The sequence below is a fragment of the Dasypus novemcinctus genome (assembly GCF_030445035.2).
Source record: "Dasypus novemcinctus isolate mDasNov1 chromosome Y unlocalized genomic scaffold, mDasNov1.1.hap2 SUPER_Y_unloc_1, whole genome shotgun sequence".
NCBI classification, from domain to species: Eukaryota; Metazoa; Chordata; class Mammalia; order Cingulata; family Dasypodidae; genus Dasypus; species Dasypus novemcinctus.
In genome coordinates, this window is record NW_027261977.1 from 3073095 (window position 1) to 3145183 (window position 72089).

General features: G+C 37.3%; 1 pseudogene; it reads right to left on the reverse strand.

Annotated features, from left to right (window-relative positions):
• Positions 1-25652: 25652 nt before the first annotated feature.
• LOC139438576 (lysine-specific demethylase 6A-like) lies at positions 25653-58499 on the reverse strand (annotated as a pseudogene).
• Between the last annotated feature and the right edge of the window lie 13590 nt (positions 58500-72089).

The following is a 72089-nucleotide window of genomic DNA, read 5'->3' on the forward strand; positions in this document are numbered from 1 at the left end:
AAACTTTAGAGTCTGGGCAAAATTTTTTTCTTAGATGCTCCTTGTAAAAAAATAACACCTAGTACCAAAAGAAAGGTAATGTGGCATCAAACTTCAGTATTGATGATAATCCTAATTATATAAATATATATACACACACACACATAAAAGAACAGAAAAAGGCAAGTCACCAGATTATGGAAACATTACTCTTATTTTGTTTTTTTAATTAGGTACTTACACTTCACCCCCTGAGATGGCATCCTCATCTTTTTGCTTATTGTTTGCACTTGTTGTCTGCTGGTTTGCTTATGTCTCCTGGTTGCTTTTCCTTTAGAAGACACCAGGAACCAAACCCAGGACATCACATGTGGGAGGCAGGTGCTTCACTGCTTGAGCCATATCTGTTCCCTGCTCATTTGTTTTTGCTCATTTTCTGCTTGTTTTGCTCATCATATTTGCTCATTGTCTGCTTTTTCTTTGTCTGTTTAGGAGGCACCAAGAACCAAACCATGGACATCCCTTGTGAGAAGGGATGATCAACAGCTTCAGCCATATGCATTTCCCTTTAGGCAATTTTGTCTCATCTAATTACAACTTGCTAACTCAGTTGTTCCTCTAGTGTTAAATAACAAAGTCAAGGTCTCTATATTAAAGATAAAAAGGCTAATCTTATTCAAATCTCAGGAAGTCAAATCACATATTCATTTTTACCTTTAGAATTATACAGTACCAACTTTGCTTTTGCTACAAAAACATTGAAATGTTAACTATACTCCATAAATCAAATGTTCTAATTTCACATCCATCAACACATTCTTAACACACTGCAGAACATTCCTGTTATCTATAAAATTAACCACACCCTCATTTACTGCCAAAATCATTGTTATATATTTTCAATATTATCCTCCAGCTGTCCTCTAACTAACAATATTCCCAGTTTATGTTTCAGCTACAATCACATACATAAATCAATAGTTTGTTATATTCGTTTTAATGTGTTACCATCAAGTAGATTAACATAGATATTTATATTTGACCTTATTAAACATTTTAAATATACCCAACATCTTCTCCACTGTCTTATCCCATTCCATCCCATTTCATCTCCCACCAACCTATGTAGTGTGACTCAATAAGTCCACTCATTCCAGTACATATCATGAGACCATACAATATTCATCATTTTATGTCTGTCTTATTTCAGTTAAAATAATATCCTCACTGTTCCTCCATGTTGCCATGTGATTCCCCAATTGATTTCTTATAGCTGAGTAGTATTCCATCCTATAAATATACCACATCTTTTTTATCTATTCATCACTGATGCATACTTAGATTGTTTCCATCTTTTAGCAATTGAGAATAATGCTGTTATGAACATCAGTGTGCAAATGCCAATTAATGTCCTTTCTCTCTGTTCTTCTGAATATAATCCTAGTAATGGGATTGCTAGATCATATGGCAGTTCTATATTCATCTTCTTGAAGTAGTGTCAAACTGTCTTCAGAAAATTAAACAATGTTGATAAAATGGACAAATTTCTGGAAACCCATGAAATATATCACACTGACCCCTGAAAAACAGAAGACCTCAACAGACCAAGCACAAGTAATGAGAATGAAACGGTCATCAAAAACCTCCCCAAAATGAAAAGCCCAGGAGCGGATGGCTTTACAGATGAATTACACTAAACATTTAAACCTCTAAACCAATCTTGTTCAAACTCTTCCAAAAAAACAAACATGAAGGAATGCTACCAAATTAATTCTACGTAGCTAATGTCATGCTAATATCAAAGCTAAATAGAGTTATTACAAAAAAGAAAATTTGCTGATGATATGATCCTATATTTAGAAAATCCCCCCAAATCCATAAGAAAAGAAATAGGCAATTTCAGCAATGTGATGGGATACAAGATTAATATGCAAAAATCAATGGCATTTCTATACTGTCTAATAAGCAATCTGAAGATGAAGTCAGAAAAAATCCATTTACATAACAACCAGAAGAATAAAATATCTAGGAATAAATTTAACCAAGGTTATTAAAGACTATAGAAAACTACAAAACATTGCTAAAAGAAAGCAAAGGAAACCTGTGTTCATGGACTGGAACACCAAAGAGCAGTAAGATGTCAAATCTACTCTAATTTACAATTCAATGTAATACCAATAAAAAATCCAATAGCCTTCTTTGCAGAATTGGTAAAACCAACTATTAAATTCATTTGTAAGGGGCTCTTAATAGTCAAAAAACCTTAAAGGAGAAATATGAAGTTGAGGACTCTTATTCCCAGGCTTTAAATCATATTTTCTAGCTACAATGGTAAAAACAGCACGGAGGTGGCATAAACAAAGATCGTTTGGTCAATGCAATCTAATTGAGAGTTTGGAAACAGACCTTCATATCTATGGTCAAGTGATTTTTGACCCATTCAGCTGGGTCAGAATTGCCAATTCAACAAATGGTGCTGGGAAAACTGGATATCAATATCTAAAAGGAGGACCCTTATCCCACACCTTATGTAAAAATTAATTCAAAATAGACCAAGGACCTAAATCTAAATACTAGAACCATAAAACTCTTAGAAGAATATGTGGCAACACATCTTCAACATCTTATGCTTGATGATGGTTTCTTGGACCATACACCCAGGGCATGAGTTATAAAGAAATATTGACAAATGGACCTGTTTCAAAATTAAATTATTATGTTCTTCAAAAGACTATTAGAAAAGTAAAATGGTAGTATACTTAATGGGGGAAAATGTTCAGGAACCATTTATCTGATAAGGAATTGATTATTCTATTTTATAAAGTAATCATACAACAAATGTGACAAGCAACCCCATTAAAAGTAGGCATTAGAATTGAGCTGACATTTTTCTCAAGTGGAATTACAAATGGCCAAAAACACATGAAAAGAGGTTCAACCTCACTAGCTGTTAGGGAAATGCAGATCAAAACTTCAATGAGATATCTCATACAATACAGAAAACTGTTCTTTTAAGTGCAGGAGATGATGTGGACAAATTAGAACATTCCTTCACTGGTGGTGGGACTGGAAAATGGTGCAACCTCTGTGGAAGATGATCTGGCAATTCCTCAGGAAACTAAATACACAGAACTTCCACATGATCCAGCAATCCTACTCCTGGCACTCTATTCAGAAGAATTGGAAGCAAGGGCACAAATACATGTGCACATTTGTACACACTCCCATTATTTGTAATTCCTAAGAAATGGAAAAATGGCTTCCAGTTTTACATTTCTCAAACACAAGTGCCTCCCTTGATTCTTGAGAAGTTGTGATGGGCTTTCCAATGGTCCTGTGAAGCACACTTTCTCTAGTATTAAGGTGTGTGATAAACTTTCCCATCCTATACCATCAGTGGGACATAAATCAGAGCATGGCTGTACATAGCTCTCTACAAAGAATACTCAAAAAGTTATTCCTTTTTCTACCGTCTCAACTTTTTTCCCCCCCAAAGTTTATTTTATTTATTTCTTCCCCACCCTTGTTTGCACTTGCTCTCTGCTTTGTGTTCCTTCCTTGTGGCTTCCTTGTGCTTGCTCATCTTCTCTTTAGGAAACACCAGGAACCAAACCTGGGACCTCCCATGTAGGAGAGAGGTGCTCAATCACTTGAGCTACCTCTGTTCTCTGCTTCTTGTGTCTCTCATTTTGTTTGAAATTTGTGTCTCCTTATTCTATCATCTTGTGTCAACTTGCTCTCTCGTTCATCTTCTACAAAAGGCATAGGGAACCAAACTTGGGACCTCCCATGTAGTAGGCAGATGCCCAAGTGCTTCAGCCACATCTGCTTCCCTGTCTCAACTTTTTATATAAAGATCAGTAATTTAACCTATTCTCAGGTCTCTGTTTTGAATACTACATTATGATCTGACCCCCTTATGGACTAAACTGCAACTTCCAAGTTTACATGTCATATAGGTAAACTGAAACAGCTGAGAAGACAAAATTGAGACTGAAAGCTAAAAAACAAAACAAAACAAAAACCTAGAGCTTTATGGAAATATTGATTATAATATTATGAAAAAATAGTAATCTAAAAGTTGGGGCTGCACAGAAAAGTCTTTGAAAAAATATAAACTAGAGAAAAAGAAGTCCCTTCCAGGGACTTGGTACACTAAATGAAGTCTATCCAACATAGGATCAAGATACACTATTCCCCTACACATTGGGCACAGCTCTAATGACCCAAATTTGCTTTCTCAACCAGCATACACCTGTCTATGGATGTGTGTATGTCTATACGGTCTTCAGGGTCTTGCTGTTACACATTTCTCATCTGAGCTTTCAATGTTTTCATTTTTGAAAGGTTTCTGGGCTGGCTGTTATTAACCATCTCAGCTGGTCCCCATATCAAACCATACTTTTCTTGCCAGAGACTGTAAACTTACATCTTATTAGAGGCAGTTGCCCTTTCCCCACAACAATTAGCTATGTTAATTTTAGACAGAGAAGACATATTAATAGTTATTAAATAATATATATTATTATATTATATATTATATATAATTTAGAAGTTATAGTAATAGGTTGACAAAGACAAAGGACACAATAGCCTTACATTTGTATACACCTAAAAACACAGCAACAAACAATATACAAAGAAGGAGAAATAGATAAATCCATGATTGTAGGAGGAGATTTCAAAACCCCACTCCTAGGATATGGAAGTGATTCAAGTAATAAAGCCTCCATCTCCCATATGGGAGGGCCTGGGTTCAACCCCTGGGGTCTCCTGATGAAAAGGAAGAGGAAGTGTGCCTGCATGGCAAGTCAGTGCCTGGGTGGCAAGCTGAGTGCCATGCAGTGAGCCGAATATCCACATGGTGAGCCAGTGCCTGTGGAAGTGAATCATGCAGCTAGATGATACTGCAACAAAAGAGAGATGAAGGAGAGAGTCAAGGTGAAGTACAGCAGAGAGCAGGCACTGAGGTGGTGCAATTGACAGGGAACCTCTCCACATCAGGGATCCCCAGGATTGAATCCAGGTGAATCCTAGAGGAGAAAGATAAGAAGAGAAGGCAAAAAAAGAAACAGATACAGAAGATCACACAGCAAATGGACACAGACAGCAAAAACAGCAAGGTGGGAAAAGGGGTAAGGGGAGTGGGAGGGGGACGGTAAGGAAAAAAACAAATAAAAAACCTCACTCTCAATATTTCAGAGAAACAATAATAAACAAAAAAATAAAGTCAATTCTACTGCATTCTGAAATGGAAGACAAAATCCAAGCAGTTAATATTCTTTTGATTTACTACTTTTCCTGCTATTAAATTAATGGATGCTTGGAAAAATAGAGTATGAACAAAGATTTCTTATTTTAATACAACTGCTTATAAAATTTGAAAGGACTAAATAACTTATTCAGATAGAAGGATTTATTGAATTCTAAGGCACTGATATACCATTTATTTTGGTTCATAGTCAATTATTTACAGCTCCAAAAACTTTTCCTAAGTTTTGCAAAATTCATCTACTGCTGAACTGAAGTGTTTCACAGTTTTATTCAGTATATTCAGAGTGACTGTTCATGCTTCACTGCAGAAATAAAATATACATGATTTACCCTGCTAGTAGGGTAAATCCAAAGAAAATCTGCATTACAAAACATATCTGGGCCAAAGGGCTTATTTAAGTTAAAGGATTTTGACCTCTAGGATTTCTGTGAATTCTTTCCTGAATCATCTCTCAGAAGAGCCTTTTCCCTTTGTTCCTTATCAATATTTCCATTACAACAAAGGTCTCATGTTTTGTTTCCCATTACTTTCAGCTCTCAAGACAGATCAAAAATTTTCAGCATCTAGCAAAATGCTTATATAACATGTTGGTTCATGACAAAAACTTGCTTAATGAAAAAAATAGAAAAAGACCTAATTATAACTGAGTGGGTGAATATAGTGGGAAAAAAAAAAAAGTGAGGCAGCTGTGAGACAAATGGATGCCAATTGGGATTCTGAGGTAGTTCATATGATAGGTTTAAAAATGTCGATTTTTAAAGAAGGTTAATACCACTTCCTTTCTGATAAGAAATAAGGTGTGAGGAACAAAGCAATTAGGTAAATGTATAATTTTACAGCAAAATTTAAAAACAAATCAAAATACCTCTTTGCTATTTCCTCATTCTTCTTGTTTTTAAGTAGAAGTAATCTCCCAGTTTCTGTCCGTATTCCCCCTAATTTCTTCTTCTAAGTAATCACAAACTAATAAAGACTTCCACTTTGGTTGCTCTCTCTAGTCCTATTATTTCCAACAGTTTCTTCTAACATCTCTGTCCAGCTCCTCCAAATTGGTACTGGCCCCAAAGTAAAAACGTGTGGTGGTTATAAATAATACGTTTTCATGATGGACAGAGGTATTTTTAAATACTTATTCTGTATCTCAATAAGATTATGGATGACATTGTCTGTGAAGCAGATAGAACATATCTTACTTGGCTAATTACCATTCTCAATACAGGACATTTAGAACCTATCTTTGTGAAAACCCAAAGGAATAACTGATTCATACTTCTCTACTCTCTGATCTCTCTTTCTGTACATATTCACCCTTTATTGCCTTCTTTCCTAGAAAGCATGACAGAAAAAATTCCACCCTACTTTATAGACTCCAGGAAGTCTTTCATTATATTTTTTTTAAACTTCAAGTTTTCAATCCACTTATTTACATGCACTATCTTCTCCAACTTCCATTGTTCTTCTCATGTCACCCACTGGAAAAGTACAAGGACATAGGAATCTATACCAGATATTTATCATCTCCAGGGTCTAGCATAGTGTCTTGAATTCAGGCAGGATTCAAATATTCATTAAGGGAAGTAACAATGAAGCATTGTTGGCTAGTGAAAGTACTGAATTTTCAGTAGGATTGATGATAAAAAGGGGTACAAAGTACCATAAAATAATGTTGGAATTAGAATTCTTAAAATAATTATAACTACAACCCATTTTCAAAACACTTTCATATTTTATACGATAGTAAAAAAAATTCAAATGAAATGGAGCATTGATAAGTATATAATGCATTTAGGTTTAAAAAAATAAACTGTGAAGGAAGATATGTAGGAAAAGTTACATGAAAAGTAATACAGTAATTAAATGGTTAAAGAATCTAAATCTGTGTGTTCAAATTCAATAGATGTCACCACAGAATTTAACAATAGTCTTATCAGGGAAGGTGTGACAGTCTGAAGCTTTTTGTGGATCCCAGAAAAAAGCATGTTCTTAAAACTAATCCATGCCTTTGGGGTGGGATGCTTTGACAGTATTAGATTTAGTTGGGGGCCTCTGACTGGATCATTTCAAGGAGGCAGAGCCCAGGGTTGGCCTTGTTCCTCTTGCTGTAGTCCTTAATAAACATGCAAAACATGCACAGACACTCAAAGACAAAATAAAAACCCAGAAGCTCAGAGAGGAACCTGACAGGAGAGGGGAAGCCACAGACAGAAGAGCCAGAAGTTGAAGAAACAAAACCCAGACATAAGAGGATGTCTCCATGTGCCATGCCACATGGAAGGAGTCCAGGATCACCAGCAGCTGATTTTCACCGAGACAGCATCTCTGACAATGCCTGGACTTGGACACTTCCACAGGCTCTGACTCTAAGCTTTTAACCTAATAAATTTCCATTGCAAAAGCCAACACATTTCTGCTCAAAGCAGCTTTTAGTAAACTAAAGCAAAAGGCCAAGTATCAGCACCCAACATTTCAAATATTAATAGAGATACTGATAACCTGAAGGGATCCAGAAGCATGAAAATATGATAAGGGACAGGATATGAAAATGACAGAAGTGAGAGATGATTTAAATTAATAAATACCAGATAGAAATAAAGGTAGGTGATAACCATCTCTCCTTGATTCCTTTTTCCTTCCCAGACATTCACCCATTCTATGAGCAAATTCTCTGAGCTCTACCTCCATAATAGATCCTAAATTGATGCCCTTCTCCATTTTCATTGTACAACTGAAGTCTAGTTTAGCCTGTATCGTATTTATTTTCTAGCTGTTTTTACTGCAAAAAAAAGGAACGTATTCTAGTCCTTTGTAATATCCTCTTTTACCCTAAACATTCTGATTATTGTCTAAAGTTCTTACTATCACATACAAAGCATCTGTTTACATCCCTCTTAGGGACTGAATGGTGTCACCCACAAAAGTAATGTTCAAATTCCAACTCCTGGTCCTAAAATTATGAACCCATTTATACACTGGATCTTTGGAATATGTTATTAGTTAAGGTCTGACCTAACTAAATGAGAGTGGGGCTTAATACAATGTGCTTGAAGTCCTTGTAAGGAAAAGAAAGATGACACAGAGAGAAAACATGAGAAGCAAGAAGCTGGAAATCAACAGATACTGGAAGATAATAAAGATTTCATGATGGACATTGCAATGAGACAGAAAAGCCAGGAGATACAAAGGACTACTGGTAGTCCGCCCCAGAATATCACGGTGTTTAGGGAGAAAGCCTCACTTTACTCATAATGTTAGTTTGGGACATCCCCTAGCATCAAAACCATGAGCCAATCAATTCCCATCTTTTAAGACAATCCTTTGTATTTGTTTTAGAGCTGGGAAGCTAAAATTGTCCCTGATAACTTTTGTGAGCTTATCACTATGTCTATTTCCATGCTTTATTCTGCTATTGCCGCAAATGGCCTTTCTGTCCATGAACATCATGGAGTTTTTCTCATTTCAGCCTTTCACTTGTTGTGTGGGCCATTTTACCCTTAAACTTTTTAGGTTGCATATTTATCATTAGTCAGTTCTATGCACAGAAGTCATCAGTGCATTTTAGCTAAAGGATCAATCACATTCTATCTTCCAGGCCAACTATTGTTACCCTATTTTATTTTACTCATACTACTTAATAATAATTTGCTTATTTGTTTGGTTATTTTGTCTGATTCCATTAGAATTTGAACTTTATTAGTTCATTAGATAGAAATTTTATTTTGAACTTCATTAGTTCATTAGATAGAAATTTTATCATATAAAGTGCTGTATGTATCCTTTTAGTACAATGTCTAGCATAAAATTTTCTCATTTTCAAAACAGGGGATTTATTTTTTATAAATCCTAAATAAATTTAGTGTCCTAAGACAAGAAAAAAGAATTTTGAAACAATCTGGGAATAAGTTTCAACATTTATAACGTAATGACATTGATTGAAAGTTGTGGGGAAGTGGACTTGGCCCAGGGGATAGGGTATCCGTCTACCACATGGGAGGTCTGTGGTTCAAAGCCCGAACCTCCTTAACCTGTGTGAAGCTGGCCCATGCACAGTGCTGATGTGTACAAGGAGTGCCCTGCCATGCAGGGGTGTCCCCCATGTAGGGGAACCCCATGGGCAAGGAATGCACCCCGTAAGGAGAACCGCCCAGCATGAAAGAAAGTGCAGCCTGATAGGAATTGTGCAGCACACATGGAGAGGTGATACACAAGACGACTCAACAAAAAGAAACACAGATTCCCATGCCGCTGACAACAACAGAAGCAAAGAAGAACATGCAGCAAATGGACACAGAGAGCAGACAATGGGGGGTGGGGGGAATTGGGGAAAATTGGGGGGAATGGGAGAGAAATAAAAATAAATAAATCTTTAAAAAAATTGTGGTTACTGTAAAATGAAGTACCAATTAGGTTGAAGTATTAACTAAACACTTGCTAAAAATCCTTATTTTAAAAGCTAGAGATATATAAAAAATTAAATAAGTCCCTAAATAAAGTGCATAGGCATGTTACACCGGCTTCATAATTTTTGTGTGGATAATTTTGCTTAGAATAAAATTTTGAATTTAGACTTGAAATTGTTTTTAATATGCCTGCACTACTTTGAGAAGAAACTAGTCAAGTAATATATACCAAGTAAAAGTTTCAAAAGTGAAAGCCTCCTTGTTGCACAAATGTGGCATCTTTCTAAGCCTAACCCAACCCCTTGTGTGGGACACAACCCTTGGGCTGAGCCTCCCTGACACCAAGGGATTATTACTCTAGTGAGGCATTTGGAGAAAGATCTAGACCAAAAGAGGGAAATATTAAATACAAATTTTTTTTTATGGCTTAAGAGATTTCAAAGTGATTTGGGAGGTCATTCCAGAGTTATACTTATGCACATCTCAGGAGAATTTCACTGACTGGCACAGTGAACAGTGCCTCAAGCAGGGATGCTCCCAAGGACTCTAAAGACATGTGGACAGTATAGTCAGGGCAGACAATCCCAGGAAATTGACACCATATTAGTCAGCCTTACTTTGGAATATTTGATAACCTATCTTCCCAGTGTATCAGAGTTGCATTCATTTATAATTTTCCTATAAATGGTTCTTCTGTCCATTTTATTTTAAAGGTTATTAGCACTATAACCTTTAAATATAAGTCCCACAGACTTAAATCTGGCTGTTCATATGCCAGCTGAATCCTGAATCTCAGTAGAATTGCCATCAATATCTATTCATCAGTTCATTAGATTCACCAAGACAGCTAACAAAAGGATGATGATGGACAATGCCCACACCAAAAAACAGTATCTCTAACTACAAGCAAGATGTTTCCATCCATTTGTCCCATGGGATCTAAGCTCCTCCTCAACTGGAAGCAAAGTGGGCACCACTATCTCCAAATCTTTAATATTGAGGAATGAACACCTGTAATGGGGGAATGCAATGATGGACTGAAATAGACATTCTAGCAATGGAAAAACTTGATTTACTGAAACAAAGGCAGTGGCCACTAGAGGTTTTGAGGGGGGAGGGAGAGGGAAGAATAGGTGTAACATTGGGCATTTTTGGTACACTGGAATTGCCCTGCATTACATTACAATTTCAGATACAAGACATTACACATTTTGTGAAAACCTATAAAATCATGCAGTGCAGAGTGTAAACAATAGACCATGGTTAGTACCAATGCTTTGGTGTGTGGTCATTAGTCTAACATATGTACCATACATACTAAGGAAAATTCAGTTAATGGGTGAAGTGGGAGATATATATATATATGTATATGTTACTGGGATGGGAGATTGAATCCAGGTCCTCTTATTTTGGAAGCCAGTGCTCAGTCACTGAGCTACAGCAGCTTCCCCATGCTGGCTATTTTTGTTGTTGGTGTATGTATTCATTGCTTTGTTTTTAGGAAATACTAGGGATCAAACCCAGAACATCTTGGATATGGGAAGATGGTGCTCAACTACTAAAGCTACATTATCTCTCCCTCCCCCTATATTTTTGATGCACTTTTATGTAATCTAAAGCATCTTTTAAAAATAAAATGTTTTGTTAAAAATAAAGCTCAAAACCAAAAAAATAAATAAAAAAGAAAGAAACTACTTAAATAAATTTGAGAAACTCTAACTTAAGTATCTCACAATGTCTCGCAAACAATCACCACAAATACATAGGTTGCATAAGCCCTGAAAGAATTTAGGAAAATTTAAATACATAATTGTCCCATAATTCTTTGCCTACAATTCACCTTCACTGAAAGTGGGGAGCATGTAAAATGAAATTTGGCGGAACTTTTCCAGGCCACACAGTTTTTAAATACACATTCTAAGTTAATTCATAAAGTAGTTGAACAAGAAATTATGCTGAAAATGAGAAGTTATTATAATTATATTTATACTTATTCCAATTATGATCATTTTAAGAATATAAGAAATGGATGATTTGATTAGAACAACTAAGAAAATTTATTTTGATCATTAGAGCTAGTCTAATTAAGCGCTAAATTCTCAGTACTAGCAATTTTCCTGTGACTTCATTCTCATTAGAATTTGGACTTGCAATATTAAATACAAACCAGTGAAATCACGTTGATCGGAGGGTAGGGGAAACAAATATTTGGAATCTGATGATACAGAATCATGTATAACCTTATTTCTCTCATGGGTTGACAATGGAAGGAGAGAAAGTGTTTTCCACATTCAGATTCTCATTACATTTTGGCAAGAATTCTGGATCACTCTATCATTTGATATCAACATAATGTTATGGAAAAATCATAATGAATAGTAAAAACCTCATCTTCACAATGTGCAAATGTGACATCTCTATATATCACTTTTTAAAAAAGATTTATTTTATTTTTCTAATTTCTCTCCCCTTCCTGCCCCCAGTTATCTGCTCTCTGTGTCCATTTGCTGCGTGTTCTTCTGTGACCACATCTATCCTTATCAGCAGCACCAGGAGTCTGTGTTTCTTTTTGTTGTGTCATTTTGCTATGTCAGCTCTCCATGTGTGTGGCACCATTCTTGGGCAGGCTGAACTTTCACTCTGGGCAGCTCTCCTTACAGGGCACATTCCTTCCGCATGGGGCTCCCCTACACGGGGGCACCCCTGTGTGGCAGGGCACTCCTTGTGTGCATCAGCACTGCACATGGGCCAGTTCCACATGGGTCAAGGAGGCCGGGGGTTTGAACTGTGGATGTCCCGTTTGGTAGGTGGATGCCCTATTCATTGGGCCAAGTCTGCTTCCCTCTATATACTACTTTTATAACACACTTAATCATTTCAAAAAGCTTTGGATCGGAGACTTAAATGTTTTGTGCTATATTCCATGAAAGATGAACCATAGGTTCAATCGACTTCACATTTTGCAACTTGTTCTATTCATATCATTCTACTGCTAATTTATACTGACTGGCTAGGAGAAAAACAAAACAAAATGAAACAAGAACAGAAAATAGGAGAAACAAAATATCAAAATATATGAAAATAATCATTAACACTGTTTCATGTGATACTTTCAACACCAATTCAGAAAACCTGAGAATGCTATTAGTTTTTATGTTTATGATAATTATGGTAAAAAAATAATAAAAATTCATCTACCATGTAAAGATATATATCAGGCATTGTGCTATACTCTTTTATAGTTACCTCACTAAATTCTTTCAAAGATGTTCAATTTCATGAAATTCCCATTTTTCAGATGCAGAAGCTTAGAAGATAAAAAGACTTGACCAGAGTCACAAAATTAATAATGGTAGAGCCAAGTTCTAATTTGGGTTGTTTTGGCTTAACTTTATGTGTACTCACATATTAGAGCTCCTCATATGACAAGATGAAACAAAACAATAAAAAATAAACTAAAAAGTGCTTTTTGCTTTGCTTTTTCCCCCCAAAAAAGTTTCCTTTATGAAAGCATATCATTCAGAAATATCAGAAGAATCTGCTCTATGTATAAAAAGACATACTTATTATATGTTGAAATCTCTGTTCTTGGATTTCCATTTGTTAACTTGAACTTAATCTCCATACTACAAATTGGAATTTTGTTTGTGTGAAAAGACAATCTCTCAATTTTTAATGAGTGATATTCTAATAAAAATGCATTATCCATTAGAGACAATCATTTAAAATTTAAACTTGTTAATGTATTATTTAAAATACCTGCAAGTAGACCAACATTCCAAACAGTGTTGTTGCACCAACCAATAGCCTGAACACAATGCACAGTTAATTAATGCCTGCATTAATCCAGACCAAATCTCCAGGTTGTGAATAAACCTATACACAGGAAGGTTTGCTTCATAAAGATCTTCCTGATTGGGCCACCAAGAACTCATTTTGAAATTCCAGTTAATTCTGAATAAAGAATAAATAAATGCAACAGTAAAAAAATATGCCTTAAAAGATGGGAAGAAAATTTTAGAAGTTTAAAAAAGTGCCCTTCAAATTTATTTCTTTAAAACTTAACATGTAATTAGAATTTCAACTTTTAAAAGCAAAGCCTTTTGGAATACAGGGTCAATTCTGAGAAAAAGTAATTGCAAATGAGTATTATCTAAAGATTAATACAATAACAAATTCATTTTTTAAAAGCAAAAAATACAATGTTACATACTTTTATTTTTGCTTTCATAAAGGATATGGAACCTTATTCCTTCTGATTTTTAATCACCCTAAAATTAAAGACTTCTTGAGATTGTCTAGCAGAGACTCTGACAAGAAGCTATGCTTTTTTTAAGCTTTCAGAAAGAGTTGCTGGTAAAGCAAGGTAGCAAACAAAAAAAAAAATGGAAGAGAAAGAAAGATTACAAGGTCAAACCTTAGCCTATTTCACACATTCACTACCAATACAAAATTACAGAAAATATTCTATTAAAAAGAGGAAGGGATAAGTAAAACAAAATAATCAACAACCAAGGGAAACAGATAAAGCCTTTTTTTCAAAGAGTAAAAATATATGATTTTAAGATTTGAGTCACTTTAAAATAAATTATAGAAAATTACAAATATCAAAGCAACATGCAAAGTAAAATTACTATAAAGTTTGAGATGGCAAGTGTCACTTCTGCTAAACTTAGCTAATGTTTCTAACCATCATTTTAACTTAATATTTTAAATACCCTTAAGTAGAAACTTTGAATATCACTTTCTATTTCAGTTATTTTTCTAAAGGGATCATCCCTTCTTTCTATCAAAAAAAAAGCTAAACATAGAAAATAGTTTCTACTCAGAAATAATGATTAAGACTCATTGCACTGTAATTCGGCATGACTACAGGACACATCCTAAAATTGTACAGTTTGAAAAATAAAATGCCCATAGGATATTCCTCTTTTTCCTGTTTTAGTGAAGAAGGTTCTGAAACATAAAGGTTTAGAGTAGATACAAATTATTTTATTGATAAATTTTAAACTTTATGATTCTATAATTTCAGTTTTCTTATCCTGAGGAAAACTTAGAGCAAAGAATATAAGAAGATACCATTTACTGCATGGAGAAGAAAACTTTGGATCACCAATTATCGTTTTTACATCTATGATATCCTTTTTATCAATAAAGCATATTTATCTAAGACCATAAAAATTTTAAACTATTAGGATAGAAATTTTCTAATGCATATGAAGAGATGTGTATAATGAATTTTAAAAATAATGTCATATTAATGTATTATGAAGGCTTTGTTAAGATTTTTTAAAGAAAACATCATTTTTATTTTCAAATATCAGATAAGCAGAGTTACAAATGAAAATAGATGAGACATCACAATCAATAAGTTAATAAATTACAACAAAGTTCAGCCACCTCTTCTCTCTTCTGTTGCTTGAGTGTGGAACTGGAGAAACACACATACACACATACATAAAGTGTACACTTTGAAGAACTTTAACAAGTTCCTGCATCTGTGTAATCACCATCTAAAAGTTCTCTCAATTTTTTGCATCAATATGTCCCTATAGCCCCAACCACCAAGCAACGAACTTTACTTTTTGGCATGTTTCATTTGTTTTCCTTGAATACAGTACTTTTTTTATAACAACAAAAAAAAATGTAGTGATTCAGGTTTCTGTTTTGTTCTGCTAAGGAATTTTTTTTCCAAGCAGTGAGTTTTCTTGCCCAGGCTCAACAGCAAATTTGTTCTCCCCTGTGTTATTCAGAAGGTAATAGCTCTGCTCAAGTTCATTCGGCTTCCACCCAGTGTCTTTTTCTTGCTTAGACCTCTGTGGATCTCTCTTGAATCTATGTAGTGTAGTCAATTTACAAGTTAAATCCTGGAAGCAAGAAAGCCACCAAAATGGCTAGAACCCAAATCTGAATATTATCTTTGCAAATCCTTGACTGAGTCCAAGTCATGCATGCACAAGAGAGACCACTGGTAGTTCATTAAACAGGAAGTGGAAACAAACTGGAAGAAAGTACTGCCCTGGGTGAGATTTATGAGTTTGCCACATTTTTCACAAGGTGGCAAAGTCATAAATCCCTATGAACAACTCAGTCAGTAGACAACTCTAGCCTTAGTGAATTGAGCTCAGCCCGAGAAGATGAGCCCTGAAGAGTGAGTATATACTTCCCAAATCCTTGTCTCTTAAGAATTTGAAACTCAACAGAGTTGCAACACCTACCTCTGCAGTTCACTGGACTCAAATATGGCAACTAACAAGGAGTTAGTGATGATCAGCAACCATCCCAAGAAACAGAGAGAGTCTCCAACTACAAGCAAGATAGTCCCATCCATCTGCCCCATGGGATTAATATTCTTTAACTTAATATTAAATTAATATTCTTTAACTTAAAAGCTGTACCTAAGTATGCATTCTTTTTCTTAGGAAATATACACAGATTTATCCTATGGACCAGATGTGTGATATTTATAACTCATTCTCAAATGTTTAGAAAATGGATAGACAGACAAAAATACACCGCAAATGTCAAAATATTAAAATTGGTGGATCTGGGTGTGGGGTGCATACTGGAGTTCCTATATGGGTTTTGTATTTCTATGCTATAAAGTTTGAAATAATTTGAAAATAAAAGGCTCTACATAAAGCACACACACAAAGAAAACTTTCCAGGAGATTTAATGAGCTGACACAGTTGGGAATCTAATTTACCCATAAACAAACATGGTCCTATAATGAAAAAAAATATTTACTTTTCTTTTTTTGCAAATGAACCTTTATTGGAATACACTTCTACTCATTAGTTCACTTACTGCCATGAAAGTCTGCATTGTGATTTTCCTATAGAAGCCTTCCATAGAATCCAGATAGTGTCTCTATGTGCCACTGAAACTTAAGCACCATTGGGTCTGCTGGATCATGTGACCGAAGTGCCAGTGCAGCTTGCACAGCAGCCTGGACCTGGAGTAGAGTCTCCTTTTTCAAAGTACCTACTCAAAATTAGCAGCTTTCTGGTCACTCAGTAAATGGGCTGGTGCAACACACCCAAATGAGGAATGTGTTGTTTCCAAATGCTGGAGAGGCAAACTAAGAGTTGTTTTATTTATTTATTTTTTTTTTTGGGTCATAGGAGGGACCACTTCTAACAGCTTAACCTTCACTTTTAAAAGGATATCTCTACGTGTTCTCCACCACTGGACACCTAGAAGTTTCACTGGGTTGGAGAACCTCTGTATGACTTATCTCTCATCCTCTCTCATGCAAATGCCTTACAAATACTTGTTGCTCACTAGGTTCAATCAGTATATTATTGATATAATGTACCAGTGTGATGTCTTTGGGAAATGATCAATGTCCTGTGAACAATATTATAACATACAGCTGGAGATCTGATATCCTGATATAGGATAGTGAAGGTATGTTGGAAGCCTTGCCAGCTGACAGCAAAGTCTTTTTGGTGGTCCTTACTAATGGTATTAAGAAAAAAAGCATCTGCCAGATCAAGAGCTGCATACCAGGTATCAGGGAAAGTGCTGATTTGCTCAAACAATGATAACACATCTGGAATTGGAGTCAACACTTCATTAAGTTTATGATAATCTTCTGTTCTCCTCTAAGGTCCATCTGTTTTCTGCACAGTCTAAACACAAGAGTTGAACGGGGATGTATGAGAATCACTCCCCCTGCATAATTCAATTCTTTTACAGTGGCTCTGTTCTTTGCTATCCCACCAGGAATCTGGTATTGATTTGGATTTACTATTTTAGTAGGTAGGGGCAGTTCTAGTGACATCCACTTAATTTTTCCTACCATATTATTCCTTGCCCACAAGTCTGGATACAAATATGGGGATTCTGCAAGGTGCTCAGTATGGCTATTCCAATTAGGCATTCTGAAACTAGGGACATAATCACAGAATGGATCTGGCAACCCATTGGACCCACTGTGAGATGGACCTGAGCTAAAACTCTATCTATCATCTGACCTCGAAAGGTGACTACTCTGACTGGTGGACCACACTGATGTTTTGGGTCTGAGCCAGTACCTAATAATCCACCAAAATATCTGATCATTTCCTTCTCCCTAATACATAATTAACCATGTAAAAGACTGTGGCCTCTTTGGGGAAGGTGGGAAGATGAGAACAGCATAAATTTTTGGCAGTGTAATAGGAACCCGCCCCCCCCCCCCACACCCCCAGTCAAAAGCCCAGTCTTCCTCTCATTCAAAGGGAGTCTGTAAACTGTCTCAAGTCTGGAAATTGATCAAGGGACTGGCTCTGTTTCTGTAATTTAAGTTAGAGTTTTGTTCTCTTAATCTAGAATTCCTATGCTAGTACAGAACAATTAGGAATTTAGTAGACTCCCCATCTATTTTAGTTCTAGGTATCTCCATGGTTTATTGACCAATGCTATACATCTAAGTGATTCATATTCTTTTGCTTGCTGTTTTGAGCCTGCTTTACATTGCCTTAGCCACACCCACCTTGTCTTTGGTAATGAAGTGCTGCCATTTGGCTACTGCTGGCCTGGGATCTGATCACCTCTATCATGTTTAAGAATCCTAGTTTTGTGACAAGTCTTCCCATACTAACATCTAACCTACAGGGAAGAGCAACCACAGAGCTCTTCAACAATGATGGAATAAGTTTCACAAATTTATTCTTAACAATCTTGGTGAAATGTGTGCCTTATGTTCATTCCTGAGGATGCAGCAGATATTAGATGGTAAATCCATTCTAATATTCTGATCTCTACAGAATACCAGGGCAATTCTGGCATCTTGATCTCAGGCACTGTCAGCCATCTGTTTGTCCATTTTTCAGCCAAACACCAAAAAACTCTTAGTTGTCCTTTCCAACAGCATTGAATCCAGAGTCTCTGCTTAGAGGGCTAATTATCAATAAATTCAGCCTGATTCAACTTTGTATTACTTCTACCATTATCCCAAACTTTTAATATCCATTCCCACAAATATTCCACTGGTTACTGTCTATATGAATTGGAAAGCTCATGCAGTTCTTTTGGAGTACATTGTGCTTCCTCATGGGTCACACTTTGTATTTCAACTTTGGGAGCTTGTTGTGACTTCTGTCTAGTAATGGAAGAAAGAGAATGTATTAGTCAAAGATATGTTGATGCAAAATACCAGAAATCTGTTGGTTTTTATAAATGGTATTTATTTGGGGTAGGAGCTTACAGATACCGTGCCATAAAGCATAAGTTACTTCCCTCACCAAAGTCTATTTTCATGCATTGGAGCAAGATGGCTGCTGATGTCTGTGAGGGTTCATGTTTCCTGGGTTCCTCTGGACTCAGCTCCTCTCTCTTCTCCACAAGGTCAGCTATAGCATATCAGGTGAATAACTCCATTTCTCTTCCTGGGGTTTCTGCTGGGTCAAAAGGGCATTCTCTATTCCTCTTTGTTCTTCTCCTGGCTCAATTTCCTTTCTTCCCAGGACTTGCTTCTCTTTCCTCTGTGTGCTAACTTCCTGGGACTCCAGCTTAAGACTTCAGCATCAAAAACTCCAACTTCAAAATTCTAACATAAAAGAACCCTCAACTCTGTCCTTTGCCATGACTTTAATCTGTGAGTCCCAACCCACAAAGGGATGGGGACTCAATGCCCTACTTTTGTGGCCCAAAGCCCTAATCATAACTTAATCATGCCCAAGTACAGGCCAGATCACAAACATAATCCAGTATCTATTTTTGGAATTCATAACCATAACAAAGGGAAGAAAAGGGGACTGATGGGGGATAGGTAAGGAGAACCATTAGAAATGCCCTGCAAGCCAATTACTTTCAGGATATTCATTTGCATTTTCATCACGTGATACAGGATTAATCTCCTTAAGTGGGGGCTAGATGGCAGACTCCTTGGAGAAGTCTAGAGATTGGGTGGTTGTCTGTTCAGGGCAGACTTGTGGTTGGGTAGTTGAGATGAGGTGGCTATGTCCTTAGTGCAGACCATTGCAGGTTTATCTGGCAAAATCTGAAGAGAATTTAGGGTTTTAATCTTCCTACTGCTTTCATCATCAGTCTATATATGGCTGCATCTAAATCCTCAGAATTCCATTCCTTTCAAAGTAATACCCTTGGTTAACAGCAGTCACCCTGCAAGGTTGAGTTTTTAGTTCCTGTTGTAACTCTGCTACTCGCACAATGAGATTCTGAGTCTAGTTTTCAGAGATCTTAAGTATGAGGCTGCATGACACAAGATTTTCCTTCAGAGCTTATATAGAAACTTTCACATCATTCATGTGGATGTTAAGTTTCAAATTTGGAGACTTCAGTTCTTCCCTTTCTTTTGTAACAGTATTCAAGATATTTACTAATAGCCTGTCAACCTCACTGAATGTTTTAATTCCACAAAACACTTTTTTTCCCTCACAAAACCCTTTTAAGGTGTTAAAACACTCTAACCAGACCCTAGTCTCTTTTAAACTTGGAAGTAGTTGAATCCAGTAGTGATATTTTGCATATCTCTACTGCCAACTCACACTATAGTCTTCTTAATTACTGAAAACTGGACCATCAGCACCTTTGAATCTAATCAAAGCTGAAAGCCAATTGCAAAACCCCAGAACCAACAGAGAAATCTCATTTTTAAAACATTATACTTCTCAAGAACCACTCTCAATATCACTGTGCATTAGTCAGAATCCTCTAGGAAAAGAGACAGGTAAGAGATATCTGGATATAGTATGAGACTGTATAAAATGGTCTCCTGTGACTATGGAGATGCTCAAAGTCTGAATTACATAGGGAAGGTTGCATAGCAGGACTCAAAAGAAGTTTCTCAATGAATTTTCCAGGAGATGCTGACTATTTGAAGTAAAGATGGTGATTCTCTCCCTGAATGCTGAAATTGCTTGTGGTTTTGAAGCCTTCAACTTATTTGGATGAGACTTAAGTTACTGCTGAAGGCAATCTCCTCAGTTGATTATAGATGCAGTCAGCCATAGAAGCAATCAACTCAAGGGTAATTAAAGTCCATGAAATGTTCTTGTATTTCAATTAACCCAGTGCTTGATTGACTAATCAACTGGGTGCCATTACCAGGCCAAGTTGATAAATTAGCCTAACCATCACAAATCTCTAAGAATAGTCTGTAGGGAACAACTCTAGGAAAGTATTTTCAAAGAAGTTGGAGAAAAAAATCTTAAAATATTAACTCAAGTGGAATGTGTTAAAGATATTTTTCAACTGATGGTTAAAAAACCTCACATTTATAAAGTTTTACAAAATACAAAGCATATTGTTATTCATATTATTCATTAGACCCCCCCAGTCATATGCCATTCTTACGGACTTTGTCATTAATTCTATGATTTTTTATCAGAAATGTGAAGCTCAATAACCCACTTGCCCAACCGCATAGCAACGGTCACGTTTTATTGGCAATTTTCTGAACTGAGGGTTGATAATCTAGTTTTTCTGAATGAGAAGACCAAAAATTAACCACGTCACTGTCCACTAATTGTCCTTTGAAATTTCATGACATAATTATAATGTTTCTTAATCAATTCAACCACAAATTACTAGGCAAGTTCGAACTAATAAAAAAAGTTTACAAGACAAAATCAAATCATGAATTTTTATTTTTTTTATTTTATTTACTTTTTAACAAAGAATTCTTTATTTTGTCCAAAACAGCACAACAAAAATATCTCCAACAATACATACACCTATATATAAAATATAGAATATCTCCAATATTTTTCCTTTGTAAGGTAGCTAGCCAGTATGCAAGAGAAAGAACTGTTGATGGGGCAAGAGGAAAACTGATTTGGGCAGTGAACTAATCATCCAGGCACTAACATTCAAAGACCAGGTAAACATCAATTTTAATCCAAAAAGCGGTATTAAGAGAGTCCCTATGAAGCTAGGATTTAGGCTCCTTCCACTGCAGGCCTCCAGGCCTGGTCATTCTGTGCACAGCCTGATGCTTCTCAATCATGGTTCTTTGCCTTCTTGCGGTCACCCCTTGGGCTGAAGTGTGGTTTGCTGGCCTGGCGGGGGAGCAGCCGCGGCAGGCCAAGCCGCTGCCCCATAATAGGGTGGCTGGTCGGACTCACCGCCACCCCTGAAGGAAGCTCGGCATGGGCGCAGAGTGCCCTCGGGTCTCCCCTTCTCGGCAGCCATGCTTCCGCGGCTGCCCCTCCTCCCAGATGGCGCCACCCGATGCCTTGTGGGGCAGCACCCTTCTTCTTCTTTCTCCCTGCGCAGGCGCAGGGCGGAAAATTCCAGTCTGCCCTTTTCCCCTCCCCTGACAGCAGCAACAGCCAGGTGTGGGCGGAAAAATCCAGCCCGCCCTTTTCCCCTCCCCCGACAGCAGCAACAGCCAGGCGTGGGCGGAAAAATCCAGCCCGCCCTTTTCCCCTCCCCCAACAGCAGCAACAGCCAGGCGTGGGCGGGAAACTCAAGTCTGCCCTCCACCCCAGCAACAGCAGCCACCAATCCCTAAACCCTGCCCCTTCCCCCAGCAACAGCGACAGCCAATCCCTAACCACCACCCCTCCCCCGTCCAGTACCGCCCACTGACCTTTCGCCGGCAACCAATCAGAACAGGGCGTGGCTTCAACCAATCAGCCTTCCCCAGCCCCTATAAAACTGTTGCCTCTCCCTCAGTAAAGTGGACTTGCGTGTTTACCTTGTCTCCGCGGTAGTTCTTCTGCCGTGCGCCCTCCAGTCCTGAGAGCCCCCGACAAGGGCCTGGCCTCCCTTGTCCCCAGTTCGTCGCCTGCTTCTCTGGGTGACCCCTTCGTCGCCTGCTTCTCCGGGCGACCCCTTCGTCGCCGGCTTCGCCGGGCGACCCCGTCAGCCGAACCGCGCAACCCCTTGTGAGACCGATCCCTCGTCTGCTGCCGGACCGACCCCTCGTCCCAGGTGGGACCGACCCCTCGTCCCAAGCGGGACCGACCCCTCGTCCAGAGCTGGACCGACCCCTCGTCCGCAGCCAGACCCCACCTCTACCGACCGAGCAAGCCACCGCAGCTGGCGCCCAACGTGGGGCAAAGCAACCCCACCACAGCACAACGTGGGGCAAGGCAACTCCACCACAGCCTCACTCCGTAACCTGGCGCCACCCCCTCCTCTCTTCTCACCGTGGGACTTCTCTCGTGCAACATTGCTGCTACCTGAGCCTTGGCTACCTCATATGATCCACGGCGGTCTGGGAGAATCGCTGGATGGCTTTCTCCTTCCATGTTGGGGGCTTATACCGACCCGCTATGATTAAGAGGAGCCTTGGATTTCTCGGGAGCACGCGCTTGCACGTCTGAAGTAACCCTACCACAGCCCTACGCCCTTCTCTCTTCTCACCCCTATCTTTTCGCTCTGCATTGCTGCTCCTGAACCTTGGTGACCTCATATGATCCACGGCAGTCTGGGAGAATCGCTGGATGGCTTTCTCCTTCCATGTCGGGGGCTTATACCGACCCGCTATGATTAAGAGGCGCCAATAAAACTCTCAGGAGCTCGTGCCTGAGCACCTCCACCCCTGCCTTCACCTCTGCCTCCTCCCCTCCGTGCTTGCTCCCCTTTGCCTTGCTCCACTGCTCGTCGTCCCGCCTTCCCCTCGTCGGGGCCTTCTCTTGGCCCGCGACCACCGTCGGAGTCCCATCGGCTCCGACCCCTCGTCTCACCGCGCACCTCGGCTCCCATCACCGCGCTCTCAAGGTAAGGGCCCCTTTTCTTATCGGCTCCAAAAGGCCATTAGCGATGGGTAACATCCTATCTGCTAAGCAAGCCCCACAAGTTCGGGCCCTCGCCGGTCTCCTAGACACTCACCGGTGTAAGATCTCTCTGAAACAGCCCCAAGTCTTCTGTAACCGCGGCCCCCCATGCCGCCATCGCTCTCAAGCAGCACCAGCCCTGCTAAACGGCCCACAACCCACTTTCCCCGGCCCACAGCCTGCTTTCTAGCATCCAATAACACTTCTGCTCTTGCCTCCCCATACTTCTGCGGAGCTTCCTCCTGTCTCGACCTCACTCCTCTTCTCAGCCATCCAAAGCATCCTTTCTCGTCCACCGCCCCCCTCCTTTTTTGCTTGAACCCCCATTGCATTGCAGATTGGGCCGCCCCATGTCGGCCCGCCCCGTTAACATCGGCCTCTCTCGGCCCGTGGAGACCTTGGCCTTCTTGTCCTCGCCTACATCTCCACCATTCCCGACGCTGCCGCCACCACCGTCGCTGGTGCCCTGACACAACTTGTCCTCACCACTGCGATCCTCCAGACCATCACATAGTCTACCTCTGCCGCTCTTCGCCACCAAGAAGAGATCAACCACCTGTAACGTGCTATCATCCTGGACTTTTAACAGCACATGGACCTTATAGCCACCGAGATAAACGAGAATTGGACATTGGCCACCCTTGCTTGCAACGGCAAGATACCGCCCCCCAAATTGTACATTTGTATCCCCGTCATACTCACCTCCCTCTTCAGCCCCGCTTCCCTCATTGCTTACTGCCTCTTGGGCCTCAGCTACTTGTTGCTGCTGCCATCCTGGTCCTTATTTGAAAAGAAGGGGGAAATGCGGTCACCCCTTGGGCTGAAGTGTGGTTTGCTGGCCTGGCGGGGGAGCAGCCGCGGCAGGCCAAGCCGCTGCCCCATAATAGGGTGGCTGGTCGGACTCACCGCCACCCCTGAAGGAAGCTCGGCATGGGCGCAGAGTGCCCTCGGGTCTCCCCTTCTCGGCAGCCATGCTTCCGCGGCTGCCCCTCCTCCCAGATGGCGCCACCCAATGCCTTGTGGGGCAGCACCCTTCTTCTTCTTTCTCCCTGCGCAGGCGCAGGGCGGAAAATTCCAGTCTGCCCTTTTCCCCTCCCCCAACAGCAGCAACAGCCAGGCGTGGGCGGAAAAATCCAGCCCGCCCTTTTCCCCTCCCCCAACAGCAGCAACAGCCAGGCGTGGGCGGGAAACTCAAGTCTGCCCTCCACCCCAGCAACAGCAGCCACCAATCCCTAAACCCTGCCCCTTCCCCCAGCAACAGCGACAGCCAATCCCTAACCACCACCCCTCCCCCGTCCAGTACCGCCCACTGACCTTTCGCCGGCAACCAATCAGAACAGGGCGTGGCTTCAACCAATCAGCCTTCCCCAGCCCCTATAAAACTGTTGCCTCTCCCTCAGTAAAGTGGACTTGCGTGTTTACCTTGTCTCCGCGGTAGTTCTTCTGCCGTGCGCCCTCCAGTCCTGAGAGCCCCCGACAAGAGCCTGGCCTCCCTTGTCCCCAGTTCGTCGCCTGCTTCTCCGGGTGACCCCTTCGTCGCCTGCTTCTCCGGGCGACCCCTTCGTCGCCGGCTTCGCCGGGCGACCCCGTCAGCCGAACCGCGCAACCCCTTGTGAGACCGATCCCTCGTTTGCTGCCGGACCGACCCCTCGTCCCAGGTGGGACCGACCCCTCGTCCCAAGCGGGACCGACCCCTCGTCCAGAGCTGGACCGACCCCTCATCCGCAGCCAGACCCCACCTCTACCGACCGAGCAAGCCACCGCAGCTGGCGCCCAACGGTAGTTCTTCTGCCGTGCGCCCTCCAGTCCTGAGAGCCCCTGACAAGGGCCTGGCCTCCCTTGTCCCCAGTTCGTCGCCTGCTTCTCCGGGTGACCCCTTCATCACCTGCTTCTCCGGGCGACCCCTTCGTCGCCGGCTTCGCCGGGCGACCCCGTCAGCTGAACCGCGCAACCCCTTGTGAGACCGATCCCTCGTCTGCTGCCGGACCGACCCCTCGTCCCAGGTGGGACCGACCCCTCGTCCCAAGCGGGACCGACCCCTCGTCCAGAGCTGGACCGACCCCTCGTCCGCAGCCAGACCCCACCTCTACCGACCGAGCAAGCCGCCGCACTTCTTTCATGGATGAAAGAAAGATGATTTGGAGGAGGAGTACTGTAGAGGTACAAGAACTGTCTATCCCAACACCACTCACCAAAACAAATTGTAGTAGAAATGACAAAGCTTAAAAGAGTATGTTGGATTTTAGAAGTATTTACTCTAATAATTTTTAAGAAGGCTCTATACGACGGCTTGCTCGGTAACACAATTTAGCAATGCGCAAAGCATCTGAATAAACATTTCTCTAAAAGATAAACAAAGGGCCTATGATAAGCACGTAAGCTGTTCCACATTTGAATCAGTAGAGAAAAACAAAGCAAAACTGCAATGAGACAGACCACTATTATTCCCACTAGGATGGCTATGATACAAAACAGAAATAGAAAGTGTTGACTCATACATGGAGAAAATAAAACTCTCCTACACAGATACTGAGAAAGGAGAACAGTGCATCCATGTTGAAAAATATTCTTACATTTCCTCAAAATGTTAAACATAGATTTATTAGATGACCCAACCACTCCATTTCTAGGTATATAACAAATGAAATGAAAACATTTTGCCCACAGTACATCCTGTTCATGAATGTTCATAGCAACATTATGCTCAATAGCAAATGGACAAAATATGATATTATCCAAATTTTGGCAATAAAAAAATGAAGTGATGATATATTCTAAAATATGGTTGACCCTTGAAAATATTATTAGTCAATAAAGTTAAAAGAGGGTAGTCATTAAAGATCATAGATTTTATGATTCTGTTTACATGTCCTGTCCAAATAGGCAAATCCAAAGAGACAAAAATTACAGATTAGCAGTTGCCAGACATTGGGGATAAGAGGAAATGGGAAGAGACAAAACTTCCTTTGAGGTGATGAGAATGCTTTAAAATTGATTGTGGTAATGATGGTTGTACAGCACTGAATATGTGGAGAACTGAAAGCTATTATAAAAATATATGGAGAACTGAAAGCTATTGTAAAAAGAAATGGGTGCTTTCCCCTCAAGTTCTTATTCAGCATTTATCTACTGTCAAAGATACTTTATTTCTTAATACTCTTCTAAGATTTCTGATTTTGCTATTCTCACTACTATTTGTTTAAAGAAAGTATTAGGGATAGAACCCAGGACCTCATACATGAGAAGCAGGCACTCAACCACTGAGCCACCTGCACCCCCAATTAGTGTTGTTTGTTTGTTATCGGGAGGTACTGGGGATTAAAGCTGGGATCTTGTACATGGGAAGCTCAACAATTGAGCTATATCTGTTCCCCTTCATTAACTTTTAAAATGGTTTAAATGTGTACCTCTGGGAAGTGGACATGGCTCACCTGATAGAGGATCTGTGTATTATGTGGGAGGCCCAGAGTTCGAACCCAGGGCCTCCTGACCCATGTGGTATGCTGGTCCGAGCTGTACAAGGTGTGGGGCCACGCAGGGGTGTTCCACACATAGAGGAACGCCATGCACAAGGAGTGCACTCTGCATTGAGCCACCCCATGTGAATAAAGCACAGCCCACCAAGGAGCGGCGCCACACACATGGAGAGATAACGCACCAACATGACACAACAAAAAGAGACACAGATTACCAGTGCCACATAGAATGCAAGAGGACACAGAAGAACACACAGCAAATGGACAGGAGAGCAGAAAAGGGGGTATGTATGTAGAAGAAATAAATTTTTAAAATTTCTAAAAATTAAAAATGTATATTTCCTAAGAATCTGTGAATCTCTTCACATTTAATATTGATTGCTTCAAAATATAAAGTAATTTTTCTCTTTTGCACCCTGTTCCAAATATTGTAAAACAGTTTGCCTTAATCTTTGATAGCTGTTTATTATTCTTTTCTGACAATACATACTCATGTAATTAAAGCATCTCAAAAGTATGAACAATTAATCTAAAAAAAAGGAAACTCTACTACTCACAAAAATTACATTAACAGCTTTCATTACGATTTTATAGGACACAAGAAGTATCACTCAGAAAAGAACACAATATTTGCTTTAATTGTATCAACTAGATTGAAAATGTGAACTGAGGTAGTGGAGTTGGCCCAGTGGTTACGGCATCCGTCTACCACATGGGAGGTCTGCGGTTCAAACCCCGGGCCTCCTTGACCTGTGTGGAGCTGGCCCATGCGCAGCGCTGATGCATGCAAGGAATGCCCTGCCACGCAGAGGTGCCCCCCGTGTAGGGAAGCCCCACACGCAAGGAGTGCACCCTGTAAGGAGAGCCGCCCAGCACAAAAAAAGTGCAGCCTGTCCAGCAGTGGCGCTGCACACATGGAGAGCTGCACAGCAAGATGATGCAACAAAAAGAAACACAGACTCCCGTGCCGCTGACAACAGAAGCAGATAAAGAAAACGCAGCACATAGACACAGAGAACAGACAATGGGGGCAGGAGGAGGGGGGATAAATAAATAAATTAAATCTTGAAAAAAATGTGAACTGAGGGTAGACTTTCAAACATTTTCTAAACATAAATGAGTAGCAGATTAAACATTTAAAGATTTTAATCTTTTCAGTTATAAAATTTTGATGAATTTTAAAACAATAAAGATGAGCATTTAAAAATAACATTTTGCAATTTTAAATGTGTGATACTACTCTGAAGTTCTTTTTAACAGTTTAATTAAAAGAGACATGAAAAACAACTATTTAAATAAATACAGTTAATAGGAACATCACTATAGATATTTTACATTTACCAACAAAAGATTCCACAAGGTTCTTATTTTAACAAATGCTAGGTAATTGTAAATTGATTTACTGTCTATTGATTTTGTTAAGAATAATCCTATGATTAAGCTTTTTTGATCATTTTTATTCCTTACAAATTATGAGACATTTCTGTAAAATTTCTCCTTCTCCCACTAAGATTTTCAGAAGATATTAATTTTTGGGTGAAGTACCTTTCAGATGAAAAACAATGGAAACATGCCTGCATGTGTGAGACACACAGATAATTCTTTTCATAATTACAAGTAATATTCTGTAACTATTAAGTAGAAGTGGTTTATCTGTCTAAATAGAAGTGTTACACAAGTGAGGGAGATACCTTGTTAAGATTAAATTTTACTTCTTATAACTATGTGATTAAATCAAGTTAAAGTTTGTGCAAGTCTTAAACTTAATGTTTGCAAATTACAAAACTTATATATAAATTATATGCATAAAACATATGTCATGTTACAGTAGTCATGTGCTCTTTTAAAATTCCAGTAAAAATCTCCATAATGAATACCTACTTTCAAAGATACCTGGAATGAGGCAGCCTGGTACTGTGTACATTAAGCAATTGTAGTATGAGATCTACTATTTTCACAGTGCCATATTTTCTTTGTTCCTGTGGGATCCCAGTTTTCATGTGCTGGTTGCAACAACTGTATCCTCATGCATGGCTCTCTTGTAAGTTCACAACTTTTATTATACAATTATTTTCATATATGAATTGCATATGTAAATTTAAAAATATTTCATACAAAAAAGATAATAGAGAAAACATACAAACTTTTTTTCACTTTTAAAAGCTTACCTAACTTAGCTCCAGCAAGGCCAGGGATTACTATAAAAGAGTTGTTAGGATTTGTACAAAATTGATGTAGTGGAGGAAAGAAAGCATCACATTTATTTTCCAAAGGCAAAATTAAAATATTTTGTTAGCTCTCAGTAAAATGACTTTAATTATTACATAGCAAATCCATATTCATGTTCTCATCCATTTGGCATGGTAAAATCTACAATGAATGCTAACAATTGATATTTTATTGGTATAAATTATAATATTTTATAATTATCTGTTAATTTAGGAGACATTATTTAATAGACCTTACTTCTGTCATTATGATACAATAGGCATACAAATTTCTAGGTGAATAAATACATTTTAAAATTGGATTTATTTTTAAATGGTTTTACCCATCTCTCATTCTCATATTATGGTTCACAAAGTAATACTTAAGATTTTTCAGAGTTCTTTAAGTATACTTCCATTACATTTTGAATGAGAGCAACTATACAAACGCAATGTAAATAAAAAAAAAATACATGCATGTGTTCCAATAAATCTTTACAAAAACAATTAGAGATTTAGCCTGAGGATTGATGACAGGCATTGTCATCCCTTGAATACTACCTATTTCCCCCCAAACTTTCAAGATGTGTCCATGCATACTCACTGATTTAAATACATACCTATATAATTAATGTATTTTATCTTCTAAAAATAAGTCCCAACACTGATTTCACTTTATTCTAATAAATTGGGACTCACATGAATATTAGGTGTGGGTGGATTCAACTAGTCCATTGGCAAGGATGGGTATGGTGTAGAGGGTGGCCTTGGAGGTGGACATTTATCTAAAAAAACAAATGCTACTGTTAGACAAGATGTTTTTACCTAGATTCCTTTCTAAAAATTAGAAGAAACATCACCTGTAAATTTACATTGAAAATTAAGGGAGAAATAAGAAAGCCTAAATTAAATCCCAGTTTAATTATGGGGTATTTGTAAATATATAGTAATTACAGGATATTTGGACTTAGTAATTAAGAACATTTGATTTTTTTTCAATAATTTCATTCTTTATGTCATTTAAGAATAAGTAAACAAAATATATTACCTACATATCACATGAATAAATGACAAAATTACATTCTTTGCCCATAACTTTCCAATTTATTCTCTAACCTAAAGAACAAATATGAACCCTAATTTTCCCTTTAATACCTTTTACTCTTAGGTTTTCTCTATCAAATATTTAAACAATAACTTGTACCAAAAAAGTATGGATATCTATATTAGCATCTTAGTAAAATTTGTCTTTTTTTCCTAAAGCATAGTTTAGCAATTATTCCCAGAATAACTCTTATTCTGAAATCTATAAAAAATAAATAAATTCATTTTCTCTTCACAAAACTTATTCTCTGGCAGCTCCAAACTAATAATCATCAAGAATCCAAATATTAATACTAAACTTTAGAGCTAATTATAACAATTTTAAAGAAATGTATAGAGTTGCTATGTAATTACATAATTTTTATATTATGATTATTTGAATAATTCTTGGATTCATATTTTTCCTTTAATAAATTAATGTGGGTAAAATTGTAAGTTCTTAAAACATGGTCAAATCTTTCCTAAGTCAAAATTTTGTAAGAATCTAAGAAGATTATTAATCAATCCTTGAAGTTTCCAGCAAAACCAGACAACCAGCAAGATATACTCTAAAACTTTAAAATACCAAGTTATAGCTTGTCTTTACCTAGTTATTAAAATTTAAAAATAATCAATATATTAAAATGTCAAAGGAGAAGTGGTTTTAAAAATTAAAATTTCACATAATCATATTTTCCTTTAAAATTATAGAATAATAAACATGAAGCTAAATACCTTATTTTGTTTCAGTTTTGCTACCTCTTTTTCATTGTGCTAATGAAAACAAAGGCTTGAAAGTTTTGATTCAAGGATGTTATTACCTTTTTAAACCACCACAACAAAAAAACTTGTGATGTATTTTAAAGCCAGTGCTCAACTTCCCTGAAATGGTTTTATTTTATTTTATTTTTTCGGCTTGTTTTTTTTTTTCTCAGGAGGCAAGGAGAACCCAAGCCAGGAACTCCCATGTGGGAGCTGGGCATTCAACAACTCGAGCCACATCTTCTCCCCCCATAATTAATTACTTTTGTTTTATAAATAAAAGAATGAGAAATTCTTTATTAAACTAAAATTTAAGTTTTAACTAGCAATTAAGACTATAAGCTAAAGAAATACCCAAATTTCAAAATCTCTTGAAATGCATGATGACCACGTAATTTTTAGATTTAGGTGTGATACACATTAAATTTTGAAATTTAAATACAGAATTGACCTAAAGTATAAACTGCTCAGATGTGTTGCTTTTAACAAACAGAAAAATGCTGCACTGTACCTGATAAAGGAATAATTCATGAAATTTTATTAAACTAATGGGATAAAGTGCCAAACATAATTTATACAATAAAGAAACTGATTCCTGTGCTTATGATATGTGTCATTCTTTGTATTTTAAACAAAACATGGTTCATTTGTTTGATTACATGAAGCTTGTTTATAATCAGCAATAAGGATGCAATATATAATAAAAACTATTTGAAGAGATTATGAGAATGATCCAGTGTTAAAATTGTACTTGAAAACATTTTTATGCTCACTTAGGTGGTACCAAAATTGAAGCTTATTAAACATTCATGATATGGTAAATTAGTCTTGAAAGCATAAACAGGATAGTCATTGCAGTTTCTACATTTCAATGATAGAAAAAAAGTGGTTACATAGAAAATTAAATCAATGGAAAGTGCAGATATCTGTATTTTAAAGAAGTAACAAAAAGAAGGGAGCCCAATTCAAGGTTTCTCTCACTTGAATGTTGTGAGAAGCGTAGGTGCTGCAATTCATACACTTTCAATTTATGGCATTGACTGCACAACCAGGGTGAAAAAAATAAGAGCTAGTTTAAAAAAGAATAGAGGCTCAGGATACTCAGAATAAATAGTGCTATATCATATCTAACAGTTCTTATATAATATGTAAAACATGGTCAAGTCAGAAACTAGGGATTTATGTGTGTAGCCACTAATCTATGGGCACTATCAATCTTTCTCCCTTAAAATATACTATTACCCTATTTCAAAAGGACAGCACTCTTTGCGAGAGAAATAGACTAATTTTTGACCATGCATATGCCTAAAATTGTTGAAGACAAAATAGTGAATCTCACCAGAAATGTTCAAAGAGAAAAAAAAGAAAGTAAAGAAAAAATTAGATGTGGAAAAGACTAACATTTTTAACCCATTCTGAAATCTTCTTAATCATTAATTGATTTGTTATTGGAGAAATGAGTCATTATTTTTAAAATTCTTTGTAAAAGAGCTTTTGAAATACAGCTTTCTAAAATATTTTCAAGTTTATCATTTAGTAGACAAATGAAAAGGTGTATACAGATAAGACTCATGTACAATTAATTATTTTTCCTCATGAAATTTCTTAATAAGGGACATTAAATCATAAACCCTATATTTCTTTATCACTTCTCTTAAATTTCAGACTTCTGTTTAGTGCAGACATTATCTAAAGCATCAATGCGGACCCCATATGACAAATACCATTTTGTATCTTTCTCGGCCTCAAAATAATTTTTATCCCCACTTTTTCATAAACTGTTTCTTCCTTTCTACAGTCTTTCCTCTTTCCTTCTCCCTCCTTTTTGAGGTGGGAGGTGGGTATCTTTAGTAAATTGAGAGATATACTTCCTGGAATAACCCATGTAGCCACAGAACTGGCTGAGCATGGCTGTTCCTTTCAGAGTGACTGAAAGACCTTTTATTTTTCCTTTCTGCTTTTCCCTCCTTTGTGCCCATTTTATTGCCTCTTTGAATGAGACAAATTTTTTCAAATAGGAACAAAAGGGAATACTAATAATCAGTGAGGTTCATATCTACTCAAATCTCCAACAGCTTCAAGAAAAAGAAAATGAGTAGTAGGGTTTTCCAAGCTTTGCATTTTTCTATGGAATATGATTTAAGTTTTGTGCCAATCTTCAGAACAAAGTCAATCACACTAAAGCTTATAATCCTAGAAATCAGAAGAGGACAATGACATTGCACATAGACATATGTCAGAATACCAAAATTCTTTTCACATCACATACTTTGTAACTGCAAGACTGAAGAATAAATAAGAACCTTATTAAGCTGTTATTTTAAAGTATATATATCAATAAATGGTGAACTTTGCATTTCTTAAGTGATTCAAATTATAAATGAGATTTTTTAATGAGACCATTAGTCAACAATTTCACTTTGTGAGGAACATACCCACGTTAACCTGCATGCTTTCAGTACTTCTGCTGAACTGGAATATATGGACACAGACACTGATGGTATGATCTGAGAACTAGGTTTGTAGCTAATTTGAGGGAAATCTGTTTCTTTGTGGCTCTGTGAGTCCTCTACCCCTTCTCCATTGGTTCTATGTAGCTCACAGTGAGGACTATTAAGGCTGGGAACACTTTGTGTGGTCATCTGCTCAGTTGACTTAGGAGACGGAGTTGCTGTGGAAATGGATGAAGACGGTGAAGGGGTAACAGAATCACCAGTTTTTGTACAAATAGTTGGGAAGATGTTATTTGTCACAGGGTCTGGTATCTACATTGTCACTGGCCTTTCCAATCATCAAGGTGGAAAGCTGAGAATCATCTGAAATTAGTAAATTTGGTGACATGGAATCTCCATGGTTAGGACTGAAAGAAGCATCTGGTATCAGCTGATGAACATGATTAGGATGTTCCTTGACACTGGCACAGCCATCGGATGACCCTCCACTGTGCCTGCTCTTATCAGGCACTGAGGATGTATTTCTTGACGGCTTGCTGCTCTCTTTGGTAAGAGTAATGACTTGTTGTCCACTTGAGGTAGCCGTGTGAGAGGTGAAGGGACTGAGAGCAGATCCCTGTGTTAATGAATTCCTAGGCAGGGTGGAATGTCCCTTCTGATTTTGAATACTAGTGCTAGCTGATTGGAGATACTGGGGAGGCCCAGTGAAACAGAGATTGTTCACTATTAGGGTCTGCTATATGTGAATCTGACCTTTGTGAAGCCCCTAGAAAGAAATAGAAAAACAAAAATAGGTTTAAAATTTAAATTTTCAACTTTGATTCAAATATTTGAATATTTTAAAAATGTACCCGTAAAATGAAAAGAAGAAACACATACCTATGAACATTATCATTTAAAGTGAAGGACACAAATCAAAATAAAACAAATCACTGATGTAAGATATATACATTTAATAAATGTAAACTGTATATATTTTAATCTTTAAAAATTATCAAGGGGAGCAGTGAAGCTCAATGGTTTAAATGTGTGCTTTCCACTAATGAGGTTCTGGGTTCAATCCCTAGCATCTCCTTAAAAACAGAAAAATCTGTTAAGACAATAGTAATCATTAATCAAAGGCAACATTACTAACTCTATGAAAATATTTCAAGAACCAGATTCCACAGATTCCACTCATATGTCTAAAGACTTTTGAAATACAGCATCTGAGAGGGAAAGTTACAACCCTGAACACTTATATTAAGAAAGAAGAAGAATGAGGAAGAAATCAAGAAAAAAATCTCATTTACAATAGTAATGAGAAGAAGCCAATACCTAAGAACAAATTTAATTAAAGGTGTAAATGACTTGTATGCAGAAAACTACACAGCCCTGTTAAAGGAAATAAAAAAGACCTCAACAGAAAAATATCCCCTGTCCATTCAAAGTAATTTTAAACATCACTAAATTGTCTCTTGTACCCTAACTGATTTAGAGATTTAATGTAATCGCAATAAAATTTACCAAACCATTTTTTACTGAATTGGAAAAGCTAACCATGGAATTTATTTGGAAGGGCAAGTGGCACCAAGTAGCAAGAGACATACTGAAAAACAAAAACAAAATTGGAGGAATCACACTACCTAATTTAAAAACATATTAGGTTGGTGCAAAAGGAATTGCGGTTCCAGAATGTGAATTTTAAATCATTATAACTAGGCTCAGGTCAGCAGATTTGGTTCAACTGATAAAGCATCCACATACCATATAGGAGGTCAAGGATTCAAACCCAGGATCTCCTGACCTATGTGGTGAGCAAACCCACACACAGTGCTGATGCACACAAGGAGTTCCGGGCCATGTGGGGGTGCCCCCGCATAGGGGAGCCCCATGCGCAAGGATTGCACTCCTTACAAAAAACATACAGCCTGCCTGGCACTGATGCTGCACACAGGGAGAGCTGATGCAGCAAGATGCAGCAAAAAGAGACACAAATTCTTTGGTCTTGCTGGCAAGAATGCAAGCACACACAGAAGAACACACAGGGAATGTACACAGAGAGCAGACAATGGGGAAGGGGAAAGGGAAGAGAAATTAAAGAAACAAAACCAAAAACTAGACTCAAACAGATCTTTTAGTAATCAAAATAGGAACCATTACAATCAACCATTACAAAATAGGAACCAATTTTGCCAATGAGAAATCAGTTTGTTCATTGCTGAAGCATAAAAATCCATGCTTTGGCTTCAACAACTCTGGGAAAGCATTTTCTGCACTCTGCTGGCTGTGGAACCATGTTTCATGCAGAAAATTGTTATGATGCTTGCAGAAGTGGTTGGGGAGAGGTCAGGTGAATATGGTGGATGAGGAAAAACTTCATAGCCTGATTTGTTCAACTTTTGAAGCACTGGTTGTGTGATGTGCAGGTGGATATTGTCATGGAGAAGAATTGGGCCCTTTCTGTTGACCAATGCTAGCTGCAGTCATTGCAGTTTTCTGTGTATCTGATGGATTTGCTTATTATACTTCTCAGATGCAATGGTTTCACTGGGATTCAGAAAGCTTTGTGTATCAAACTGACAGCAGAACATGTTTTTGTTGCAAACTTGGCCTTAGGAAGTGCTTTAGAGCTTCTTGGTCCAACCACTGAGCAGGTCATTGCCATTGTTGTATAAAGTCCACTTTCATCATACATCACAATCCAATGAGGAATGGCTCAGTGTTGTTCCATAGAATAAGGTAAGATGACAGTTCAAAATGACAACTTTTTAAAAATTTTGGTCAGTTCATGAGGCACCCACTTATAGAGCTTTTTCACCTTCACAATTTGCTTCAAATGCTCAGTGACCAAAGAATGGTCAATATTGAGTTCTTTGGCAACTTCTTGTGTAGCTGTAGGAGGATCAGTTTCTATGACTGTTCTGAATTGGTCATTGTCTACTTATGGAGGCTGACCACTATGCTCCTCATCTATATGAGTCTTGTCTCCTCTGCAAAACTTCTTGAGCCATCATTGCACTGTAAGTTCATTAGAAGTTCCTGGCCAAATGCATTGTTGATGTTGTTTTTGCTGGTTTATGACCTATTCTGAACTCAAATAAGAAAACTGCTCAAATTTGCTTTTTATCTAACATCATTTCCATAGTTTAAATAAATGGAAAATAAGGAAGTAGATTTGGCCCAACAGGTAATGTGTCTGCCTACCACACGGGAGGTCCAAGTTCAAACGCAGGGCCTTCTGACCCATGTGATCAGCTGACCCATGTGCAGTGTTGAAGTGTGCAAGGAGTGCCATGCCAAGCAGGGGTGTCCGCCACATAGGGGATCCCCACATGCCAGGGGAGCACTGCGGCGGCTTGCTCGGTCAGTAGAGGTGGGGTCTGGCTGCGGACGAGGGGTTGGTCCAGCTCTGGACGAGGGGTCGGTCCCGCTTGGGACGAGGGGTCGGTCCCACTTGGGACGAGGGGTCGGTCCGGCAGCAGACGAGGGATCGGTCTCACAAGGGGGTGCACGGTTCGGCTGACGGGGCCGCCTGGCGAAGCCGGCGACGAAGGGGTCGCCCGGAGAAGCCAGCAACGAAGTGGTCACCCGGAGAAGCAGGTGACGAACTGGGGACAAGGGAGGCCAGGCCCTTGTCGGGGGCTCTCAGGACTGGAGGGCGCACGGCAGAAGAACTACCGTGGAGACAAGGTAAACATGCAAGTCCACTTTATTGAGGGAGAGGCAACAGTTTTATAGGGGCTGGGGAAGGCTGATTGGTCGAAGCCATGCCCTGCTCATATTGGTTGCTGGAGAAAGGTCAGTGGGCGGTACTGGATGGGGGAGGGGTGGTGGTTAGGGATTGGCTGTCGCTGTTGCTGGGGGAAGGGGCAGGGTTTAGGGATTGGTGGCTGCTGTTGCTGGGGTGGAGGGCAGACTGGAGTTTCCCGCCCATGCCTGGCTGTTGCTGCTGTGGGGGGAAGGGAAAAGGGCAGACTGGATTTTTACGCCCACGCCTGGCTGTTGCTGCTGTCGGGGGAGGGGAAAAGGGCCGACTGGAATTTTCTGCCCTGTGCCTGCGCAGGGAGAAAGAAGAAGAAGGGTGCCGCCCCACAAGCATCGTGTGGCACCATCCGGGAGGAGGGGCGGCCGTGGAAGCATGGCTGCTGAGAAGGGGAGACCCGAGGGCACTCTGCGCCCATGCTGAGCTCCCTTCAGGGGTGGCGGTGAGTCCGACCAGCCACCCTATTATGGGGGCAGCAGCTTGGCCTGCCGCGGCTGCTCCCCCGCCAGGCCAGCAAACCACACTTCAGCCCGAGGGATAACCACATTTCCCCCTTCTTTTCAAATAAGGGCCAGGATGCCAGCAGCAACAAGTAGCCAAGGCCCAAGAGGCAGTAAGCAATGAGGGAAGCAGGGATGAAGAGGGAGGTGAGTATGACGGGGATATAAATGTACAATTTAGGGGGCGGAATCTTGCCGTTGCAAGCAAGGGTGGCCAATGTCCAATTCTTGTTGATCTCGGTGGCTATAAAATCCATCTATTGTTAAAAGTCCAGGATGACAGCGCGTTGCAGGTAGTTGATCTCTCCTTGGCAGCGAAGACATTGTAGGAGAGGATTACTTTTTCCTGCCAGAGGCTTACTGTCCAATTAAAAGGCTGATGGCTGGGGTTGGTGAGTGCAATGGGGAGTGTGAGGAAAAGAAGGGTGACGGTTTTGGACAAGAGGAGGCTTGGTGAAGTCATTATGGGAGGAAGATAAGGAGTAAAGCATAAAAGAGGATAATAAACAGAAAGGCGATGGAGAGTAGAATTCGTTAGCCAAGGTTCCAATCTTCTGGGGCGGTAGTGGCTAGACAGATGGTGGAAAATATTATCAAGAAAGCAAAGGTTATGAGGAAGAAATAAAGTATTAAAGGCTGTGGGGGAAGTGAGAAGATCATTTAGAGGATAGGGTTGAGAATGGAATGTTTAAGACAGAAGCTTTGTGGTTTGTAGGAGACTGCTTTATAAATGAAGGAGAATGAGGGCAGTAAATATAGTAACGATAGATAGGAAGATGACAGTGAGGAGGAGTCTTTGTTTAAGGTTCCAATCGTCCGGCGCAACAGTGGCTAGGCCGATAGCGAGGGGTGTTGCTAAATAGACAATGGCTGCAAAGACAAAATCATCTTCTGTTTCCTTAAGAATAACTTTTCTTTAAATACTTAGTAGCATGCACTATTAGAAACCGTTTCCTAAAAGCAAGTTGGCAGGGGAGCTTGGTTGCTGTTAATCTTTCCTGTTATAAAATTACCTTTTATTATTATTATCATCAATTCAGTTTTATATATATATATTTAAGAATGACCTTTTGGAATTAGCCATTTAATACCTTAATGTAAACTATTGAAGATAAATTTTATCTTTACAGAACACATTCCCTTACGTAAAGTTATCACAATACCTTTTACACTTGCCGCATGCAAATTAAGTTTCAAGAGTTTATGAAAAATTAGCCATCCTTCTTTAGGACAAAATACGTCTTTTTGCAAAACTTATTACATTTCCGTTAGCATTTTTACAAACTTTTAACCTTTTTAATATTCATATAAGTTTTACATTCTTTATATTATCCTGTGAAGAAAAATGTTATTCATTTTGATCTAGGCAAGAACAACTTTTTATGAAGACGTACAGTTAATTTTGTTAATTAAGACTTACAATTTTTTTTAATTGTAGATATCTTATTAACATTTAAACTTATGTATTAATATAATAAACTTAAGTATTAATATAAGCGCTTATTTAATTTTTGGCCATTTGAATAGAGCTCTTTTAAAGATTTCTAGTAATTTATATTTACCATCCGGAGGTATCACAATATATGTTGACATTGAACGAACAGACAGACAAACACAGAACAATTACAACACATTAACAGAAATATATAATTTATTTACAGTTGACTCATAACTCTTACTTTCTTGGTATAGCTGCTTTTAAATCCTTTTTTATATAGCATATCATAGATTATACCCTTCAAGATTTCTTCTGGACTTCATGTTGCCTGTAATAAGCCAGGAGGGAATCTTTTACCTTCCTGCTCCACAGCAGAAGTGACCCTATCTATAAGGTGAGTATAGGTGTCCGGGTCCCAAAGCTGACACGTGGTAAGCCACGGATTAAAGGGGAGAAGAAGGTCTCAATATACTTGAAGCTGTTTGAAAGAGATCTTACACCGGTGAGTGTCTAGGAGACCGGAGAGGACTTGTGGGGCTTGCTTAGCAGATAGGATGTTACCCATTGCTAATGGCCTTTTGGAGCCGATAAGAAAAGGGGCCCTTACCTTGAGAGCGCGGCGATGGGAGCCGAGGTGCGCGGTGAGACGAGGGGTCAGAGCCGATGGGACTCCGATGGTGGTCGCGGGCCAAGAGAAGGCCCTGACGAGGGGAGGGCGGAACAACGAGCAGTGGAGGAAGGCAAAGGGGAGCAAGCATGGAGGGGAGGAGGCAGAGGTGAAGGCAGGGGTGGGGGTGCTCAGGCACGCGCTCCTGAGTATTTTATTGGCACCTCTTAATCATAGCGGGTCAGTATAAGCCCCCGACATGGAAGGAGAAAGCCATCCAGCGATTCTCCCAGACCGCCATGGATCATATGAGGTCACCAAGGTTCAGGAGCAGCAATGCAGAGTGAAAAGATAGGGGTGAGAAGAGAGGAGGGCGTAGGGCTGTGGTAGGGTTGCTTCAGACGTGCAAGCGCGTGCTCCCGAGAAATCCAAGGCTCCTCTTAATCATAGCGGGTCGGTATAAGCCCCCGACATGGAAGGAGAAAGCCATCCAGCAATTCTCCCAGACCGCCGTGGATCATATGAGGTAGCCAAGGCTCAGGTAGCAGCAATGTTGCACGAGAGAAGCCCCACGGTGAGAAGAAAGGAGGGGGGGCCTCCAGGTTATGGAGTGAGGCTGTGGTGGGGTTGCCTTGCCCCATGTTGGGCGCCAGCTGCGGCGGCTTGCTCAGTCGGTAGAGGTGGGGTCTGGCTGTGGACGAGGGGTCGGTCCAGCTCTGGACGAGGCGTCGGTCACGCTTGGGAAGAGGGGTCGGTCCCACTTGGGACGAGGGGTCAGTCCGGCAGCAGACGAGGGATCAGTCTCACAAGGGGTTGCGCGGTTCGGCTGACAGGGTCGCCCCGCGAAGCCGGCGACGAAGGGGTCGCCTGGAGAAGCAGGCGACGAACTGGGGACAAGGGAGGCCAGGCCCTTGTCGGGGGCTCTCAGGACTGGAGGGCGCACGGCAGAAGAACTACCGCGGAGACAAGGTAAACATGCAAGTCCACTTTATTGAGGGAGAGGCAACAGTTTTATAGGGGCTGGGGAAGGCTGATTGGTCGAAGTCATGCCCTGCTCTGATTGGTTGCTGGAGAAAGGTCAGTGGGCGGTACTGGATGGGGGAGGGGTGGTGGTTAGGGATTGGCTGTCGCTGTTGCTGGGGGAAGGGGCAGGGTTTAGGGATTGGTGGCTGCTGTTGCTGGGGTGGAGGGCAGACTGGAGTTTCCCGCCCATGCCTGGCTGTTGCTGCTGTGGGGGGAAGGGAAAAGGGCAGACTGGATTTTTACGCCCACGCCTGGCTGTTGCTGCTGTCGGGGGAGGGGAAAAGGGCCGACTGGAATTTTCTGCCCTGTGCCTGCGCAGGGAGAAAGAAGAAGAAGGGTGCCGCCCCACAAGCATCGTGTGGTGCCATCCGGGAGGAGGGGCAGCCATGGAAGCATGGCTGCTGAGAAGGGGAGACCCGAGGGCACTCTGCACCCATGCCGAGCTCCCTTCAGGGGTGGCGGTGAGTCCGACCAGCCACCCCATTATGGGGGCAGCGGCTTGGCCTGCCGCGGCTGCTCCCCCGCCAGGCCAGCAAACCACACTTCAGCCCGACGGGTGACCACAGAGCACTCCGTAAGGAGAGCCATCCAGCATGAAGAAAGTGCAGCCTGCCCAGGAATGGCATCGTGCACACACTGAAAGCTGATGCAGCAAGATGACACAACAAAAAGAGACACAGATTCTGGGTGCCACATACAAGAATACAACGGGACACAGAAGAAATACAGCGAATGGACACAGAGCAGACAACTGGAGGGGTGGGGAAGGGAAGAGAAATTTAAAAATATATAAAATAATATAAGCTAAATATAAAACAAACAGTAAGGAATAAGTTCTTAGCAAAAATTAAAGTGAGAAATGCACATTAAAAAGATGTATGTAACATAACCACATTTATTTAGAATGTATGCCAATATCAAACAGCAAACTTAAACAATGGAAACAGCAATTTCTTTTTCTCAAACCTAATACTGCAAGGTTACAGTGCTCAAAACTGAATGTTATTGGCACAAGGATAGACTTACTGATCAATAGAACTGACCTCAGAGTTCTGCTATAGATACTACATATACATTCAACTGATATTTGACAAGGCCATCAAACCCACTCAAATGGGAGAGAATGGCTTCTTCAACAAAGGATGCTTGTAGAACTGCATATCCATATCCAAAAGATTGAGTGAGGGGCACCATCAGACACCTTATACAAAAAGTGATGGAAGAAGCATGGGAGGAGGTTCACCTGGGATGTGCCTATCAGTCATATAAATGTGTTCAAGCGTTTATGGGGCATTGTCCTGGTGGGTGGAGATCTACACGATAACTGAAAGAATATCCAATTCCCATCCAGGGGAGTTCTGCCACAATTTCTAATGGGATAACAAAAATTCTGAGTACAGTGGCAGGGACTGGTGAAGGAGGAAGGACCATTGCCAGGCCCATGATATTGATGACTGTACTTATGAACCATTCCTTTTTTTTTTTCTTTTTCCAGAAATGTGTTGGCTATTTGTCCCAAGAGTTTTTTTCTTTTTCTTTTCTAAAATATATCTAGATCACAAAAAATGTTACATTAAAAAAATTATAGTTTCCCATATACCATCCCCCCATCCCCCCTTTCCTCCCACACCAAAAACCTCTTTCATCACTGTGGCACATTCATTGTATTTGGTGAATATATTTTGGAACACTGCTCCATCAGATGGATTACAGTTTATAAAGTAGTTGACACTCTCCCCCAGTACATTCAGTGGCTATGAAAGGATATATCATGTCCAGCATCTGTCCCTACAAAACCATTCAGGACAACTCCAAGTCCTGAAAATGCCCCCACATCATGTCTCTTCTTCCCTCTCCCTAGCTTCAGTAACCCCTGTGGCCACTGTCTCCACATCAATGCTACAATTTCTTCCATTACTAATCACAATAGTTCATAGTAGAATATCAGTAAGTCCACTCTAAATCATACTCTATTCCTCCATCCTGTGGATCCTGGGATGGTGATGTCCACTCCACCTCTATACCAGGAGGGGGCTTAGATCCCATATGGCTTATGGATGCAATTCTCCTGCTTGTAGTTGTAGGCACTCTCTGTTCCATTGTATGGTGGTTAACCATCTTCACTTCCCTGTTGGCTGACCTGGGTAAACCAATGAATAAGAGAGTACATGTTACAATTCTGTTGAGACTCAGGGTCCAGCTGGCACATGGTCAATCCAGAGATTCAGATCTTCTGAGTATATACCAACCTCAGCACCAATGGCAGGATCAATAAAAGTGACAGAATTCTTCACCCCTGCAGGTGATTGTGAACCTTTTCCTTAGAAATTGAAACTTAGCCTAGTATTGTATGTTGCCTAAGAGATACCTCCTGAGAGCCTTCTTGTTGCTCAAATGTGGCCTCCCTCAAAGCCAATCATAGCATATTACCTTTCCCCTCTGATGTGGAACTTGGCTCCTGAGGATGAGCCTCCATGGCACCAAAGGTTACTACCAAGCACCAAGTAGCAAAGCACCTGGAAAAACACCTTTGCCAAAAGTGTAGAAGTGTAAACATAAATGAGTTTATATGGCTAAGAGACTTCTAAGTGAGTGGGGATGACATTATGAAGGTTTAATTTATATATGTCTCCACAGGATCTTGTTGACTTCTATAGTAAATAGTGCCTCAAATAGTGGGGTTCATGAAGGTTCTACAGACATCCATACCCTGGATGTTCAAGCTGACAGCTCAAGAGTTTGGTGCCGTGCCAGTAGGCCCTACTTTGGAATTTATGCTCCCCAGTGTGACAGAGATGGACTCAGTAGTGGTTTTCCTACATCTGTCTCTCCTACCCCTTATATTTGAACTATAGTTGATAATAGAGCTGATAGGTTTATGTTCAAGAAACTTAATTTTTTTGGCTTTCCATGGACCCATCAGGCCCTGAATCTCAATAGAGTTACACCTCCTACTCTCCAGTTCATTAGACTCACCCAGGACAACTAACAAGGACATGATGATGGACAATGGCCATCCCAAGCAATAGAGAGAATCTACAACTGCAAGCAAGATAGACCTGTCTATCTGCCCCATGGGATATAAGACTCCTCTCAATTAGAGGCAGAGTGGGCATCGCCATCCCAGAATCCTTAGGATTGGGGAATGAATGATAGACTAGGGCAGAGTTACTGTTATTGTACTATAAAATTATTGTGAACTTTTATCATTGATGTAAAGGCAGTGGCCACTGGAGGTTCTGAGGGGAAGAAGAAGGAAAAAGAGATGTAATATGGAGCCATTTTGGGGACCTTGGAATTGTCATGACTTTGCAATGACAGGTACAGGTCATTATGTATCTTGTCATAACTTAAAAACTTGTGTGAAAGTTTAAAACTGTAATGTAAAATATAAGCTACACTTAGTGGCAATGCTGCATTTCATCAATTGTAACAAATATTCCACACTAAAGAAGGATGTTGCTAATGTGGGAATGTGTGGGAGGGATAGGGAGTTAGGAATATGGGAATCCTTTAAATTTTTAATGTATCAGAGCAGAAATAAATGAAATAGAGAACAACAACAACAAAACAACAGAGAAAACACAACAAAATCAAAAACAGATTCTTTGAGATCCATAATATTGACAAACCCTCATCTAGACTAAAAATTTAAAAAAAGAGAGATGATAAAAATCAATAAAGTCAGAAGTGAAGGGTTAGCGAGTTATGACTGAGCTGACAGAAAGATAAAAAGGATCCTAAGTGGATCTTAAGAGAAACTGCACTGCATGTCAACAAATTAGACAACCTACAGGCAGTGGACAAATTCACAGAACCATATGAACAATCTACAATGTTACAAGAAATACAAGAACTCAAAAAATCAATCACACTTAAAAGAGACAATTTCTCAAAATAGTTGCTGCTTTCATTATGTCAATCATTAAGAGCATTTTCCTTATTTCAATATTAAAAATAAAATAACTGAACAAATAAAAATACACAACTATGTTATTCTACTGAATACTACTGATTATACACTTTGGATGAATTGTAGGCTTTATTAATTTTAAACAATAAAAGTATTTGTTTTAAAAAAATCCCCTAGTAGAAACAAAAATTCTAGGGCCAAGTGTCTTCACAGGTGAATTGCACCAAGCATTCTGAAAAGAATTAATACCAATTCTATTTAACTCTTCCAAAAAACTTAACAGGAAGAAAAAATTAGTAAACATTTTACGAGAACAACATCACCTAATACCAGAGTCACATAAAGAAACTACAAGAAATAAAATGACAGATTCATCTCTCTAATAAAGATAGGTGCAAAAATTCTCAAGAAAATACTTGCAAATAGTATCCAAAAGCATATCAAAAGAATTATATATAATTCTTAAATCCAACTAGGATTTATTCCTGGTATGCAAAAATGATTCTATGTAAGTAAATCAATTAATAATGTACATCACGCTAACAAATTGAAGAAAAACCACACAATCATTTCAATCGATGTAGAAAAGGCATTTAGCAAAATCCACCATCCTTTCTTGAAAAGAACACTTCAAAAGATAGAAATAAAAGCAAATTTCCTCACTGTGATAAATGGCATGTGTGAAAATCCCACAGCCAACATTGTTCAAGCGAAAATGTTAAAAGCTTTCCACTGTCACCATTATTATTCCACATTGTACTACAAGTTCTAGCTAGAGCAGTTAGACAAGAAAAAAATAATGAAAATATTCAAAATGAGGAAGTAAAACCCTCACTATTCACAGATGTCAGGTTTCTATATTTAGAAAATTCTGAAATGACTATGAGTTCAAGTAAGTGGCAGAATACAAGATTAACACGTAAAAATCAATGTTTCGGTAGACTAGTACTTAACAATCTAAGGAGTAAAAAAAGGAAAAGAATTCATTTAAAATCATAACAAAGAGACTCAAATACTTAAGAGGCAATTTATCCAATGATGTATGTACAGGGCCTATGTTCAGAAAGCTACAAAAAAATGCTAAAAGAAATCAATGAAGGCCTAAATAAATGGAAAGACATTCAATGTTCATGCACGATGTGATGATGTCAATCCTACCCAAACTCATGTGAAGATTCAATGTGTAGCAGTTTGTTATTCTTTATGAATTCCAAATATAGCTACTGAATTAGGTTTTTGAGATGATCTGCTCCTCTAGATATATCAGAATGGACTGAATTCAGAGGTTTCACTCTTACATGATTTACTAATGATTAAGTGAATGTACTACACTAATAATGAGTATTGTTAAAATGTGGGAGATGTGGGAAGCCAGGCATGTGGGAATCCTCTCTATTTTTTATGTGCATTTATGTAATCTAAGTATCTTTAAAAAAAAAAAAAAGCATGGATGCAGAAAAAAAAAATGATTGAGGCTTTGATTGGGCCATGTGACTACGAAGTCGAGTCCCTGCCCCTGGGAAGAGAACACAGGAAGCCTGAAACCTTGCAGAAGTCAGAACCCACTGTGCTCCAATAAGTGGCAACAGACTTTGGTGAGGGAACTAACTTATTCTTCATTATGGCCTTGTAACTGAAAGCTTCTATCTCAAATAAGTATCCTTTATAAAAATCAACAGATTTATTTTATTTTGTATCAGTACTCCTTTGGCTGACTAATGCAACACCAATCAAAATTTCAACAGTTTACTTTATGAAATTAGAAATACAAAAGGCAATTATCAAATTTATTTTGAAGGGTAAGTACATCCAAAATAGTCAAAAACAGCCTAAAAAGAAGAGCAGTGTAAGATATCTTTAACCTAAAACATATTACAAAGTGACAATGGTCAAAACATCATGGTATTGGTGTAAAGATAGCAATAGTGATCAGTAGAATAGAACTGAGAATCCAGAAATGAAATCTCACCTCTATGGCCAACAGGTTTTGTCAAATTTACCAAGTCCATGTTACTGAAACAAAACCGTTTTTTCAACAGGTAGTGTTGGGAGATATCCAAAAGAATTGGTTTTCTCATTCTCATACAAGAATCAACTCAAAAGGGACCGAAGACCTAAGTATAAATGCCAAGAAAATAAACTACTAGACTAAAACTGATGTTGTGGTAGGTGGTAGTTTCTTGGACCTTACACCCAAATCATAAGCAATAAAAGAAAAAATAAATAAATGGCACTTCCTCAAAATTAAACACTTTTGAATCACAAAGGGCTTTGTTAAAAGGGTGAAAAGGCAGCAAACTCAGTGGGAGAGAATATCTGGAAATTACAAATCCAATAAGCATTTAATATCCATGATAAAGAGAACCTACAACTCAAAAATAAAAAGACGAGTAACTGAATTTTTTAATTGATCAAAAGACCTGAAAATATATTTGTTCAAAAAAGAAACAGGAATGCTGAAAAAACACACAAAAAATGTTCTACATCACTGGCAATTAGGAAAATGAAATCAAAGCTGTAATAAGATATAATTTCACTACCTATTAGAATGTCCTCTACTAAAGGGAGGGAAAACTACAAGTGCTGGAAAGGATGTGGAGAGATGGGAATGCTTATTCACTGCTGATGGGAATGTAGAATGATATAGCCTCTATAGAGGACTGTTTGGCAGTTTTTAAGGAATTTGAATGTAGATTTGCTATGTAAGCCAGAAATAGCACTATGAAGTATTAATATATACTCAGAAGAACTGAGAGCAGTGGGATGTGCAGACACCTGCACGTCAATGGTCCTAATGGCGTTATTCACAGTTGCCAAAAGAAGCAAACAATCTCAGTGTCCATCAACTGACAAATAATAGAGAAACTGTGGTGTACACATACAACAGAGTATTATTCAGTTGTAAGAATTATAAAGCATTTGACAACGTGGATGAAACTGGAGGACATTATGTTCAGTTATATAAGCCAGACACAAAAAATCAAATACTGTATGATTGCACTGTTACAGACTAAGTATATAATGAAAAATCATGGAGTATGTTAGAATATAGAAATTAGAATGAGATGAGAATGGAAAGTGAGGACTAATCTGTACAGAATTGGTAAAGAGGCTGTAGATATTTATAATGAATAGAAATGGTAAGAGCACATCATAAAGTTCATTAACTAGCGAGGCTAATATAGAGGCTTAACAGTGTTCAAAAGGAGAGAATACAGTTATTTATATATTTGGAAGGAAAGTCAAAAATGCGGAACATGGGTCTGTATAGTATGGTGAAACCACATGTGAATAATGAATATGGGTAATACAGCATATATGACTATGTTTTCTTGAAACTGAACAAATAAGTGGTCAGAAGATGTAAATATCAAGCAAAAACATAGCCAAAGGAATTATGGACAGTAGTGTATAATAATATATTAATAATCTGAGATTAAGGGTAATCAAAAAAGGAAATAAACTAAGTGAAAGAAACTAGACAAAAACGCACTACATATTGTTTTACTTCACCTATATAAAATGTAACTACAAATAGATTATAGAGATGGAAACAGAATAGCAGCTATATGGCAAGGGAAGGTTAGAGAGACTGAGGGATGATAATTAAGGGGTAGAGTTTGGTTTTTGTTTATTGTTATTACTGAAACAATGAAATTGCTCTATTCCAATAGTAGTAATAATAAATGAAGTGATGAATGCACACCTATGTGATCATACCAAATATCAGAGACTGTATAGTTTGGATGCACAGCTATGCTTTATTAACATATATCAATAAAACAGATTTTTCAAAAAATAAGAAGAAAATCTTCAGGGGTTGGAATGGTACTTCCCCTATCCTCCTCCTCACACTGGCGGGCAACAGTCCACATTCACCTACAGCTTCCTGGTTCCATATTCTGCAGGGAGGAGAGCTGTCAGTGGCAGCCGGAAGGACAGATCTATCACACTCACCCCTGTATTGCTGATCTGAAAATTCATTCTGACATGTTCTTGTGTCTGGAAGGGCAGTGAGACATCAAAAAGACAACCAAACCACAAATGTGTGAAGCAAAATGTTAGTTGAGATATGGTACAGTGTCCCAGAACTGAAGGAATGAATACTTACTTCCTAAGGACAATCTGGAATATTCTAAGTGTCTGTGTAAATGCAGTTATTGGTAATACTATGAGCTTCTGGCTAGGGCAAGATAAACTGCATAGAAAATAACTTAGAACACCCATATGCTTTCACCTTGGGTAGTTCTTTAGGTTCTATATAAGGCTACTTAAATGCTGAAGGAAAAAAAGAAGAAGAGCGAATCTGCAAGTTTCCTTTTCTGTTGTGTTTTTGTTGATTTCTGGCACTCAGAGAAGTCTCTTTAACAATTATAGCTGAAGACAAGATTAAGGAACAAACTATAATGAACAAATAGATAGGAAAGACTTAATAAGAAACATACACAGAAACAGAAAACAATGCCCACTGAAAGTTACAAACTAAAATGATATCCTTAAGATGAAATTTTGGAAAAAACACATTTTTAAATTTTTAAATTTAAATTAAAGAATTTGTGTTTTTACAAAATCCATGCATACACTTTAGGACTCTCATATACTAATGTATTACAATTGCAGTCATGTAAATTTGTAAATATTGGTGAAAGCACATTTCTATAACTGCACTGTTAATGACAGTTCATTGTTTATAACAGACTTCACAATTTGTACCATGCAATTCCATAGATTTTTAAATTTTTATTTTAGTAATATACAGAATATCAAAAATTTCCCCTATTAACCATGTTTAAATATATAATTCAGTGCCATTAATTATATTACACTTTTATATTTTTATTTATTTTTTCTGCTTCCCTTTCCTTTGTTCTTTTTCCCAAATTCTACTCAATTTATTCATTTTTTAAAAAATATTACATTAAAAAAATATGAGGTCCCCATTCACCCCCACCGCCCCCACCCCACCACTCCCCCCACAGTAACACTCTCCCCCATCATCATGACACATGCATTGCATCTGGTGAGTACATCTCTGGGCATCACTACATCCCATGTCCCGTGTTCCACACCGTAGCCCACACTCTCCCACGTTCCATCCAGTGGGCCATAGGAGGACATACAATGTCCAGCATACATTACACTTTTATCAACACAATTTATTACCAAAACATTTCCATCTTTCCAAATACAAAATCAGGATAATTTAAGGCTTAATTAATGTCTCCATGTCTACATCCAGTCCACTGGTATTGATTCTGCCTTTATGAGTTTGTTATGTTTAATTCATTCAGTGTAATAATATAGTATTTTACTCTTTGTGTTCAACATCTTCAGTGTTGCCTGTATCACAATTTCACTCCTTTTTATGAGTACCTAATATTCCATTATGTGTACCTACCTTATTTTCTTTATTTCTTCGTTGGCTGATGGCCCAAAATTTTAAAAATTGCTCCAACTTTGGCAATTGTGAACAGTATTACCATCAAGATTGTTGTACAAATATGTGTTTGAATGATTTTTTATTTTTAGGTCTCTACCTAGAAATTGGATCACTGAATGTGGTAGTTTGAAGTTGTTTTTACCCTAGAAAAACGTTCTTAAATTTAAGCCATTCCTGGACCCATGTAAAGGAGGACATTTAAAATGAGGCTATTTCAGTTAAGTGAGATACATTTCATTCAGAATAGGTTTTAATCCTACTGGTAAAGCCTTTTTAAAGGGAATAAATACTGAGAAAGAAGAAAAGTCATAGAAACACTCTCTAACACTTTAAATTTTCAGTTTTTAAAATATAAATTTTAGCCATTCTAATGGTTAGAAAGTGGTTTCTCATTGTTGTTTTGTGTTAAATTGTAAATTGCTTCAGGGGAACTGACATCTTAATAATATTTAGTATTCCAATTCATAAATATGGAATGTTATTACATTTACATAGGTACTTCCTGATATCTCCTAGAAATATTTTGAAGTTCTCTGGGTATAAATCCTGTACAACTCTAGAATGCAACAATAAGCAGACAACAGCCTAATTAAACAATGTGAGAAGGATTTGAATACACATTTTTGCACTGATTTTCAAATGACCAACAAGCATATAAAAAGATGATCAAAATCATAAGCCTCTAGGAAAAGGAAAATCAAAACCACAATGAGACACCAGTGCACACCTACTAGAATGGTTATTTTTTTATTTAACAATAATAGAAAATTAAAAGCAAGGATATGAAGAAATAAGAACCCCTGTACATCATTAGTGGGAATGTAAAATAGTGTAGATCTTGTGGAAATCAATGTGGTATTTCCTTACAAAGTAAAATATGATAGCAGTATATAATGCAATTTATTTCTACATATATATCCCAGAGACCTCAAAAGAGGGACTTAAAAGGATATTTTGGGAAACAATGTGGTTCAACTAATTGGGCTCCTGTCTAAAATATAGGAGGTCCAGTGTTTGAGGCCCAGGACCTCCTGATGAGGGCAGGCTGGCTCACACAGTGAAATGTTCCACATGGAGTGCCAGCCCATGCAGGAATGCTGGCAGACGCCGAGAACTGGTGCAGCAAGATGGTGCAACAAGAGACACAGAGGAGAGAAAATAAGAAGACGCAGCAGAACACGGAGCTGAGGTGGTGCAAGAGATTAATTGCCTCTTTCTTACTCTGGAAGGTCCCTGGATTGGTTCCTAGAATTGCCTAATGAGAACACAAGCAGACACGAAAGAATACAGTGTGAATGGATCAGAGAGCAGACAACAGGGGGAATGGAACGGGGCAGGAAGGGAGGAAATAAATAAAAATAAGTCTTTAAAAAAAGAGAATATTTGCATACCATTGGTCATAGCAATAGGAAGTTACTGAAAATGTCTACAGTGATTTTATCCTTTATATGTGGCCATTTCCAACTAAAAACCTACCACTGCAGTGATTACTCCAGACAGGTCTTACATTTGTATGTGGACATTTCTATTGATGGGATAACCACTCCACCTTCCTCTGGTTGATATCCATACGAAAAATGATGTAACTGATTTTTAGTATTCCCCTCTCCTGGATATCTTGAACTCTGGTAATGGTTTTAACTTGGTGATTCACACCTACCCCCATTTTTTTCAGCCCTTAATGTTTATTTATGAAAGAACGTGTGCAGTGCAAACTCCACCCCAATTACTCATTAGCATCCTGATGTTATAAAATAGCTGAACTTCCGCATATCTGGAGACAGTTTTGGGCCATGAGGTTACTGTGCTTCATTGCTTGTGTAATTAAATGAACACTTTCTCTCAGAAAGCTAGTGTCTCAGGAACTGGATTTAAAGATACATCAGGAGAAAATAATCCACTTTTGACAGGTATCACTTTATACTCTTTGTAGGAAGCCACTTTGGATTGGATTTCCATAGAATCTTTAAAAGTTTAACATATATATACCACTCAAAGCAGCAAATCCATTCACAGTTTTCTACTCCTATACAGAGAAATAAAACCCACCACAAGCTGCTGGCGCAACAATATGACATAACAGAATGGAGACAAGCAGATAGAGAAAAAACACAGCAAATGGACACAAAGAAGAGACAGCAAAAGAAAAGGAACAAGCTGCAAGGGGGATTAAATAAACAAACAAATAAATCTTTAAAATAAAAAGAAAGGAACCCACAGGATCACACAAAGGATGAATAATAAAAAGAAAGACTTTCACAGGATGCTTACAGTAGCATAACATAAAAACTCCCAACAAAAAAAAGAAAAAAAATTTCAAAAATTCTAATCTATTATGTGGTTAAAGAAAATGTTGCTATATATATATGAGAATATTACTCAGCTATAAAAAACATTTATTATTATATGCTACAATAAAGTTTACCATCAAAAACATGTTAAGTAGAAGAATCTAGGTATAAAAGACTACATGTTTTATCATACCATTTATATGGACTTCCTTGAAAAGGAATGGCAGACTAGTGTTGCCTTGGCTAGGGATATTGGTAAAATGGACTGTGAACAGAAACAAGGAAACATTACGGGATAGGAAAATATCCTAAAATTAGTTTGTTGATTGATATCCAACTGTATTCAATGCCAAAATATTACATTAGTCACTGAAAATGAGTAAATTTAATAGTTTGGAAATTATCCTTAATAAACTAAGTAAGAAACAAACGGGTCATGCCATTCATCAAGTCAAAGCACTCCTAGAGTTTTCCTTTCTTAAGAGTAAAATCAAATATCTGTATAGTGACTCACATGGCTAAATAAATCCTATGTATCACATTACTACCCAAACCTTCAGTTTTCTCAATTGACTCTTGGTTTACACTATTTAGTTAAGCAGCTTTCTTGTTTCTCCTCAAATATGCAGGACATGTATCAGCTGAGAACTCACTGCTCGTTAGACCAGTAATACATCTTATCCCAATTATCTTCACTGTTTTTGAAGTATTTAATCAAATGTTATTACCTCAGTGAAGCCTTTCCTGATCTTGCTCTTTGTAATGATAACTCTCTAACATTCAGTGTACGGCACGCTGTACCTCTCTTCTCTGACCAATTTTTACTGTATTTCAAGAAATAAACTTAAGGTTATCAGATATGTATGGCAGGGGATAGATGAAAAGTTACCGCTAAGCATTAGTGGGGTTTTCTTTTGGGAGTAATGAAAATGCAAAACATTGACTGTGATAATGAATACACAACTCTGTGATTACACCATCCCACTCCTCCATAAAAATTAATAAAATTAATCTTTCTTTTAGTAAAAAAAAAATCTATGTAACAATACAAACACACTGAACCCTAGATTAAACCATGAACTATAGTTCATTTAATTATGAAAAAGTGCGTTCATCAATTGTAACAAATTTACCACAAAAATGCAAATTATCATTAAGAATAGGGTGGTATTTGGAAATCCTATATTTTATGCATGATTTTTCATAATTTCTTGAATTGAAAAAAAATCTTAACTACTTTTTTATTAATGACCTTCAACAACACTGTTTAGAAAGTGTTCCAGCAAGAAGCCACATATTTCCTCTATGGTTGATTAATAAAGTCTCTACATGTAATATGCTGGAATTTTAACCATTTGACTCTTCAATTCCACTCTGGGCCCTCACTATGGAAACAAACCCAAAACATACAGAAGAACAACTCCATAAATATGACACATCATAATGTAATATACAGAACTAAAAGGTTTAAAAACAAAGTAACAATGGAGTAAATATATATCTATATATCTGATAAATAGGACATTCATGAAATTCTAGATTCTAAACTAAATGCTCACATTTCATACTCTTAACTATACTACCCACATCTTTCCTTTCTCCTTCCAAATTCCCTCAGTTTTCTGAGACTAACATCATGGTCCCCTTAATTACTCAGCTTTCTCATACTTACACTTTTCCTTGTAATTCATGGTAATGGAAACTTCATTAGTTTTTCACCTATTAGAATGAATCCTTAACACTCAGCATGGTGTCTGATAAATAGGAAATGTGAAGATATAAATTTTCCAGATTATCTGAAATTTTATATAAGTATATTAATTTTATAATCCATAAACACATAGTAACACTTAAAATTCTCATAAAATTATGAATTTTTAAAAATAGATTTATAGATAAAATCAGCTCCTAATTTTTTTCTTTTTCCTTCCCTGTATGTTGGTACACATACCAATGAAGAAACCTTATATGAGAAACTAAAAAGAGAGCTAGGGTTGGTGTTACCTGAAAGGAATTAGGTAGTTGTTTTCTCTATGGCTCCTCTGTACTGCTGGTCAAGTTTGTGCAGTTATGAGGTAGATTGAGTTTCTCTGTAGATAAGGCACATTTCCATTATTTCCATTTCCTTTTATACAATTACTGCCTATCAAAATAATTTCTGAACTCCCTAGCATTTTGGATGTGCTGCAAGGAACACAGCCTGCAGGAAAAGGTCCATTGGACAAAGGCTGCCCAGGACAAGCAGGGCGAACTCCAGGGTGAGAGATGCTAGGCTCTCTGGTCACAGCAGCATGTGGCTGCTGGCCTGAGATAGAGTTTGTAGGCAGCAATGAGTCAGTTATTGGCCCACTAGGAATTCCAGTAGATTGTAAGTAAGCAACTCCTGTTTGCCTCATCTGCAAAAACAAAAAAAGAAAACCTGCTTGTGTGACTTCAAAAATATGTAACCAATTTATTTCCAGTTGTATTTTACAGTTAATCACGCTATGCTAAAAAAATACAATTTAAAAAGAAGAAATTATGTCCATTTTAACTATGACATCTGAGTAGAGTGGAAACCTGTTTCACTTTATAATTAAAGAAAATACCATTAATTGACAGCATAGTAGCAAAAGAAATTATCTGAATATTAAAAATAATGTATCAGAAATGTATGTCTTTTTATCACTGTATAATGAGGGACTTCTAAATTCTATTCAGTTACACATATCTGCCAAATTCTTTAATCCAAACAAACCTTAGAATGTTTCCTCCTTCTTTTGTGATACTTAATTTGAAGTATATAAAAATTTTAACTACTGGCAATACATATCAAATATTACTTAAAACGTAACAACACAAGGTTTTTTGTATTAAGTTAATTTATGGCAATTTTCTCTAAAAAGCTCTTTTTCTGTTATTATTTTAAAATGCTTAGATTATAATTCTACTGAATGCTATCAGAAGATAAAAGGGATCATTAACATACAAGATAAATTTTAGAATATAAATGCTATACACACTTAGTGTGACTATCTTAAGACAAACTGACTTTCCAAATTCCCAGAATCAGTTTCTGTGCTGGATTTAAATTATCTCTATTCTCATGCACCTGTTCCAAATGTTAGAGAAGGAAAAAAGAGAATATTATCAAACTTAAATCTAATTAATATCATATTATAAAACAATCCCTTATTGATAAATTTGGAACCTATCTGGGCAAAGATAGTAATTTATGACCAATAATATTCTACCGCAAGTTGATGTCTTTTCTGAAGTCTGAAAAAGGTAGGAATAATATAAAACATTCACCAGCTAAACAAAGGTGCATCTGTATTAAGGAAGAATAAAATTCCAATCTTCACACAGAAAGCTATTTAAATGTTAAATGCTTAAGGTAGCATTGTTTACAAAATTGACAATGGAAATGATCTAGATGTCCTGTAACAGAATTCCCACCAAATAATGAATGTATTAATATAAAAATATGTCTGTATAATGTGTAGAATAATAAAAGCAAGAAAGCCTTACATAGACATGGAAAGATCTCAAAACTATATTCTTGAGAGAAAAACCAAGTTGCCATACTATGCACTCATATGGAACGTTACCTTCCATTTATATAAAAAAGGCAAAAAAGGAATATATAAGGATACAAAGTCATATATGTTTATTCACACATAAAATACGTCTGGAAAAAAATAAGAAACTATGTCTAGGTGTATTTCGCAAAGTGAAATATGTGGCTAGGGGAAGGAACTTTAAAGAGGATCTACCTTATATATCCTCTACTTTCTAACAGTTCTTAATAACATATGAATATATAACTTCTTCATGAAATACAAAGCACAACAAGTAAAATTTCTATGACACTGATAAATGGGGGTTCATTTTACTTATGTACACACGTATTTAGTTTACTGCCATTCAAATTTGAATAATTAATACTGAAAGAATTAAAGGGCCTCTACTGCTTTAACATAGAAAAAGAAAACTGTCAGAATAATATCCTTACTGGTAATTTCTGTGGTGTCAAGCACCACGAAGGAACTTGCTGCTGTCCTGGAGCATGTGAAAAAATATGACCAATATTCCAGTTATTAGAAATATTCTAAAGAAAAATTGATTAAAAAATTAAAGACTATTTGTCTAAATCCACATAATATAATAATGAGTAGTGGAAAATCAAATTACTATGAAGTAAGAATACATATATTTAATATTTACATGTGTGAAAGGGAGTTATTCTTTTAAACAATCAGTTAACATACATAATCAATTTGGAAAAGTTTACATTTAATATGTATTCATTCTATGAACTACCCAAAAAGGTTCAAACCTAAGCCATGACCAATGTACCTAAGGATACTGTCCATTAACTCCAACATTCACTTTATTTCACTACTATAAATGATAGTGGAAAGTATGTTAAGATTGTAAAATCAAAAACATAAATAATTATTTCATTAACTTATCCCACTACTTTCTTTATTTAATAGAATTTAAGATTCTGGGATAGCACCAAAATGGCAATAAAAATTATTGGAAATGTATATTACTGGCAGCCAAAGGAAATATATTTTTACATCAGGAAATTTCTATTTTAACTTTAAAATTCTGGAATAGAGTTATAAATGTTCTCTGAAACCATATATAATTTCAAAATTCTTGCTATTACTATGCCTTGTTCATTTCAACTACCAGAATATTTTCGGTGGCTAAAATGTGCAAGTCTCTGATGAAAGCACATAGAATAAAGCAGTAATTCACCTATCATGACTAGTAGTAGTGATAATGAACACTTTTGTATTGCTGTGACTTTAAGAGGAAAGTGTTTAATATTGTATATTACCTATAATATTTGGAAATGTTTGTAGATGTCATTATTTAAATTGAGGGAAGTGTTTTCCTATTCCGAATTTGCTGAATATCTTTTCACAAAGGCTATGAATTTTGGGAATGTTTTAGCTTTTAAAATGATGACATTTTAAATGTGTATTTTTGCCTTCCTTGGTTTTAATATTCTGAGGTTACAGCCATTCATTTTTGAATGTTGAACAAAGCTTCTATTCTTAACCTATTTTGTGATGATTTATTACTCTTCTCTTGGATGCAGTTTTTTCTAACTATATAAAGAATTTTTAAATCTTTTGTCTTAAGGAATTTAGTGCATAGTTGAATTTTATTGTAATATCTTTTTTGGCAACAAAATTACTCTGGCCTCATAAAACAAGTTAAGGAGTGAACTATTTTAAATTTTCTACCATAATTTTTATAAAGTTGGTATTTAAGATGGATGCTGGATGTTGTATGTCCACTGTGGCCCACTGGGTGGACTGGGGGAGAATGTGGACTACAATGTGGACCACTGTCCATGTGGTGCAGCGGTGCTCAAGAATGCATTCGCCAGGTGCAGTGGATGTACCACAATGATAGAAGAGGTTGTTGATGTGGGAGGGGTGGGGTGATTGTGAGTGCAGGGTGTATGGGGACCTCACATTTTTTTAATGTAACACTTAATAGAAAATGAAGGGAAAAAAGGGGGCCTTACAACTTTTTAGCATTCACTAGTATAATAATTTGATCCTAAATTTTTCTTTGTGGAAAAATCTGTGTTTCCACTCAAATTTGAATTATGAGATGTAAGGTTATTCAAATTTCCTGTTAATTCATATAACATTTCCATTATGTAAGTTTTGGCAGCATGTATTTTTCAAAGAATTTGATCATTTTTAAAAAGTGTTTTTTTTTAAACAAAAGCAATATTTTAAAAAATCAAAGAAAATTAATATATGTAAAAAGGCAGGCTTATAGCCTACAAAAAACAGAAAATTTGAAATCCAGCCTGTGATCAACCTGAACTTTATTTTTCTTAAAAGGCAACTGGTGTGATGAAAACACTTTATAGAAATATTAAACTGTAAAAAATGCATACAATAGTTTGAATTGAAAATAATTTTACTTATTGTGATTCCAGTGATGGTAGAAGTTATATCTTTGATGTGGAGACAGTGGTAACTGGACTTGCTGAAGGCAGGGAGAGGGAAAAAGAGGTGTAATATGGGGGCATTTTGGGGATGGACTTGGAGTTGTCCTCAGTGACATTGCAGGGACAGAAGTAGGACATTAAATAACCTGCCATAACTTACCGAGTGAACTGGGAATGAGTGCAAACCACAATGTAAAGTATACTCCATGCTGTGTAGCAATGCTCCAAAATGGTTTATAAAATGCAATGATTGAACCACACTAATGGAAGAGGTTGTTTATGTGGGAGGTGGGGAGGTAGGGAGTGGAGCATATGAGGATTTCCTATATTTTTTAATTCCCTATATTTTGTAACATTTTGTATACCAATGTATCTTTTAAAAGTAAGTAATAAACATATTTGAAACATAATTTTGGACAAATAGCTCACGTACTGAGCTTGAATTAAGACAGGAGTTTGGAATAATCAAGAATAAAAATAGAATAAAACAGGAGAAAGAATAAACCACATGAAAGATAAGAACTGTAAACTTACTAGGTATATGAAGTGGGAAAAAATTTCCACTTTTAGGCCTTGTTAAATAGAAAGATGGCAATATTAAAAGGAAAAATATAGAAAAGAAAATATAATGGGAAACTGTATTATATATATGTTTAATTTTAATGTATATATATATTTATTTTTACAAGATACATAGACCACCCAAATGTTACTTTAGTATTTTTTTTTAAAGTAGGAGTTACCGTGATTGAACTCAGGACCTTGTAAAGAGTGTTTAACCCCTGAGTTACAAATGGTCTGATATATCTGCTTTTAAAGAAGGTTATTTTGACGACAGGAGCATATTTTCATAAGTTCAGGAAAAAGCAGTCTATGTGATTAAGGAGTTTGAAACACATAAAGTGTTAGAAATATTTGGAATACACCCACGTTGGAAGAGAACGTTTACGAATACATACAACGATGTGTGTGTAGAACCCGTAAAAGGATGGCATAGAATAAGTAAAAAAAATGGTTAGTTTGGAATTGGGAAATAGAAAAAAATATCAGTAAAAGAGAGAGGGCATTTAATAGAGTGCATGCAATTAAATAAGATTTAGCAACAACAACAAACAGGGGTAGTCACCAGATAGCACGTTACTGCAAAAGACAAAAATATGCTTTTTCCTTTATAATAAGGCTAATTTTCAGATTTACAAATAAATCTGCCTAACTGCCGGGAAAAAAAAGCAGTATTCATGAAAGGAGTATTTTCAAATTCACGCCTACAAAGTGAAAATAGGATGTCAATATATCAAAGTACAGATGTCTCAGTCCAATCACTTTTTCTCTAATTCAACTTGTGTACGTTGCTCTGATCTGAGACAGTCTAGTGTAATGCAAAAAGCTCTGGGCTATGGCAGCTGGATCTCCCCTGAGTGAGTGACCTGAAAGAGAGAGCAAGGCTGGAGATGCAATGACATTTATGACTTAGTACTGGAAGGACACAGTATCACTTCTGCTATGTATTCATTAGAATTCAGTCACTATAGCAGTCTGGACTCAACAGGAAATGAATTAAGCTCCACTATTTGAAGGGTGGAGTATAACGTAATTTGTGGATGTATTTTTAAAACACTGCATCCATGAATTCACTGCCACATTAACAGTGAATATATCCATCATTCAACAAAGTTCTTCACGCTCCTTTGTAATTCTTCCCTCCTGCTCCTCTCAATTCCCCACTGATTCCAGGCAACCATGGATCTGATTTCAATCACCATAAATTCATCTGTATTTTCTATCATTTATGTAAATGGAACCACAATATATGAATATTTTCTTATCTGCCTCCTTTTATATTTGGCATGATTATTTTGAGATTCATTTATACTGTCATGTTAATGGTCAATTTCTTTATATTGCTGAGTGGCAATCAATTGTATGGATATACAGCAATTTGGACATCCAGTCATCTGTTGATGAACATTTGCATGGTTTCCAGTTTGTACCTACTATAAAGTTGTTATGGAAAAAAAAAGCACGGGATAAACCTGAGTTCTAGTTCTTTGTTAGACAATAATTAGCTACGTCACCTTGGGGAAAACACATTACTAGTCGTGTTTTCACATCTATAAAACAAAAAGCCAAGCTGGGTTGCTGTTGGGTCCCTCCCAACTCAAATTTAATTACAGATTCTGTGCTTCTGGGAGACCATTAACAAAGACAATAATCAGTGCTAATATAGCTGTACTGACAGATGCCAATTTCAATATGATGCATGTCTCCTCATCAAGAACCAACTTCAATATTCAACACAGTTCTGAACATATAGCTAACAAAAATTCTTAGGAAATACTCACTGACACCTGAGTATCTCATTCAAAGCTTGAACAATTTAAAAAAGAAGTTTTCATAAATTTAATTTTTCTAGTTTTAAAGCAGATTAAAAGCAACACATTTTAAAGTGGTAGGTAAGAATAAGAGAAAAAAAAAAGAAAAATTTAACAACAAATTAAAAATAATGAAAGTGTAAAATGATAATCCTGAATCCAACATGGAATAGTATACCTTAGTAGAGAAGAACAAGTGTTCTGTACATTTGTAAATCATTATCCAAAATAATGAAAAAAAGCACATTTCATGGCATTACATCCCATTAACACGGGGGAAAATTGCTGTGCAATATTCTGTTCTCACCGAATCTGACAAAATGTGGTATTATAGAAGTATTAATTTTTAACCATATTTCAATACAAAGTTGCTTAAACAGCAAAAAACAACTAATCTTTATACCAAAGAGTCATCCACGATTCTGCATTACAATTTTTTTTAGACGCTTTCTTTTTTTTTTTTTTCAATTGACTTTGTAATAATATTACATTAAAAATATATATGTGAGGTCCCATTCAGCCCCACCCCCCACCCCCCCTCTCCCCCCCCCCAACAACACTCGTTCCCATCATCATGACACATCCATTGGATTTGGTAAGTCCATCTTTGGGTACCTCTGCACCTCATAGTCAATGGTCCACATCATGGCCCATACTCTCCTCCATTCCATCCAGTGGGCCCTGTGAGGATTTACAATGTCCGGTGATTACCTCTGAAGCACCATCCAGGGCAGCTCCATGTCCCAAAGACGCCTCCACCTCTCATCTCTTCCTGCCTTTCCCCATACCCATCGTCCACCATGTCCACTTTTCCCAATCCAATGCCACCTCTTCTATGTGGACATTGGATTGGTTGTGTCCATTGCACCTCTATGTCAAGAGGAGGCTCAGATTCCACATGGATGCTGGATGCATTACAATTTAACATGAATTTTGGGTAAAAAGCAAAAAACTTCCTGGTTCTTACTCTTTTACCTTAAAATGACTGTTTATGGATAAATCTTATTATTAGAGGCTGTATGAGAGGCTCTTATCTCACCTCACTTTGCAAAAATAGACCTCTTTTACAATTACTATATTAAGATATTTACTATACAGTAGTAATATTGGTAGTAATGGTGTTATCTCAAAATCTTAATGCTATAATTAGTTTTACTTAAAGAGACTTTGCCAAGCAACAGAGATACAAGAAAAGACTCAGCTCTCACCCCAAGGAGAAAGTTAGGGTTCAAACTACGGTATAAGCAGACTTAACTAGATTATTCTGTAAACTCTGGCAGGGTTAAGAAAAATCATATTGCAATGTTAACTTTCCAGTTATTTATTAGTGCATATGTATACCTACACACACACACACACACACACACAAACCCAAGTCATCAACATATTGCCCAGGTGAAGGAAAATATATGAAACATACAAAGAAACAAGACATGATGGTCAATATAAAGGAAATAATATTAAAGAATGAGAAATCATTAATGAGAAAGTAAAAAGACCTGGACAAACAAATACAGAATTTATAAAAAGAAAAAAAGGACCGAAATATGAAATAAAGGAAAACTGACAAAGAATTAAAAGACAATAGGAAAATGAAGGATAATCATGAAAAGAAAATTAATAAAAGGAGAAATTATGAAAATAAGCCAATTAGTGGAGAAGATAATATTAGTAAAAAAATTTTAAGAAAGTAAAAATTTGTAACTGCAGAAAAAAATAAATTAATTTGAAGACATCAAAACAGAAATCATACAATCAGAAGGAAAAAGAATTGAGAAAAGTCAGCAGAGGAATAAAGACAGAACAAATTGTCTATTTCTCTTTGGAAATCTTGAATGGAAGAAAGCAGTGAATATTAAGTACTAAAGGAGAATATTACCAACCAAGAATTCTACATCTGACTTAAGTTTCTTTCAATGAAGGAAGCTGAGGATTGTCAGAAGATGGCAGAATAGGAAGTTCCAAGAATCTTTTACTACAGAAAACAATCAGTAGGAGCTGTGCAAACCAGAGGTCCTTAACGAAGGGTCCTGGGTTCTGTGGTGGAAAGATTTCAGGGGGTGTGTCAGCTTGAATTGAAAAGAATCAAATTATCTTTATTTTCTCTGAGCTCTAACTGAAATCTAGCATTCCCTTCACTGTTGAATGTATGCAATAAATTACAGTAGTATTCATTTCATATCACATTACAGCTGTTGCATATCTTGAAAAATCATTTATACTCATCCATACTTCAAAATTACAGTTGTTAGGCCCGATGCTAGTTGAGTGTCATAAAACTATCTGCCACAACATTCTGAAAAGGGCTCTGTATTTTCACTGACTTGCAAAGGAGTCCATGGAACAAAAGATTAAGAACCCCTGGTCTAAATAAACAACTATGAAAATCTGGAGTCTATTTTAAGGCTATGACACATGCATGAAGAGGTGTAAGAAAAGGCTGGTCAATTATGGTAAATATCAATGATTTTCACGCTGTAAGTAGCCAGTACTTTTCCCCAATCCCCAAATGAGTTGACAAGCTGCAGTGGGGGTGAATGAGAATGTATTCCTCCAAAATATGGGAGGAAATATGTCTGGATGCAGAACACTGCTTTTGATCAGCTATTTCAACTGTGTGGCAGCTGCTGAAAATGGCCACAGATCTATCCCCTCAGGCAAAAACAGAGAGTAGTGTTGCAGAGGGGATACTTACTTTTAATTTTTTTTTTTTATTTTTTGGACTTTCCATTTTCTGTTTGGGAGGAAAAGTAGTTTAGAAAAGTCAGAGATTGATGGCAGCTGTCCTTGACAACTACTAAAGAAAACATTTGCTATTCTTGAGGAGTGGGAAATCTAGATTTGCAGAGTTACAACAACACAATATTCAGAAGGTCTAGTTCTCAATTGAAAAAAAAAATTGCAAAACACATAAAGATACAGGAAAGCATGGCTAATCCATACAAATAAAAAGAATCTGCCATCCTGAGGAATTCCTGAGGAATCTAATGCAATGGAATTATTAGTCAAAGACTTTAACTCAAGCTCTTAAATAAGTACAAAGAACTAAAGAAAATTTAAAACTTGCTGTCTGATCCTATTGTAAAAAGAATAAAAAAAAATTGTGGCTGTAAAGATTATGTGAAAAATCTGTAGCCTGATTCAACAGTAGCAGGGATAAGAAAACTTGAGGGAAAAACAACTGAAATTGTTGAATGAGCAAACACAGGGGAAAAGAGAAAAAGAAAATGAACAGCGCCTGAAGGACCTGAGGGATAATATCAAGGGTACTACTATACATATCTCAGTGGATTTCCTAAAGGACATACGAGAGAGAAAAGTGAAAGGGAAAAAATAATATTTGAATATTGGCTCAAATCTTCCCAAATTACATGGAAGATACAATTATGCACAACTACCTTTTATTCCATCCAGAGAAATTTCCACGTGGAAGAGATTCTAAGAGATCTTTACCAAGACACATTATACGAAAATCCAAAGACAAGAAAATTTTGAAAACAATAAAAGTGAAGACACTTGTCATGTACAAGTTAACCCAATAACAAAAGCAGAAGATCTCTGAAAAGAAATCAGAGGCCAGAAGACAAAGTTGGGAAGTTTTTAAAGTACCAAAAAGAAAAAATACTATCAACTAGGAATTCTATGTCAGGGAAAACTACACTTCAAAAATGAATGAGAAATTGAGATAATTACAGATAAATAAAAGCTGAAGGCATTCATTACCAGAGACCTGCCCTAAATGAAATGTTAAGAGTTTTCAAGCTGAGATAACAGATCAATGATCAATAACCCAAAGCAATAGAAAGAAAAAATGTAACTATATAGGGTAATTTACATAATTATAAATTATGCCATCTTCATGGGCACACAATGTAAAAAGATGTAATCTTAGATCATAATAATATAAAGGGTGTGTGGGATGGAGATATGTTGCAGTTGAAAGTTTGAATATTACTGATTAAGTATTAGTCAAACTTTTGTTACTCATTGATGATGTTGTAATCACAAAGAAAATAACCAAGAAATGAAGAAGAAAAAGAAGGAAATAAAAATGGTAGACTTTCAAAAGAAAACACAAGGAATATAGTAACTAAGGAGTAAAAATCATGCAAGAAACACAGAAAACATTACATGGCAGAAAGAAAGCCATCCTTTTCACTTATTACTTTCTTTGTGAATAGATTAAATTTCCTAATGAAAGGCAGAGATTGGCAGATTGGATAAGAAACTATGATCCATCTGTATGTATTCTAGAGAAATTCACTTTAGGTACAAAGACAAGGAGACTGAAAGAGAGGAAAAGACATTCCTAGAAAACTAATCAATATAGGGATGAAATATCTACATTAATTAAATCTCTACATTAATTAATTAATTAATTAATTAATTATCTACATTAATTAAAAATAGACTTTAAGTCAAAAAAGTGAATAAAGAAAGATGTTATATATTGATAAAATGTTCAATATAGCAAGAAAATATACTGATTATAAATAGATACGTACCTAATAACAAAGACCCTAAAATATGAAGAGAATATTAAAGAATTGAAGAAAGAAATAGATAATTCTACAATAATAGTTGGAGATCTCAATGTAGAATTATAAATAATTGATAGAACCTCTAAAAAGAATGTGGAGAGATAATTAGGGAACTTGCAGTCTTGAATAACACTATTAAAAATTAGGCAATTCGACAATATATAGGACACCCAACCCAATGGCATTTCCAGAATAGATATAGACCATGTTGGGAAATAATTAGATCTTAATAAATTTAAATATACTGAAATCTCCTAAAAGCAGAATGGAATAAAGCTAGAAATCAATGACAGGGAAAACTAACAAAATGAAGAAATTAACACATTATTAAATAAACAATGGGTTAAAGAAAAAGCCAAAAGGGAAATTGGTAAGAATGAAAACGAAAACACAATGGATTGGAAAGTGAATTTGACTCTTCTGGTATAGCATAGGTCTACCACCTGGGAAGTCTAGGGTTCAAACTCAGAGCCTCCTGACCCATGTGGAGCTGGCCCACACAGTGCTGTTGGGCACAAGAAGTGCTGTGCCACACAGGGGTGTCCTCCACATAGGGGAGCCCCATGTGCAGGAGTGCACCCTGTAAGGAAAACTGCCCCTGTGAAAAAAGTACAGCCTGCCTGGGAGTGATTATGCGCACACGGAGAGCTGACACAGCAAGATGATACAACAGAAAAGAGACATAATTTCCCAGTACCACTGACCAGAATACAAACAGACATAGAAGAACACACAGTAAATAGACACAGAGAACAGACAACCGGGGGCGGTGTGTGTGTGTAGAGAAATAAATCAATAAACAAATAAATAAAATAAGCCATAATGTATCAAAATTTATGGGACACAGCAAAAGTAGTGCTGTAAAGAAAAAACAGTGCTGAGATGGTAATTTGTAATTCTAAATACCTCAATATAAACAAAAGATCACAAATACCCTAATTTTTCATCTAAGGAAAAAAGTTTAAATCAAGCATGTAAAAAATAGTTTAAATCAAGTAAGCAGAAAGAAAGAAATAGTAAAGATTTGAGCAGAGATAAATGAAATAGAGTAAATAAAAAACAGCTAAAGTTGTTTTTTTGGAAAGATTAATAAAGTCAATAATCTTTTCAGCCAGATGACAAAAATAAAGGGACAGAGACGATATATAAAAATCTAAAATCAGGAATAAAAGTGAGGATATCACTATCAATCTTACAGAAATAAAGAGAATTATGAGAGGATATAGTGAACAATTATATGCCAACAAATTAGGAAACACATAAAATGAATAAATTCCTAGAAATAGATGAATTACCTAGTCTTACACAAAAAGCCTAGATCAAGTAAGGGGATTGAATGACTAATCAAAGATGACAGAAGAAAGAAAATCCAAGACTTAACTCCTGAATACTAGCCAACATATAGACATTCAATTCTTCTCAAACAGTTTAAAAATAGGAGGACAGATTTAATTCACTCTGTGAGACTAGCATTACCCTGATAACCATGCCAGAAAAGACCTCACACACACATTATAAAGACCACCATCCTTATATATATACAAAATCATCAATAAACACTAGCTAACTGAATCCAACAGTAAATTTAAATGATTTATACACCAATAGTGGGAATTATTCTAGGAATACAAGCATAGTTTAAAATAAGAAAATCAATTGTTGTATATAACACATTAATAGAATGAAGGTAAAGTACCACAAGATCACTGAAATTATTGCAGAAAGGTGCTTCACAAAATTTAAAATCCTTTCATGATACAAACACTAAGAAAAGTAGGCAAAGAAGAAAACATTCTCAATCTGATAAAAGCATTTATGAAAAACTTGAAGCAAACATCATAATCAATGGTGAAAGAGTGAAAGCTTTCCTCCTTAGATTAGGAGCAAGGCAAGGATGCCTGCTATAATTACTTTCATTAAAAAATCACAATGAAATATCAAGTGAAAGTAACTGTAAGTAAAATGAAATAGAAGTCATCTGTTTTGGAATGGAGTAAGTAAAACTATGTCTATCTGCAGATGATATGATCTTATTTAAATGAACTCATCAAAGAATCACAAGAACAGTTTTAGAGCTAATAAATAAATTTAACACACTTGCAGGTACAAGATAAACAGGCATAAACCAGTTGTGTTAATATTAACCAGTAATGAACAATCTGAAAAAGAACTAAAATAATTCTATTATCCCAAATAATAAATTATCTAGTAATAATCTAAATCAAGAGACAAGATACTTGAAAATCTACAAAACTTTTCTTACTGAAATGAAAAAGATCAAAAGGTGATGGGTAGGGTGTATGTGGGGACCTCTTGTACTTTTTGAATGTAACATTTTAAAAAAATAAAGAGAAGAAAAGAAAAAAAGTAAATGGAAAGAAATCCTGTGTTCATGGATTGGAAGACAATATTGTTAAGATGTCTATATTACTTAAAGCACTTTACCAGTTAAATGCAATCCCTATAAAATTTCAGCAGCCTTTTTTTTTGAGTAAAGAAAATACTGATCCTCAAAATATTTATGGAATTATAAAGGATGTTGAATAGCCAAACCAATCTTGAAAAGAGCAACAAACTTGGAATATTCATACTTTCTGATTTCAAAACATTACTGCATTGCTAAAGTAATTGAAATAGGATAGACCTATCACCTAAATGGAAGAGAATTGAGAGTCTGGGGTACTACACTGATAAAGAACTTAAAATTGGATATACATATCAACCAATAGAAGAGAATTGAGAGTCTGGGGACAGAGCCACACATTTATGCTCAGTTAATTATCAAGAAGGTCATTGGCAGGCAACAAGGGCACCACATCCATTTAGTGGAGAAAGACTAGTCTCTTAAACAAATGTTGCTTAGACAACTGGAAATCTTCATACAAAATGAACTTGGATTCCCACCTCCACTATATACTATATACAACATTTATATCAAAATGAATGTGTTTCATTAATTATTGTCACTAATGAGTTCTAAAACTTATATTTAGGTTTTAGAACTCAAACAAGAAAACTTATGGAAATATATTCATGACCTTGGATTAAGCAATGGATTTTAGAAGTTTATACCCAAAGCACAAACAAAAGAAAAATAGGTAAAAATAAACTTCTTCAAAATTAAAAATTTTGTGTATCAAAGGAATTACCAATAAAATCAGTAGAACCCAAGAAAACATTTGGAAATCATCATGTGACAATAGTTTAAATCAAGACTATATAAAGAACCCCAACAATTCAACATGACAAAAAAAAAAAGAAAAAATATGGGTGAAGAATTGTATAGAAAAATATTTCCAAAAGATATGCAAAGTTATTCAACAACAACAGCTATGAAAGAAATACAAATTAAAACTACAATAAGGTATACCACTTGATGCCCACTAGGAAGGCTATTATTAAAAAAGATACAGTCAGAAGTGTTAATGAGTATCTGGAGAAATAGTTGAAGCCAGTAAAATGGCAAATGGTACAGCAGCTGTAGAAATCGTTAGGTGGTTTCTCAAAAGTTAAACGTGCAATTTCGATATGGCCTGATAATCCCACTCCTTGGCGAATACCAAAAAGAAATGAAAGCAGAAATGTGTACACCACTGTCAAAATGGCATTATTTCCAACAGTCCATGTGCCCATCAGCAGAGGCAAGGATAAATCAAAAGGTACTTTACCCATACAGGGAAAAATGATACAGCCACAAAAAGAAAAGTACTAGCTACAAGATGAATGGACCTTGAAACCATCGTGTTGACTGATATAAACCAGACACAAAGGGACAAATATTGTGTGATATTTTTATATGACATACTTAGTATAAGCAAATTCATAGAGATACAAAGCAGAATAGTGGTACCAGGGTAAGGGAAGAGGGAATTAAGGAGATGCTGCTTAAGAGGTTTGAATTTCAAATTGGTATGACGAAAACAGTTGAGAAACAGAGTGGTGAAAGTTACATAAAATTGTCAAAGTACTTACTATCTAAGAGTTGTCCAGTGAAAAATAGTTAATATATGTTTTACACAATGAAAAATAAGTAAAATTTATTTTAAAACAAGAGAGATTTAAGATGGTCACCTTGACAAACAAAGCCAGAGAAGATCAGTCATACATGAAGTACAAATGAATATGTATGTTGAAAGGCAAGGATGCTATACAATAAAATTAAGCCACATAAAGAAATGGAGATTTCAGATTTCCAGCAGGGTAACAACATGGATATATGTAAATACCATGTTGATAATATTTTTTGGTTTGTAACTTCACTTTTTATTTCCTAAAGGAATTAAAAATCAAATACTTGAAGTGTAATGTAAGTCAGTGGTTTTGACCCATAATGTATAAAAACATGTACCTTGTGACAATGACTTCATAAGTTGGGGGAATGGAGAGGTATAGAAACATTGCATAAACTATTGAAAGTAAGGTCGTATCAAAACAAATGATTGTTAAAGATGTAGGATGTTAAATTTGAGCCCATGGTACCTACAAAAATTATTACATACACTTAGAGAGACAGAATGGGTGCTGGGGATGAGAGGTAGCAGTAATGATGAGTTAACACACAGGGATTCAGGATTTCCATTAGGAAAGAAGGGGAAGTTTTAGTAATGAAAATGTGAGGCTATAGCAATACTGCAAATGTGATTAATCTAACTGAATGGTATATTTGGGAGTGGTTGAGATGGGAACGTTTATATTTTATGTGTCCTCACAATAAAAGAAAAGGAAACAGCAACTAAAGAAACAATGGCAATTAAATTCAAAACCTGATTCTAGATGGAAATTAATGAGGGAAGAGAAAAGACTCCAAAGAACATTATTGGGACAAATGAAATAAGTGGAGTATGAAAACTGTAAAATCCTAATGAAAGAAATTTTGATGTGGGAAGAGTGGCTCATTGGGGAGTGGGTATATGGGAACCTCTTACATTTTTTAATGTAACATTTATTTTTGTGATCTATGTACCTTTAAAAATAAATAAGTAAAAAATATTTTAAAAACCCTGTAAAGTTTATGTCAAAGTTAAATTATTTGAACTTGATTAAGTGCCCTTGGATGGTTACATAATTGAACAAACTTATTCACTATGGGAGTATTATGTGCTCAAGGATCATAATGTACTCAAACCACCCACTCTCAAATGTTTAAAAAAAGGATGGATGGATGGGTGGATGGATGGATGGATGGATGGATGGATGGATGGATGGAAAGATAAAAGGATATAGACATGTGACAAAATGTTCAAAAGATTTATCTAATGTAGCAATAAGGTCAAATTGAATAAGTATTGGTAGCAGAGGCAACTTTTGGGAAATTTAAAATTCACCCTAATAACTTGTAAAACAGAACTTGAGAGATTAAATTCAATTTCTCATTTAAGTTAAATGAAAATTAAGATATCAATAGGTTTATATGGAAAATCAATAATTTCACAAATAGTCTGTGGAAAACTCATAACTTGAATCCAAACCTTTGTTCCCAGGCCACTGATCTTTCCACCATATCAAAACACAATCTGATGATAATAAAACACATAATCTATCAGATTCATCTACATTACATATATAGATATACAAGCAGGAAAAATTAATAATACTAGTGTTATATGGAAGACTGAAACTTTTTTTTTATTGACTTTGTAATAATATTACATTAAAAATATATATGTGAGGTCCCATTCAACCCCACCCCCCACCCCCCCTCTCCCCCCCCCAACAACACTCGTTCCCATCATCATGACACATCCATTGGATTTGGTTAGTACATCTTTGGGCACCTCTGCACCTCATAGACAATGGTTCACATCATGGCCCATACTCTCCTCCATTCCATCCAGTGGGCCCTGTGAGGATTTACAATGTCCGGTGATTACCTCTGAAGCACCATCCAGGGCAGCTCCATGTCCCAAAGACGCCTCCACCTCTCATCTCTTCCTGCCTTTCCCCATACCCATCGTCCACTATGTCCACTTTTCCCAATCCAATGCCACCTCTTCTATGTGGACATTGGATTGGTTGTGTCCATTGCACCTCTATGTCAAGAGGAGGCTCAGATTCCACATGGATGCTGGATGCAATCCTCCCATTTTCAGTTGTAATCACTCTAGGCTCCATGGTGTGGTGGTTGTCCTTCTTCAACTCCATCTTAGCTAGTGTGGTAAGTCCAATAAATCAGATTGTAGGTGCTGGAGTCTGTTGAGGCTCAGGACCTGGCTATCACATTGTCAGGGAAGACTGAAACTTTTAAGATTCTTACTTCAATACTCCAAGTAAGAAAAGGCCAAAATATTTTGGATTACAAAAATCTATTATTACGTGAACTTTCCCTACAAACCCATTTTCTCAATTTAAGATTTCAAGTAGAACTGTGACTGACTGTGTGCTTAATGCAAGTATTTCCACAGTGAGGTGTAAATTTGGTTATCACAATTAAAAAACAAGTTTCCTCAAGCTACTAACAATCTTCAGGAATAAAGAAACCTTTTCTCTGTTCTTTCATATACATATATAATGAAATGGTAGAAATCAGAGTCAGTGTACTTTAAATACTTAATAGAAAAATCATGATTTCTGAAAAAACAAACTTTAAATTTCTTAGATTTTTTAGAAACTAGTAATTCAAGCAGGGTGAAAACAAAATTTAATAAGCAAAATAAGAAATGTCTCACTAAAAGCAATTCATGCAATAAGAAAGCAACTACATGGGAAGTGGATTTGGCCCAATGGATAGGGCATCCACCTACCACATGGGAGGTCCACAGTTCAGAGCCTCCTGACCCATGTGTTGACCTGGCCCATGTGCAGTGCTGATGTGCACAAGGAGTGCCCTGCCATGCAGAGGTGTTGCCTGCATAGGGGAGCCCCACACACAAGGAGTGCACCCTGTGT